Raw genomic sequence first — 63,989 nt, 5'->3', positions numbered from 1 at the left:
GTCATAGTTGATGTGTACCTATGATGAAAATTACAGGACTCTCTCATCTTTTTAAGTGGGAGAACTTGCACAATTGGTGGCTGACTAAATACTTTTTTCCCCCACTGTATATATATATTTTTTTACAAAAAATAGTGTAAAGTGGTTGTCCCACTGGCTATCATAAGATGAATGCACCAATTTGTAAGTCGCTCTGGATAAGAGCGTCTGCTAAATGACAAATGTAAACACAAAAAAACATGATAAAATGCAAACCTTAGAATCAACTATTAAAGACACACTGGATTCTTCAATTACATTGAATGAAGTACAGGACAAAATACAAACCCTCCAACCCAAAAAGGGCTGTAGTGTTGATGGTATCCTCAATGAAATTATAAAATATACAGACCACAAATTCCAATTGGCTATACTTAAACTTTAACATCATCCTTAGCTCTGGCATCTTCCCCAATATTTGGAACCAAGGACTGATCACCCCAATCCACAAAAGTGGAGACAAATTTGACCCCAATATCTACCGTGGAATAGCAACCTTGGGAAAATCCTCTGCATTATCATTAACAGCAGACTAGTTCATTTCCTCAGTGAAAACAATGTATTGAGCAAATGTCAAATTGGCTTTTTACCAAATTACTGTACAACAGACCACGTATTTACCCTGCACACCCTAATTGGCAAATAAACAAACCAAAACAAAGGCAAAGTCTTCTCAAGCTTTGCTGATTTCAAAAAAGATTTTGACTCAATTTGGCATGAGGATCTGCTATACAAATTGATGGAAAGTGGTGTTGGTGAAAAAACATACAACGTTATAAAATCCATGTACACAAACAACATGTGTGTGTTTGAAATTGGCAAAAACACAAATTTCTTTCCATAGGGCCGTGGGGTGAAACAGGGATGCAGTTTAAGCCCCACCCTCTTCAACAAATATATAAACGAATTGGCTTGGAACACTCTGCAGAACCCGGCATCACCCTACTAGAATCTGAAGTAAAATGTCTACTGTTTGCTGATGATCTTGTGCTTCTGTCACCAACCAAGGAGGGCCTACAGCAGAACCTAGATATTCTGCACATATTCTGTCAGACCTGTGCCCTGACAGTAAATCTCAGTAAGACAAAAATAATGGTGTTCCAAAAGGTCCAGTTGCCAGGACCACAAATACAAATTCCATCTAGACACCGTTGCCCTAGAGCACACAAAAACTATACATACCTCGGCCTAAACATCACCGTCACAGGTAACTTCCACAAAGCTGTGAACGATCTGAGAGACAAGGCAAGGTCCTTCTATGCCATCAAAAGGAATATAAAATTCGACATACCAATTAGGATCTGGCTTAAAAATACTTGAATCAGTTATAGAACCCATTGCCCTTTATGGTTGTGAGGTCTGTGGTCCGCTCTCCAACCAATAATTCACAAAATGGGACAAACACCAAATTGAGACTGCATGCAGAATTCTGCAAAAATATCCTCTGTGCACAACTAAAAACACCAAATAATGCATGCAGAGCAGAATTAGGCCGATACCCACTAATTATCAAAATCCAGAAAAGAGCCGTTAAATTCTATAACCACATATCAAAGCCATCACCTACAGAGAGATTAACTAAGCAATCTGGTCCTGGGGCTCTGTTCACAAACACAAACAGACCCTACACAGCCCCAGGACAACAACACAATTAGACCCAACAAAATCATGAGAAAACAAAAAGAGAATTACTTGACACATTGGAAAGAATTAACAAAAAAAACTGAGCAAACTAGAATGTTATTTGGCCCTAAACAGAGAGTACACAGTGGCAAAATACCTGACCACTGTGACTGATCCAAACTTAAGGAAAACTTTGACTATGTACAGACTCAGTGAGCATAGCCTTGCTATTGAGAAAGGCCGCCGTAGGCAGACCTGGCTCTCAAGAGAAGACAGGCCATGTGTACACTGCCCACAAAATGAGGTGGAAACTGAGCTGCACTTCCTAACCTCCTGCCAAATGTATGACCATATTAGAGACACATGTTTCCCAAAGATTACACAGATCCACAAAGAATTCGAAAAACAAACCCAATTTTGATAAACTCCCATATCTACTGTGTGAAAAAACACAGTGTGCCATCACAGCAGCAAGATTTGTGACCTGTTGCCACAAGAAAATGGCAACCAGAGAAGAACAAACACCACTGTAAATACAACCCATATTCATGTTTATTTATTTTCCCATTTGTACTATAACTATTTGCACATTGTTACAACACTGTATATATACATAATATGACATTTGAAATGTCTTTATTCTTTTGGAACTTCTGAGTGTATTGTTTACTGTTAATTCTTATTGTTATTTCACTTTTGTTTACTATCTACTTCACTTGCTTTGGCAATGTTAACATATGTTTCCCATGCCAATAAAGCACTTAAATTGAAATTGAAATTTGAATTGAGAGAGAGAGAGAGAGAGAGAGAGAGAGAGGATAGACAGAGAGAGAGAGCGAGAGAGAGGGGATAGATGATAGACAGAGAGAGAGAGAGAGAGAGAGCGAGAGAAAGAGGTGATAGACAGAGAGAGAGAGAGAGAGAGAGAGAGAGAGAGAGAGAGAGAGAGAGAGAGAGAGAGAGAGAGATGATAGACAGAGAGATAGAAAGAGAGAGCGAGAGAGAGAGAGAGAGAGAGAGAGAGAGTGAGTGAGACAGTGAGAGAGAAAGCAAGCAACACAATTAGACCCAACCAAATCATGAGAAAACAAAAAGAGAATTACTTGACACATTGGAAAGAATAAAAAAACAACAAAGCAAACTAGAATGCTATTTGACCCTAAACAGAGAGCACACAGTGGCAGAATACCTGACCACTGTGACTGACCCAAACTTAAGGAAAGCTTTGACTGTGTACAGACTCAGTGAGCATAGCTTTGCTATTGAGAAAGGTCGCCGTAGTCAGACCTGGCTCTCAAGAGAAGACATGCTATGTGCACACTTCCCCCAAAATGAGGTGGAAACTGAGCTGCACTTCCTAATCTTCTGCTAAATATATGAACATATTAGAGACACATATTTCCCTCAGACCCACAAAGAATTCGAAAACAAATCCAATTTTGATAAACTCCCGTATCTACTGGGTGAATAAACACAGTGTGCCATCACAACAGCAAGATTTGTGACCTGTTGCCACAAGAAAAGGGCAACCAGTGAAGAACAAACACCATTGCAAATACAACAGAATGGTGCCGGAGGGGATGGCTGCCGTTCTATGGGCTCCTAACCAACTGTGCTTTTTTTTTTCTATTTTTTTTTTCCGCATTGTTTGTAACTTATTTTTTAACTTATTGTGTACATAATGTTGCTGCTACCATCTCTTATGACCGAAAATAACTTCTGGACATCAGAACAGCGATTACTCACCTCGAACTGGACAAAGATCTTTTCTTTAACGAGTCCGACGCGAAGGATATACTGCTTTCTCGAGACCAGGCTCAAATCCCTGTCATTTGGGTGATAAAAATACGTAGAAAATGGATGATCTACGATCAAGAATATCCTACCAACGGGACATTAAAAACTGTCATATCTTATATTTCACTGAGTCATGGCTGAACGATGAGACGGAAAGTATAGAGCTGGTGGGATTTTCCATCGGCAGGACAGAACAGCTATGTCTGGTAAGACGAGGGCCGGGGGTGTGTGTCTATCTGTCAATAACAGCTGGTGCGCAATGTCTAATATTAAAGAAGTCTTGAGGTATTGCTCGCCTGAGGTAGAGTACCTCATGATAAGCTGTAGACCCACTATCTAACAAGAGAGTTCTCGTCTATATTTTTCGTAGCCATCTATTTACCACCACAAACTGATGCTGGCATTAAGACCGCACTCAACGAGCTGTATAAGGCCATAAACAAACAAGAAAATGCTCATCCAGAAGCGGCGCGCCTAGTGGCTGGGGACTTTAATGCAGGCAAACTTAAATCCGTTTTACCTCATTTCTACCATGTGCAACCAGAGGGAAAAAAACTTTAGACCACCTTTACTCCACACACAGAGATGCATACAAAGCTCTCCCTCGCCCTCCATTTGGCAAATCTGACCATAATTCTATCCTCATGATTACAAGCAAAAACAAAAGCAGGAAGTACCAGTGACTCGCTCAATACGGAAGTGGTCAGATGAAGCGGATGCTACGCTACAGGACTGTTTCACTAGCACAGACTGGAATGTCTTCCGGGATTCATCCAATGGCATTGAGGAGTATATCACCTCAGTCATCGGCTTCATCAATAAGTGCATCGACGACGTCGTCCCCACAGTGACCGTACGTACATATCCCAACCAGAAGCCATGGATTACAGGCAACATCCGCATCTTTGTGGATCTGTGTAATCTGAGGGAAATATGTGTCTCTAATATGGTCATACATTTGGCAGGAGGTTAGGAAGTGCAGCTCAGTTTCCACCTCATTTAAAGGCTAGAGCTGCCGCTTTCAAGGAGTGGGACACTAATCCGGACGCTTATAAGAAATCCCGCTATGCCCTCAGATGAACCATCAAACAGGCAAAGCGTCAATACAGGATTAAGATTGAATCCCACTACACCAGCTCTGAAGCTCGTCGGATGTGGCAGGGCTTGAAAACTATTACAGACTACAAAGGGAAACCCAGCCGCGAGCTGCCCAGTGACGCGAGCCTACCAGATGAGCTAAATGCCTTTTATGCTCGCTTCGAGGCAAGCAACACTGAAGCATGCATGAGAGCATCAGCTGTTCCTAACAACTGTGTGATAACGCTCTCGGTAGCCAATGTGAGCAAGACCTTTAAACAGGTCAACATTCACAAAGCCGCGGGGCCAGACGGATTACCAGGACATGTACTCAAAGCATGCGCGGACCAACTGGCAAGTGTCTTCACTGACATTTTCAACCTCTCCCTGACCGAGTCTGTAATACCTACATGTTTCAAGCAGACCACCATAGTCCCTGTGCCCAAGGAAGCGAACGTAACCTGCCTAAATGACTACCGACCCGTAGCACTCATGGCGGTAGCCATGAAGTGCTTTGAAAGGCTGGTCACGGCTCACATCAACAGCATCATCCTGGATAACGTAGACCCACTCCAATTCGCATATCTCCCCAACAGATCCACAGATGACGCAATCTCAATCGTACTCCACACTGCCCTTTCCCACCTGGACAAAAGGAACACCTATGTGAGAATGCTGTTCATTGACTACAGCTCAGTGTTCATAGTGCCCACAAAGCTCATCACTAAGCTAAGGACCCTGGGACTAAACACCTCCCTATGCAACTGGATCCTGGACTTTCTGACGGGCCGACCCCAGGTGGTAAGGGTAGGCTTTAACACGTCTGCCACACTGATCCTCAACACTGGGGCCCCTCAGGGGTGCGTGCTTAGTCCCCTCCTGTACTCCCTGTTCACCTATGACTGCGTGGCCAAATACGACTCCAACACCATCATTAAGTTTGCTGACGACACAACAGTGGTAGGCCTGATCACCGACAACGATGAGACAGCCTATAGGGAGGAGGTCAGAGACCTGGCAGTGTGGTGCCAGGACAACAACCTCTCCCTCAATGTGAGCAAGACAAAGGAGCTGATAGTGAACTACAGGAATAGGTGGGCCGAACACGCCCCCATTAACATCAACGGGGCTGTAGTAGAGTGGGTCGAGAGTTTCAAGTTGCTTGGTGTACACATCACCAACAAACTATCATGGTCCAAACACACCAAGACAGTCGTGAAGAGGACACGACAACACCTTTTCCCCCTCAGGAGACTGAAAAGATTTGGCATGGGTCCCCAGATCCTCAAAAAGTTATACAGCTGCACAATCGAGAGCATCCTGACCGGTTGCATCACCGCCTGGTATGGCAACTGCTCGGCATCAAACCGTAAGGCGCTACAGAGGGTAGTGCGTACGGCCCAGTACATCACTGGGACCAAGCTTCCTGCCATCCAGGACCTATATACTAGGCGGTGTCAGAGGAAAGCCCAAAAAATTGTCAAAGACTCCAGTCACCCAAGTCATAGACTATTCTCCCTGCTACCACACTGCAAGCGGTACCGGAGCGCTAAGTCTAGGACCAAAAGGCTCCTTAATAGCTTCTAACCCCAAGCCATAAGACTGCTGAACAATTAATCAAATGACTATTTACATTGACCTCCCCCTCCATTTGTTTTTACACTGCTGCTACCCGCTGTCTATTATCTATGTATAGTCACTTTACCCCTACCTACATGTACAAATTACCTCGACTAACCTGTACCCCCACACATTGACTCGGTACCGGTACCCCCTGTATATAGCCTCGTTATTGTTATTTTATTGTGTTACTTTTTATTATTTTTTACTTTAGTTGATTTGGTAAATATTTTCTTAACTCTTTCTTGAACTGCATTGTTGGTTAAGGGCTTGTAAGTAAGCATTTGACGGTAAGGTCTACACCTGTTGTTTTCAGCGCATGTGACAAACAAAGTTTGATTTGATTTGAACCCATATTTATGTTTATTTACTTTCCCTTTTGTACTTTAACTATTCACACATCGTTACAACACTGTATATAGAAATAATATGACATATGAAATGTCTCTATTCCTTTGAAACTTTTGTGAGTGTATTGTTTATTTCACTTTTGTTTATTGTCTATTTCACTTGCTTTGGCAATGTTAACACGTTTCCCATGCCAATAAAGCCCCTTTAATTTAATTGAGAGAGAGAGAGAGAGAAACAGGTCTATTCCGTCTCCTCTGAACCCCCTCACCAAAAGGAGACCATTATCTGAGTGACTCCAGTAAGACAGCCCAGCAGTGTGAAACACGAACACACTTGCTCGCTTCCTCACAAACAAGACATCCAAAATCCATTTAGGCAAACCCCACTCTCTCTGTCTCTTTTTCTCTCTCTCACACACACACACACACACACACACAGAGGGGAACAGGCAATCGGCAGGTAGCCTAGCGGTTAAGAGCGTTGGGCCAGTAACTGAAAGGCTACTGGTTCGAATTGCCAAAGCATACTATAATCTGTCAATGTGCCTGCGAGCAAGGCACTTAACCCTAATTGATCCTGTGAGCAAAATTACTAAAATGTAAATGTAAAATGCTGTTTCTTCGGATAAGTCAGCTTGGAGGATAAGTCTGCTTGTAGGATAAGTCTGCTTGGAAGATAAGTCTGCTTGGAAGATAAGTCTGCTTGGAGGATAAGTCTGCTTGGAGGATAAGCAGAGCCCACTACACCCACACAGACTCCATACCCCAGTCTGTCCCCATACCCATCTGTCTGTACTCCATACCCCTGTCTGTACCCCATACCCCCATCTGTCTGTACTCCATACCCCTGTCTGTACTCCATACCCCTGTCTGTACTCCATACCCCAGTCTGGCTTTACCCCATACCCCTGTCAGTCTATACCCCATACCATGTAAGTCTGTACCCCATACCCATCTGACTGTACCCCATACCCCTGCCTGTAACCCATACCCCTGCATGTACCCCATACCCCCGTCTGTCCCCGTCTGTCCGTACACCATACCCCCGTCTGTCCGTACCCCATACCCCCGTCTGTCCGTACCCCATACCCCCGCCTGTCCGTACCCCATACCCCCGTCTGTACTCAAAACCCCCCATCTGTCTGTATTTCATACATTTTTTGTCTGTACTGCATACCCCTTTCTGTCTGTACCCATACCCCAATCTGTCTGTTCCCCATACCCCCATCTGTCTGTACCCCATACCCCCATCTGACTGTACCCCATACCCCTGTCTGTCAGTATCCCATACCCCAGTCTGTATCCCATACCCCCGTCTGTCTGTACCGCATACCCCTTTCTGTCCGTACACCATAGCCCCGTCTGTCCGTACCCCCCACCCCCATCTGTCCGTACCCCATACCGCCGCCTGTCCGTACCCCATACCCCCGTCTGTACTCAAAAGCCCCCATCTGTCTGTATTTCATACCCTTGTTTGTCTGTACTGCATACCCCTTTCTGTCTGTACCCATACCCCTGTCTGTCTGTACCCCATACCCCCGTCTGTCTGTACCCCATACCCCTGTCTGTCTGTATCCCATACCCCCGTCTGTCTGTACCCCACACCCCTGTCTGTCTGTACCACATACCCCCGTCTGTCCTCCATACCCCTGTCTGTACTCCATACCCCTGTCTGTACTCCATACCCCCTGTCTGTACTCCATACCCCTGTCTGTACTCCATACCCCTGTCTGTACTCCATACCCCTGTCTGTCCTCCATACCCCCGTCTGTCCTCCATACCCCCGTCTGTCCTCCATACCCCCGTCTGTCCTCCATACCCCCGTCTGTCCTCCATACCCCCGTCTGTCCTCCATACCCCCGTCTGTACCCCATACCCCTGTCTGTACTCCATACCCCTGTCTGTACTCCATACCCCTGTCTGTCCTCCATACCCCTGTCTGTCCTCCATACCCCCGTCTGTCCTCCATACCCCTGTCTGTACTCCATACCCCTGTCTGTCCTCCATACCCCCGTCTGTCCTCCATACCCCCGTCTGTCCTCCATACCCCTGTCTGTCCTCCATACCCCTGTCTGTCCTCCATACCCCCGTCTGTCCTCCATACCCCTGTCTGTACTCCATACCCCCGTCTGTCCTCCATACCCCTGTCTGTCCTCCATACCCCTGTCTGTACTCCATACCCCTGTCTGTACTCCATACCCATCTGTACTCCCCCACATACACTACCAATGCTTCTAATCCTTCAATTTAAACACATTACCGCCCACACACACCGCCTCCAACACAAACACACACCGCCTCCAACACACACACACACCGCCTCCAACACACACACACACACACACACACACCCCCTCCAACACATACACATACACTGCTTCCCACACACACAAATACACTGCTTCCCACACACACACAACATTGATGGGATTAGTTGTACTGCTCCATCCGCCCCCAACATCAGAGTTGAACAGAAACACAGAATAGACAGTGTTATGTGAGCCGGAGCCAAGACCGTAAGCTCAGCTTGTCTCTGTGTGGTGCAGAACATTTCTCCACTGAGACTCCACAGCTGTCTGCAGCCTCAGTGATCCCTCACTCACCCAGCTTGTACAACCTCCACAGCTGTCTGCAGCCTCAGAGATCCCTCACTCACCCAGCTTGTACGACCTCCACAGCTGTCTGCAGCCTCAGTGATCCCTCACTCACCCAGCTTGTACGACCTCCACAGCTGTCTGCAGCCTCAGTGATCCCTCACTCACCCAGCTTGTACGACCTCCACAGCTGTCTGCAGCCTCAGTGATCCCTCACTCACCCAGCTTGTTCGACCTCCACAGCTGTCTGCAGCCTCAGTGATCCCTCACTCACCCAGCTTGTACGACCTCCACAGCTGTCTGCAGCCTCAGTGATCCCTCACTCACCCAGCTTGTTCGACCTCCACAGCTGTCTGCAGCCTCAGTGATCCCTCACTCACCCAGCTTGTTCGACCTCCACAGCTGTCTGCAGCCTCAGTGATCCCTCACTCACCCAGCTTGTACGACCTCCACAGCTGTCTGCAGCCTCAGAGATCCCTCACTCACCCAGCTTGTACGACCTCCACAGCTGTCTGCAGCCTCAGTGATCCCTCACTCACCCAGCTTGTTCGACCTACACACACTTTCTCTCACTAGTTAGTCAGAATTGGGGAGTAGGATTATCAGAGTTTAAGCCCTGTATTCTACGTGCAGCTGTGCTTTCTCTATGCCCTTAACCCTTATTGCCTGTACATCTATGCCCTTAACCATTCACCCTCTATGCCCTTAACCCTTAACCCTCTATGCCCTTAACCCTTAACCCTTAACCCTCTATGCCCTTAACCCTTAACCCTTAACCCTCTATGCCCTTAACCCTTAACCCTATATGCCCTTAACCCTTAACCCTTAACCCTCTTTGCCCTTAACCCTCTATGCCCTTAACCCTTAACCCTATATGCCCTTAACCCTTAACCCTTAACCCTATATGTCCTTAACTCTTAATGCCCGTACATCTATGCCCTTAACCCTTAACCCTATATGCCCTTAACCCTTAACCCTTAACCCTCTATGCCCTTAACCCTTAACCCTTAACCCTCTATGCCCTTAACCCTTAACCCTTAACCCTCTATGCCCTTAACCCTTAATGCCCGTACATCTATGCCCTTAACCCTTAACCCTTAACCCTCTATGCCCTTAACCCTTAACCCTTAACCCTCTATGCCCTTAACCCTTAACCCTCTATGCCCTTAACCCTTATCCCTCTTTGCCCTTAACCCTCTTTGCCCTTAACCCTTAACCCTCTATGCCCTTAACCCTATATGCCCTTAACCCTCTATGCCCTTAACCCTTAATGCCCATACCTCTATGCCCGTACCCGTATACGGGTTGAAAATGGCAGATTTGGGCCCTGACTAGCGCCTAAATCGGAACATAGTGGCTGTACAGTAACATGCTATACATGACGTCAGAGGTCAGAGGTCAGTGGCTGTACAGTAACATGCTATACATGACGTCAGAGGTCAGTGGCTGTACAGTAACATGCTATACATGACGTCAGAGGTCAGGCTCTGCTCTTCACAGCGCTGTATGGATTTTGACTGACAGCTGTTCTGAACTGGAGCACCACACACGACAGAAGGTTGTCCCCATCACTCCTGCTAATTGGGCAACTTTTGCAAATGTTTTGTTGTTTTGAGTGAGAGAAATGCTGTAAATTAAGAGGACTATGTATTTTGAAAGATGAGACGTTGAGGATTAGAATAAATACTGCTTTGGTGTCATACAAGCAAGCCAAACACCCATGAGTCCAAATGTGCACTTCACATTTCCATATCATAAAACTCATGTCATATACAGTGTCAACATTTACGATCACTATGTTAGATGTACAGTTACAAGATGAGATGGGGTCATACCAGTGGAGGCTCCTCAGAGGAGGAAGGGGAGGAGCATCTTCCTCAGTGAATTTCATAAAAATGTCAACACATTTAAAAAGTTATCCTTTTTAGATAAAACTATACTAAATATAATCACGTCACCAAATAATTTATTAAAACACACCGTTTTGCAATGAAGGTCTACAGTAGCCTCAACCGCACTCTGCAGGGGTAACACCATGGGGTACATTGACTTCAATACAAAACCTAGGAGGCTCATGGTTCTCACCCCCTTCCATAGTAATTATGACAACTTCCGGAGGACATCCTCCAACCTATCAGAGCTCTTGCAGCATGAACTGACATGTTGTCCACCCAATCAAATGATCAGAGAATGAATCTAGTACTGAAAGCATGAGCTACAGCTAGCTAGCACTTCAGTGCATAAAATGTAGTGAGTAGTTGACTTAAAGAGACAGAAAGACAATAGTTGAACAGTTTTGAACAAATACATTTCTTCAAAAATTAAGGAGAAGCAAGAGAGAGATTGTTATTTTTTTTCACTTTCAGTTTCACTTACTTAACTAGCAAATGCAGCTAGCTAGTTTAGCCTACTCAAACACCCTGCTCAAACAGAGGGATGCTATGTTAGCTAGCTGGATATGACTATCCAACACAACACTGGAACTCTTCCAAGTCATGGTAAGATTTGGGTTTTACTGATTTATTGCCACCGGGGCCCACCAGTGTAACTGCTAAACTGCTAACTGACTATACACTGTAAAGTTACTGCATGATTGTAGCGGGTTTACTAACGTGTTACTGTAGTTCTATTAGCTATGTTGACTATGATGTTACTTTAGCTAATATGGTGACAATGATATAGGCTGTGTGTAGCGGTTATGATATGAAGGTTTGGCTTAGAAAGGTTTTTTCGCCTGGTCACATACAGCTGATGTGTTGTTCATTGAAGTCCACAAGCGAAGGGAAAAGGTGAGAGGAGAGCGCATAGATGCAAGAAGGAATAGAACGTGGCTGCGATGAATGTGAACTGTGTTTAAGCTTGACCAGGGGTGTATTCATTCTGCTGATTCTGTTGAAAAAAAATCTTAAAAGGAAGCAAACGGGGATAAACACACCTGAATTTGTCCAATAGAAACATTTTTTCTCAACCTGTGTGCACCTACGTTTTAATCTTTCATTCATAGGCTAGGTTGTAGCAACCTCATGATGGGTATAGGGAAAATTTGAGTATCATGTAGTAGCCTAAACTTACCGATGTTAAATTGAGCTGGGTGAATGGAATATGGATGACAGTCATCCAATATTCTATAACAGAAATAAGGCCATGCTCATGAAGAAAATAAAAATCGTCCTACCTCATCTTAAACGGCACTGACCGCCACTGCGTCATATCCCTGGGTTGTTCTGAACAGAATGAGCCTATGTTTGTCTATTGTGAAGAAAATCTGCCGCGGAACACGCACCTGAATGCACTCATGACTCATTTCTATGGCCACCAAAATTACCATCAGTTTTCTCTGAATTGCCTTGTGAATGCCTAACACACTGTAAGATCATATTGTATAGCTTAGCTAGTCACGTTGGCAATAGAACAAGCTTTCAAATGATGCCCACCTGACCCAGATTGTGATTTATAATAGAGGCGTTTTTGGATTGCGTAAACAACAACAGTAATTGTGTGATGGAGGGGATGCAGGGTTGTGTTTTAAACGAAACAACTACAAGTGTGCTTGCTAAACCTCACAGCTAGGAGAGCTAAAAAAAACACCTTATAGTTGAAGACTTTGAGTCATAAAAGTGCACTGAAATTGGAGAGGTGTGTGGTCACCATGAGACAACAGTTAGTCCTCTCACTCAAACCCTTGTAATTTGTCTTATGTTGCACCTCTACCCCACATTTTCCAGGAACATTCTCATCATGTTACTCTGAATGTATCCAGAGTATTTTCGGATTTCAACAAATGCTGCGAAAAGTACAGTAAATGTAAAATGCACATCAAATCAACAGTGTAAAATTTTGGATTCAGTGTTGGTTGGTCTTTGGTCTAATAATTTTCCCATCATCTCCAAACTGTTTCAATTACTACCATGCTTTTCATTTTTCTTCTGTAAGAAACATTTCAATTTAGTCCTATCCATATGGGCCAATTCCCACAAGTGTAAAGGGTTAAAGATATGTTCCAAATACAAAACTCACCTCTGCAGGCGGATCTGATAACCACAGGAGTTCCCGTCCCCCTCGGCCCTCTCAGCAGCCACACCTGGGACCAGCACACATTAGTAAGGATAATATACAAACTCAAAAAGGTAGAACACACACAGACATACACACCTGGAACAGGGGCAATACACACACACACACAGACTCGTCACTCACGGATATGGCACTGATGCGTCGTGGTTGGGTGCAGACCACCCTGCAGACTGAACCCATGCCCCTCTCTATGTAGTCATCCAGGATAAACTGAGTCACCTGGGTGGTCTTACCACATTGACCACCAGCACCTGGCTGGACCTGATCAACTCCACCAACCAGAGAGAGAACATGATAGAGGTGAGGCAAGACACTTTTTGTCGCTGTCGGATGAAAACCTATTATCATCCTTAAAACCTTAACCTCGTCTTTTCAGGAAATGAAAAAATATATATATTTTACCATTGACAAACATTTTGAAACTAAATACATGTATTGGTCCTGGAGTCATGAAATGTTCAGAGTACATTGAGATTGCAATACACACACACATTAAAAGGCACATGACAGCCCGCTTGGAGTTTGCTAAAAGGCACCTAATGACTCTCAGACCATGAGAAACAAGATTCTCTGGTCTGATGAAACCAATATTGAACTCTTTGGCCTGAATGCCAAGCATCACGTCTGAAGGAAACCTGGCACCATCCCTACGGTGAAGCATGGTGGTGGCAGCATCATGCTGTGGGGATGTTTTTCAGCGGCAGGGACTGGGAGACTAGTCAGGATCGAGGGAAAGATGAACGGAGCAAAGTACAGAGAGATCCTTGATGAAAACCTGCTCCAGAGCTCTCAGCACCTCAGACTGGGGTGAAGGTTCACCTTCCAACAGGACAACGACCCTAAGCACACAGCCAAGACAACGTTGGAGTGGCTTCGGGACAAGTCTCTGAATATTTTTGAGTGGCCCAGCCAGAGCCCGGACTTGAATCCGATTGAACATCTCTGGAGAGACCTGAAAATAGCTGTAAAGCAACACTCCCCATCCAATCTGACAGAGCTTGAGAGGATCTGCAGAGAAGAATGGGAGAAACTCCCCAAATACAGGTGTGCTAAGCTTGTAGTGTCATACCCAAGAAGACTCAAGGCTGTAATCACTGCCAAAGGTGCCTATTTTTGCTTTGTCATTATGGGGTATTGTGTGTAAATTGATGAGGGGAAAAAACGATTTAATCAATTTTAGAATTAGGCTGTAACCTAACAAAATGTGGAAAAAGTCAAGGGGTCTGAATACTTTCCGAAGGCACTGTATGTATATATATATATATATATATACAGCTGTGGAAATGATCCGTTTCTCTGGTTTTACTATTTGTAGGTATGTGTTTGGGTAAAAATAACATTTTTGTTTTATTCTATAAACTACTGACAACATTTCTCCTAAATTCCAAATAAAAATATTGTCATTTAGAGCATTTATTTGCAGAAAATGACAACTGGTCAAAATAACAAAAAAGATGCAGTGTTGTCAGACCTCGAATAATGCAAAGAAAACAAGTTCATGTTCATTTTTTAAAAACACAATACTAATGTTTTAACTCACTAAATCAATATTTGGTGGAATAACCCTGATTTTCAATCACAGCTTTCATGCGTCTTGGCATGCTCTCCACCAGTCTTTCACATTGATGTTGGGTGACTTTATGCCACTCCTGGCGCACAAATTCAAGCAGCTCGGCTTTGTTTGATGGCTTGTGACCATCCATCTTCCTCTTGATCACATTCCAGAAGTTTTCAATGGGGTTCAGGTCTGGAGATTGGGCTGGCCATGACAGGGTCTTGATCTGGTGGTCCTACATCCACACCTTGATTGACCTGGCTGTGTGGCATGGCACATGTTCCTGCTGGAAATACCAATCCTGGGGCACAATGTCAGAGCAAAAGGAAGCACATTTTCTTCCGGGACAACCTTGCACGTGGCTTGATTTATGCGTCCTTAACAAAGACAAATCTGCCCGATTCCAGCCTTGCTGAACACCCCCAGATCATCACTGATCCTACACAAAATTTCACAGTGGTTGCGAGACACTGTGGCTTGTAGGCCTCTCCAGGTCTCCGTCTAACCATTAGACGACCAGGTGTTGGACAAAGCTGAAAATTGGACTCATCAGAGAAGATTACCTTACTCCAGTCCTCTACGGTCGAATCCTTATGGTCTTTTGCAAACCTCAGCCTGGCTCTTCTTTGCTTCTCATTGATGACAGGCTTTTTTCTAGCTTTGCACGACTTCAGCCCTGCCCCAAGGAGCCTGTTTCGAACCGTCCTCGCCGTGCACTTCACCCCAGCTGCCGTTTGCCATTTTTTTTGTAGGTCACTTGATGTCATCCTACGGATGTTGAGTGACATTCGAATGAGTTGGCGGTCATCCTGGTCAGTAGAGAGTTGTTTTCACCCTCTGCCGGTCTGTAGCTTTGTTGTCCCCAATGTCTGCTGCTTGACCTTGTTCTTATGAACCGCCGTCTTTGAACTTTTAAGGATGGAAGCAACCTGATGCTCACTGTATCCCTCTCCCAGTAAAGCCAGAATTGAACCCTTGTTTTCCTCAATCAAAACTTTCCTTTTCAACTCTTTTGGCATGGTCAATAGTTATTTTTTGATTAATATTACTTTTGAGGTACTATTAGCACTGTTTTTGCCATCCAGCTGGTCCTATTGCAAGAGGATAGTGATGACCACAGCAGTGGTTTTATACTTTTCCTCGTTAAATAAGATTTGGTTCAGGTGATCACCTAATCAGTACCTAATTCAGTAGAATGAGGTGTGCCTGTGTTGGAATTCAACAGACACTGGAATGGAATGGCTGTCATACATGTAGAGATGCTAATTTAAGAAACATTGTACAGTGGTCTCTTAATTTTTTCCACAGCTGTATATATGTATGTGTGTGTATGTATTGAAAGCAACTCCCCTCAATGTCCTCTGAACATTTCATGACTCAAGGACCAATACATGTATTCAAAAAAAGCTTCTTAAGTTTCATAAATATATGAAAATTGCCAAAAATGGAGTTACGAGGTTTTCATCAGACAGCAACGTTTTACAAGATGAGATCATATTCCTGTCTTAGGTAAAAACACACCCATGTGCTCATGCAAAAGGAGAGGCCTAGCATCCAAGTTCATCAGGAGGAACAATATCTCAGAGCTTACCCCTTTCTTTCCAAAGGATGGAAGCTTTTCCCTGAATTTCTGCAAAAAAAGAAACAAGAAACATTATATTTCACCTTTATTTAACCAGGTAAGACAGTTGAGAGGTACTCCCTTTAAGAGTGTGCTCCTAATCTCAGCTCGTTACCTGTATAAAAGACACCTGGGAGCCAGAAATCTTTCTGATTGAGAGGGGGTGAAATACTTATTTCCCTCATTAAAATGCAAATCAATTTATAAAATTTTTGACATGCTTCTTTCTGGATTTTCTGTTTTGTTATTATGTCTCTCACTGTTCAAATAAACCTACCATTAAAATTATAGACTGATCATTTCTTTGTCAGTGGGCAAATGTACAAAATCAGCATGGGATCAAATACTTATTTCCTTCACTGTACCTATAAATAGTAAAACCAGAGAAACTTATATTTTTGCAGTGGTCTCTTAATTCTTTCCAGAGCTGTAGGTCCATTATCTACGTACCTTATATTTTTAGATGTTTAAGTTTATGCAAGGGTTTTTTCTCCATGATTTTGGGAGTAGCAACCCACCGCTGCTAAATTAATATAGGGGAAACACTGCACACGCACACACACACACACACACACACACACACACACACACACACACACACACACACACACACACACACACACACACACACACACACACACACACACACACAAAGTGGAGTCTCTAACAGACTTTGTGCCAAGTGTACTGGAAGTTAATCCTATAATTTACTGCCTAACACAGAAGAAGAACACAAAACAACCTTTCTCTTTTAAAGGCCACTTGCTGCACTAAATTACAGAAGAAGACAATTACCAGGGGACAAACTGAACACTCCACAGTGTGTGACCCGGTGACTGAACCCTTTACGAAGATGACGATCTACTCTGACAACTGCAATACTACTACACTTAACAAAAATATAAACGCAACATGTAAAGTGTTGGTCCCATGTTTCATGAGCTGAAATAAAAGATCCCAGAAATGTTCCATATGCACAAAAAGTTTATTTCTCTCAGATTTTGTGTACAGACGTGTTTACATCCCTGTTAATGAGCATTTCTCCATTTCCATTTCCAATCCTAAAGCTGATTCAACAGATCATTACATAGGTGCACCTTGTGCTGGGGACCATAGTTGGCCACTTTAAAATGTGCAGTTTGTCTCAACGCCACAGATGTCTCAAGTTTGAGGGAGTGTGCAATTGGCATGCTGACTGCAGGAATGTCCACCAGAGCTGTTGCCAGAGAATTGAATATTAATTTCTCTACCTTAAACTGCCTCCAACGTCGTCATAGAGAATTTGGCAGTACGTCCAACCTGCCTCACAACCACAGGCCACGTTTAACCATACCAGCCCAGGACCTCCACATCCAGCACAGAGATCCTGAGGCCCATTGTTGTGTCATTCATCCATTGCCATCATCTCATGTTTCAGCACGATAATGCATGGCCCCATGTCGCAAGGACCTGTACACAATTCCTGGAAGCTGAAAATGTCCCAACTCTTCCATGGCCTGCATACTCACCAGACATGTCACCCATTGAGCATGTTTGGGATGCTCTGGATTGACGTCTAAGACAGCGCGTTCCAGTTCCTGCCAATATCCAGTAACTTCGCACAGCCATTAAAGAGGAGTGGGACAACATTCCACAAACCAAAATCAACAGCTTGATAAACTCTATGCGAAGGAGATGAGTTGCGCTGCATGAGGCAAATGGTGGTCACACCGGATACTGACTGGTTTTCTGATCCACGGCCCTACCTTTTTTAAAAAGGTATCTGTGACCAACAGATGCATATCTGTACTCCCAGTTGTGAAATCCATAGATTAGGGCCTAATGTATTTATTGCAATTGACTGATTTCCTTATATGAACTGCAACTCAGTAAAATCTTTGAAATTGTTGCATGTTGGTTTATTTTTGTTCAGTGTAGTTATATTGCATATTCAATAAAAGTACCTTTCTGTTTGAAATGTTCATGGTGTGTTTGAGCATCTTCATTGACCGCTCCAGGGGCCACCTGTGATTGTAACATCAAATCCTATAGAGGACATTTAAAGGAAAATTCCACCCAAAAACGTTAGTCCATTGTTGACATAGTTCCAAAATGTTTTGTTTGTCAGCAATCAAGTTTTCAAGATATGTAACTTTCAAAATACAGAAATCATCCCCATATGATGCATTTCTGTATTTTGAAAGTTACATATCTTAAAAACTTGATTGCTGTCATATGATGCAAAATGTGTCATACAGGATGATTTATGTATTTTGAAAGTTAGATATCTGGAAAACCTGAATGCTAGCAAGCAAAACATTTTGGAACTATGTCAACAATGAACTAATGAAACAAATACCAAAATATAGTTTTTGGGTGGAGTGTTCCTTTAAGTCCAAAATAGGGTATATTAAATTCAAATAATTTATATTATGTCACTGGAATAATACAACCAAATCAAAACAATAAACAGAAATAATAAAAAATGTATGATTTAAACAGGTGCCTTGTTTTTATGCCTGTGGTGTGCAGAACACAGTACATGATCTTATGGCTTTTTCAAAGATCAATTAGCTGCAGTTGCCTTAATGCCACATATTTTTATGCATTGACCCAGAGCTGTTCGCAATTACTGGGGCTTCATGTCTGAAGAGACTGATGTTCTTCACTACGTGTTCAGTCTTCCGGTGCCCCCGCTAACACAGAGTTTTTAATTGGACTGAGTTCAGATTGCCATTAGCCTTTTTGTTGAAAATCTGTTGAATAATAGGGAAGTGAAATGCTGTATTTTTTTTTACAGAGCAGAGAACAAGATAATTGCCCTAAAGAGAGAGAGAATGAGAGAAAGAAGAAGAGAGTGTACAGTTGAAGTCGGAAGTTTACATACACCTTTAAGAATGTGAAATGTCAGAATAATATTAGAGAGAATGATTTATTTCAGCTTTTATTTATTTCATCACATTCCCAGTGGGTCAGAAGTTTACATACACTCAATTAGTATTTGGTAGCATTGCCTTTAAATTGTTTAACTTGGGTCAAACGTTTCGGGTAGCCTTCCACAAGCTTCCCACAATAAGTTGGGTGAATTTTGTCCCATTCCTCTTGACAGAGCTGGTGTAACTGAGTCAGGTTTGTAGGCCTCCTTGCTCGCACACGCTTTTTCAGTTCTGCCCACAAATGTTCTATAGGATTGAGGTCAGGGCTTTGTGATGGCCACTCCAATACCTTGACTTTGTTGTCCTTAAGCCATTTTGCCACAACTTTGGAAGTATGCTTGGGGTCATTGTCCATTTGGAAGACCCATTTGCGACCAAGCTTTAACTTCCTGACTGATGTCTTGAGATGTTGCTTCAATATATCCACATAATTTTCCTTCCTCATGATGCCATCTATTTTGTGAAGTGCACCAGTCCCTCCTGCAGCAAAGCACCCCCACAGCATGATGCGGCCACACCCGTGCTTCACGGTTGGGATGATGTTCTTCGGCTTGCAAGCACCCCCTTTTTCCTCCAAACATAACGATGGTCATTATGGCCAAACAGTTCTATTTTTGTTTCATCAGACCAGAGGACATTTCTCCAAAAAGTACGATCTTTGTCCCCATGTGCAGTTGCAAACCGTAGTCTGGCTTTTTTATGGCGGTTTTGGAGCAGTGGCTTCTTCCTTGCTGAGCGGCCTTTCAGGTTATGTCGATATAGGACTCGTTTTACTGTGAATATAGATACTTTTGTACCTGTTTCCTCCAGCATCTTCACAAAGTCCTTTGCTGTTGTTCTGGGATTTATTTGCAATTTTCGCACCAAAGTACGTTAATCTCTAGGAGACAGAATGCGTAACCTTCCTGAGTGGTATGATGGCTGCGCGGTCCAATGGTGTTTATACTTGCGTACTATTGTTTGTACAGATGAACGTGGTACCTTCAGGCATTTGGAAATTGCTCCCAAGCATGAACCAGACTTGTGGAGGTCTACAAAATAAATTCTGAGGTCTTGGCTGATTTCTTTTGATTTTCCCATGATGTCAAGCAAAGAGGCACTGAGTTTGAAGGTAGGCCTTGAAATACATCCACAGGCACACCTCCAATTGACTCAAATTATGTCAATTAACCTATCAGAAGCTTCGAAAGCCATTACATCATTTTCTGGAATTTCCCAAGCTGTTTAAAGGCACAGTCAACTTAGTGTATGTCAACTTCTGACCCACTGGAATTGTGACACAGTGAATTATAAGTGAAATAATCTGTCTGTAAACAATTGTTGGAAAAATTACTTGTGTCATGCATCCTAACCGACTTGCCAAAACTATAGTTTGTTAACAAGACATTTGTGGAGTGGTTGAAAAATGAGTTTTAATGATTCCAACATAAGTGTATGTAAACTTCCGACTTCAACTGTATATATCTTACATTTAAGTCATTTTAGCAGACGCTCTTATCCAGAGCGACTTATAGGAGCAATTAGGGTTAAGTGCCTGGCTTAAGGGCACATCGACAGCTTTTTCACCTAGTCGGCTCGGGGATTAGAACCAGCAACCTTTCGGTTACTGGCACAACGCTTTACCCACTAAGCTACCTGCTGCCCTCTTGAGCGGGATACAGAAAGAGAGGGAGAGCTTTTAAGAGGCGGCAAGATTGAGGGAGTAAGTCATGCGTGTGAGACGTGTGAGGTAACAAGGCAGATCCCACATAAGCCTGGAGTCTCTGTCACGAAATATGGATTTTCACCAAGAGCCCATTGAAATGTGCTTCCTCAACTCCTGCTTCTTTCACCTCTGAAGCTGTAATTCTCACAGTTATAATGAAGGAGTCTGTGACTCTCCTCCTGTTGTAATGTTTACCGTCCGTCTGTCTGTCTGTACCTCGTCCATCATTATGGAGGTGTCCTCAGCTCCTACTCTGTATGGTGCCGCGTTAGACCTAGTCATCCTGCCACTGAATCAACCCCAACCCCATTACTCAACATTCATAGGAATGACTTCAGACTGCATTACGTCGAGGATGATGCTGCTATTCAAACAAATACATGAAAAATGACATCAGTGTCAGTTGAAATGAAGGACAGGTGATTATTGTTGGGATTATTGTTATCTTTTGACCAAGATTCAGCCTTCTGTGTGTACTTAAAGTGAGTCCCCAATCGCGTGAGGATGTTTCACTTCCTAGAATATTCTACATTTAAGATCTACCAGTAATCAGTTCTGACTGAAATGTATTCCGTCTGGGAGAATTATTCTGGGAGACGATATGAAAGATTCACTATGTGTCTGGGTTTGAATCAGAGGTTTCCTCTGGCGTTGAGGTGATGGGGAAAATCCAGACGTCTCTTCATCTGCTAGTGCCTTTGGTCTCAACTTTGCCATTATTTGAAACGTGCAAGTCAGGGAATGAGTCGGGGAGGGGGGGGGGGTTGTTTTAGTATGAATTTAATTCCCCACCCCCTATCCTCCCCATCTGTGTTGCCTTAAACCTTTATTATCCTTAGGCCTCCCGGTGTTACCTGGCAACCAACAACCTTTGACCCCCATACTGAATTCCTTAACCCAGAGGTGAGGAAAAGCATGATGTTTTGACACTCATGCTGTAATGGTAATAGGGGTAACACTTTATATCGTGTTGCACTATTTCAGCTTTTATTCTTCAAGTAACAAGAGTGTAACTACATTTTGTTAGTAGGAGGATCTGGCCCTCATACCGTCATGGCCACCTAATCATCCCCAGCTTCCAATTGGCTCATTCATCCCCCTTCCTCTCCCCTGCAACTACGTATTCCCCAGGCTGTTGCAGTAAATTCGAACGTGTTCTCAGTCAACTAAACCTCGTAAAATGAAAATGAAAATAAATGAAGGGGCTTCAGGACAGATTATGAATGTGTCACTTACTGTGTAAAGAGCTGATATTCAGACTCCTCTGACGTAAAACATGGACAACAATGCTCCTCTTTCCCTAACAAAGCATTCGTTACCCCAGGACACTTCCTTACCCCAGGACACTTCCTTACCCCAGGACACTCCCTTACCCCAGGACACTTCCTTACTCCTTACCCCAGGACACTTCCTTACCCCAGGATACTTCCTTACCCCAGGACACTTCCTTACCCCAGGACACTTCCTTACCCCAGGACACTTCCTTACCCCAGGACACTTCCTTACCCCAGGACACTTCCTTACCCCATGATACTTACTTACCCCAGGACACTTCCTTACCCCAGGACACTTCCTTACCCCAGGACACTTCCTTACCCCAGGACACTTCCTTACCCCAGGACACTTCCTTACCCCAGGACACTTCCTTACCCCAGGACACTTCCTTACCCCAGGACACTTCCTTACCCCAGGACACTTCCTTACCCCAGGATACTCCCTTACCCCAGGACACTTCCTTACCCCATGATACTTCCTTACCCCAGGACACTTCCTTACCCCAGGACACTTCCTTACCCCATGATACTTCCTTACCCCAGGACACTTCCTTACCCCAGGATACTCCCTTACCCCAGGACACTTCCTTACCCCAGGACACTTCCTTACCCCAGGACACTTCCTTACCCCAGGACACTTCCTTACCCCAGGACACTTCCTTACCCCAGGACACTTCCTTACCCCAGGACACTTCCTTACCCCAGGACACTTCCTTACCCCAGGACACTTCCTATGCTCCTCAGTCCCTACCCTGGCCACAGAGGTCACATTCAAAAAGCTAATAGCGGGGAGGTTAAAACTGTAATAAGAACACAGAGGACGTGTCAGCGTCATGACAGCAACGTGACTGGTACGTGGGAGAGAGGCCGGGGTGGGGGGGTCACTCAAAAACAGAGCAGTTGAAATCCCATTAAATAGAGGGAAGAGGAGGAGGACAATAACATTTGATAAGAGGACTGTTTATCACACACATCCCAGAGACACTGTATTATTTAGTCAGTTAGTTACCGTAGTTAATAACGCCTATTGCTGTGTGTTGATACTGTGAAAACTAGTCCGTTGGTTATGTTATAGATTATTATTTTAGATTTTAAATTTGTTCAGATAAGTTAAAATCAATCAGTGAATTTGTTTTGACTGATTGTCAGTCATTCAATAAGCATCGATACGTAATTCATATATGTAAACAAACATCACTGCCAGCCTTCTCAGTGGTGAGACATGCATCCTCAATGGTTTCCAATTAAGAAGAAGAAAAACACTAATCTAACAATGTGTACAGTATGGAAAGTAGATGAACTTCAATACCTTGTATCCACACGAATGAATAAATAAGACAATTATGAGTTTATTCCATTCTGCTTGGCTGAAGAGACGTGGTACTGCTGTATTGAAAGGGTTGTAAATGCTAAAACTCTGTCAAAACACTGAAATGCTCTCTACTCATTACAAGGTCAGAGGTTAACTCATCTACTGGGACCCATTGGTTATGATTCATAAGCCATATTATTCTGTAAGCCACTTTTCTCTAACTTGCTTTTTTTGTTGTTGCCTTAAAGCAGTCTGAATGTTCATGCATTTTACAGTGTTGTTTGAGGCAATTTTCTAGTATAAATATTGAATGAGCACATTCATATGAAGGAGGAAAACATTATGTCACACGTGACAAAGCTTTTCTCTGCTGAAAGACACACAGCACAGATAACACACAACGAAACACATCCTTTATGAAACATCAAATAAAATACATACATTACTGTGTGACCTGATGGAAGTGTAGGCTCACATTTCAGTATTATACAGGATAATGTACCTTGTTGATGTTGTGTTTGCGTGTGTGTGCGCGTGCGCGTGCGGGCTTGATGTGGGTGTGTGTCTATGTGTGTGTGTGTGTGTGCAAAAAACAACAACATTGAAACAGAATATAACTCCATCTTTTAGTTCATATTCATCCTGGCGAATATTTAGAACAGTATTGAATCACCAATGCATATTCTATTACTAAGCTGGTTTTAAGCATGTATGAAACGTAGCAGAAGGGCCTGGGTCACTCTGTGTGATTGGAGAGGCAGTGAGCTGAGAGGCTGGAGGAGACCATCTCTAAGTGGCTCGAAAATGCACATTCACTTGGTGCCTCCGTCAGTGGTAAAATATTCACACTGTCGTTCAGGGAAATTGTTAGTGGAATGTTCATGAGGAAGAAAAAACGCTCTGCATACCTTTCCCTTTCCCTCTCTCTCTCTCACTTTCCTTCTCTCTGTCTCTCTTTCCCTCTCTCTCTCTCTTCTTTTCTCTCACTCTTTCCCCCTCTCTCTCTCCCTCTCTCTCTACTTTCTCTCTCCCTCTCTTTCTCTCTCCCTCTCTTTCTCTCTCCCTCTCTCCATCTCTTTCTCTCTCTCTCTCTCTCTCTCTCTCTCTCTCTCTCTCTCTCTCTCTCTCTCTCTCTCTCTCTCTCTCTCTCTCTCTCTCTCTCTCTCTCTCTCTTCCTCTCCCCCCTCTTTCACTCTCTCTTTCCCTCTCCCTCTCTCCCTCTCTCTCTCTCTCTCTTCAGGCTGATTTACATAAAAGGATAGTTGTGTCTCACAGCAGTAGAATGAACAGTATGGTAACTGTCTATTCTGAGTCCAGGCTCTCAGCAGATTATTTAAGAGTATCCATATGTAACACACACACACACATATGAATACACGTGCACGCAGACAGAGCATGTGCACACATACACACAGTGAGATGACTCAGACACAGGGGCTGGCGGTCTCCCTGTTGACTCATTGGTGACGATGACTGTAAGAACAGATCCATGTGGAGACTGACGAGTGAAACCCTCCACATTCTTTCTCTCTCTCTCTCTCTCTCTCTCTCTCTCTCTCTCTCTCTCTCTCTCTCTCTCTCTCTCGCTCTCTCTCTCTCGCTCTCTCTCTCGCTCTCTCTCTCGCTCTCTCTCTCTCTCTCTCTCTCTCGCTCTCGCTCTCTCGCTCTCTCTCGCTCTCTCTATTTCATTATGGTGGGCAGCCATATGGTGGTGGCCCCAGCATGAATACTAAGATGGGTAATCTTCTCTCTATCCGTTCTCTCTGCTCTCCCTTTCTGTCTTCTCTTTCATTGTGCTGCTATGACTTAGTCCTGCACCACCTTCTCTCCGCCCCACCTCATCACATGTACACATAACGGACCTTTAAAGCACAGAATGGACAAGTGTCCCAGCAGTCTTAGGCAGTGGCAGCTAATGTTTTGTCAAAAGATACACTTAAAATATATAGTTAAAAGGTCAATCCTCCTGGATATGTTTTCCCAGTCTGCATCCTTTGTCTGTATTCTCTGTCCTCTTCCTGCTTCCTGTGTGTGTGTATCAGTCTTCTCTGTCCTCTTCCTGCTTCCTGTGTGTATCAGTCTTCTCTGTCCTCTTCCTGCTTCCTGTGTGTGTGTATCAGTCTTCTCTGTCCTCTTCCTGCTTCCTGTGTGTATCAGTCTTCTCTGTCCTCTTCCTGCTTCCTGTGTGTGTGTATCAGTCTTCTCTGTCCTCCTCATGCTTCCTGTGTGTGTGTATCAGTCTTCTCTGTCCTCCTCCTGCTTCCTGTGTGTGTGTATCAGTCTTCTCTGTCCTCTTCCTGCTTCCTGTGTGTGTGTATCAGTCTTCTCTGTCCTCTTCCTGCTTCCTGTGTGTGTGTATCAGTCTTCTCTGTCCTCTTCCTGCTTCCTGTGTGTGTATCAGTCTTCTCTGTCCTCCTCCTGCTTCCTGTGTGTGTGTATCAGTCTTCTCTGTCCTCTTCCTGCTTCCTGTGTGTGTGTATCAGTCTTCTCTGTCCTCTTCCTGCTTCCTGTGTGTGTATCAGTCTTCTCTGTCCTCCTCCTGCTTCCTGTGTGTGTATCAGTCTTCTCTGTCCTCCTCCTGCTTCCTGTGTGTGTGTATCAGTCTTCTCTGCCCTCCTCCTGCTTCCTGTGTGTGTGTATCAGTCTTCTCTGTCCTCCTCCTGCTTCCTGTGTGTGTGTATCAGTCTTCTCTGTCCTCTTCCTGCTTCCTGTGTGTGTGTATCAGTCTTCTCTGTCCTCTTCCTGCTTCCTGTGTGTGTATCAGTCTTCTCTGTCCTCCTCCTGCTTCCTGTGTGTGTGTATCAGTCTTCTCTGTCCTCCTCCTGCTTCCTGTGTGTGTGTATCAGTCTTCTCTGTCCTCTTCCTGCTTCCTGTGTGTGTGTATCAGTCTTCTCTGTCCTCTTCCTGCTTCCTGTGTGTGTGTATCAGTCTTCTCTGTCCTCCTCCTGCTTCCTGTGTGTGTGTATCAGTCTTCTCTGTCCTCTTCCTGCTTCCTGTGTGTGTATCAGTCTTCTCTGTCCTCCTCCTGCTTCCTGTAGGCTTCGTTGAGCAGCTGTATCTCCTCGCGGTAGCCTCCCGTCTCCTGTGTCTGCCTGCGGCTGTTCTGCCGGTGGGCCTCCACCGTGTCAGGGATGTTGATGTTGATGTTGTCCGCCTCTGGGTTGCCACTGTTGGGGATGAGCAGTGAGTAGGAGGCTGTCTCCCCCAGGTCACAGGAGACAAATCGGTTCTCCTTCCGAGAGTAGCGCAGCGACGGGGAGCGGGCGTGGGTGGACGACTGGCTGATGTTGGAGATGATGGACACGCTGTCCATGGCCTCCTCGCTGTCACAGATCTCCAACACCTCCAGGTGGATCTTCACGTTGGTGTCCCGCATCCCCACTACTCCCATCCCCACCTCCACCTCTCCTCCGGCCGGGCCTCCGGTGGTGGGGTCGTCTGCACTGGGCTCGTGGCCTACGGACTTGGAGCGGTAGACCTCCACCTTCTTGGCGACGTGGGGGGAGATGGTGAGGCCGTCGCTGCTGACCTCGTAGGTGGAGAGGGAGAGGGTCTTCCCTGTGGGGGCATGAAGGGAGATGGTGCCCTGGAAAGCACACAGAGGGATGGCCAGACCTCCCCCAGATCTCTGTAAGGACACAAGACAAACACAGACTACAGTCAAAGTCTAGGAGAGTAATAACTATTCATTGTATCTACGGCATATACAGCAGCACACTTTCAAAGACAGAGAACTCTCAGGGTACATTCCTAATTAGATAAAGGACAGATCAAAAAGACTGACTGAAAATAGATAATTTGTGATGCTGGAAAATCACTTTTTATTTTAGTTACATGCACTCATGTTATGAGCTAGACATTTTAGTATTTATAAAAGGGCCTTTATCTTTGTTAAGAACAGGTCGATGAGATGAGCTCCAGTTACACAGCATGTCCATGACATTTAAGAAGGCAGCTTGATGAATGTGTGTGCCCACCAAGCATTGAGTCCCTTCCCTGAGTTAAGGAGTCTAACATGGAGAACGAGGGCCTTGGAAGAGAGTGTGTGTGTGTGTATGTGTGTGCAGGTGGGATTAGAGCACAGGGTATAATACCTAATCTCATTTCAAGCTTCCCTGCATCACTCAGCTATGTACTAGCATAGCGCTTGGTGATAGAATAGATACCACCATAAAGTGTAAAGGGATGTGAGGCCTAGAGAAAATGATCTTCGAAATACCATCCATCATTACTTTCATAAACGAAGGGTCCCTCTTTTAAATTACAATACTATTTTCAATAATTTAATATTTTCATTTTGTCATGTTGCTTTCATGTATGTGTATGTAAACACAGATTTCATTCTAAGAGAAAGAGAGAGAAACTGACCCAAATTTAAGGAAAGCGTTGAGCATAGACTCAGTGAGCATAGCCTTGCTATTGAGAGAGGCCTCCGTAGGCAGACATGGCTCTCAAGAGAAGACAGGCTATGTGCACACTGCCCACAAAATGAGGTTGGAACTGAGCTGCACTTCCTAACCTCCTGCCAAATGTATGACCACATTAGAGACACATATTTCCCTCAGACTACACAGACCAACAAAGAATTTGAAAACAAATCCAATTTTGAATATCTCCCATATCTATTGTGTGAAATACAACAGTGTGCCATCACAGCAGCAATATTTGTGACCTGTTGCCACAAGAAAAGGGCAACCAGTGAAGAACAAACACCATTGTAAATACAACCTATATTTATGTTTATTTATTTTCCCTTTTGTACTTTAACTATTTGAATATCGTTACAATGCTGTATATATATATATATATATATATATATATATATATATATATATAGAGAAAGAGAGAGAGAGAGAGAGAGAGAGAGAGAGAGAGAGAGAGAGTAATGGTTAAGGGAGTGGCAGGTAGTCTGTCTGGTTGTATTGAGCTTAACTAAGATGAGTGAATTATTTAGACGTTGTGATCTGGTGATGTGACTGCCTCTGACCGAGGCGTAAGGCATAAGCATGGATAATGATCTTGCTCTGACCTACCCTGTCATTGCCTCTATCTTCAACCCCTTCTCTTTCATTTCATATACTCTCTCTCTCTCTCTCTCATCTGTCTTACCCTCTGTCTTCCTTTTTCTAACTGTCTCTCTATCCCACATTCGAGAAAACTAAAGCATAGAGACGTCAATATGCCAGCCGTGCCTCACAGTCACGCTGAGAGGAAAACACACTGTGCCAGTCTAATCAAATAATGCAGCAAGCCAATCAGCAGCGCAACGGTGATGGAAGAGCAGAAGGGGGGAGGGAGAGAGGGGAGACAGAGGGGGAGGCAGAGAGAGAGAGAGAGAGAGAGAGAGAGAGAGAGAGAGAGAGAGAGAGAGAGAGAGAGAGAGAGAGAGAGAGAGAGAGAGAGAGAGAGAGAGAGAGAGAGAGCGAGAGAGAGAGAGAGAGAGAGAGAGAGAGAGAGAGAGAGAGAGAGAGAGAGAGAGAGAGAGAGAGAGAGAGAGAGAGAGAGAGAGAGAAAGAAAATAATATGGAATATGGTACAATGCGTATATACACTGAGTATACCAAATATTAGGAACACCTTGGAGTCCACCTGAGGTAAATTCAATTGATTGGACATGATTTGGAAAGGCACACACCTGTCTATATAAGGTCCCACAGTTGACAGTGCATGTCAGAGCAAAAACCAAGCCATGAGGTCAAAGGAATTGTCCGTAGAGCTCCGAGACAGGATTGTGTCGATGCACAGATTTGGGGAAGGGTACCAACAAAGTTCTGCAGCATTGAAGGTCCCCAAGAACACAGTGGCGTCCAGTATTCTTAAATGGAAGCAGTTTAGAGCCACCAAGAATCTTCCTAGAGCTGGCCGCCCGGCCAAACTGAGCAATCTGGGGAGAAGGGCATTGGTCAGGGAGGTGACCAAGAACCCAATGGTCACTCTGACAGAGCTCCAGAGTTCCTCTGTGGAGATGGGAGAACCTTCCAGAAGGACAACCATCTCTGCAGCACTCCACCAATCAGGCCTTTATGGTAGAGTGGCCAGACGGAGCCACTCCTCAGTAAAAGGCACATTTGCCAAAAGGCACTTAAAGACTCTCAGACTATGAGAAACAAGATTCTCTGGTCTGATGAAACCAAGATTGTACTCTTTGGCCTGATTGCCATGCATCACGTCTTGAGGAAACCTGGCACCATCCGTACAGTGAAGCATGGTGGTGGCAGCATCATGCTGTGGGGATGTTTTTCAGCGGCAGGGACTGGGAGACTAGTCAGGATCGAGGGAAAGATTAACGTTGCAAAGTACAGAGAGAACTGTGCACCTACGTTGTAAACTTTCATTCACAGCCTAGGTTGTAGCAAACTCATGATGGGTACAGGAAAAATCTGAGTATCATGTAGTAGCCTGAACCTATCGATGCAACATTGAGCTGGGTGAATGGAATATGACAATCATCCAATATGCTGTAATAGAAATAAGGCCCCCAAAAAAATAATCCTCCCTCATCTTAAACGGAACCGACCACCACTGAATTGAGGTAATATGTTCTTGTAGGTAGGGGTAAAAGTGACAGGGCAATCAGGACAGATAATAAACAGAGTAGCAGCAGCGTATGTGAAGAGTGTGAAAGAGTGTGAAAGTGTGTCTATCTGTGTGTGTGTGTTTGTGTGCGTGTGCGTGTGCATGTGTGTGTGTGTGTGAGTGTGTGTGTGTGTGTGTGTGGCATCAATATGCATGTGTGTGATCACATGGCGTTCTTGGGTACAGGAACTATGGTGGTCTGCTTGAAACATGTAGGTATTACAAACTGGGTCAGGGAGATGTTGAAAATGTCAGTGAAGACACAGACCAGCTGGTCAGCACATGCTCTTGAGTACGCGTCCTGAATGTTTACCTGTTTAAAGGTCTTACTCACATCGGCTACGGAGAGAGTGATCACAGAGTCGTCCGGAACAGCTGGTGCTCTAATGCATGGTTCGGTGCTTCTAGTCTCAAAGCGAGCATAGAAGGCATTTAGGCTCGCGTCACTATGCAGCTCGCGGCTGGGTTTCCCTTTGTAGTCCTTGATAGTTTGCAAGCCCTGCCACATCCAACGAGCGTAAGAGCTGGTGTAGTACTATTCAATCTTAGTCCTTTATTGACGCTTTGCCTGTTTGATGGTTCGTCGGAGGGTGTGTGCATGTGGTTTCGTGTGTGTGGAAAGCCCTGTCCCGACCTACTGAGAGTTCACTGCTAGCCCACAGTGGTATCGCTCAGAACAGGTGACGTCTGTGGCTGGAATCTGGTGCAAAATGAGACTGTTTCTTCCTCTCTGTTCTGTTGTCTCCTCTCCCAGGTTCCATCTGGTGAGCAAAGCCTTTTTTTTTTATCTTCATATCAATTCATTTGGGAATCAGTGCCCCACAAAACCAAAGAGGAAAACATCACGTTCTGGCAGCGATGGAGGAGAAAAGCAGACTTTTGTAACAGAGAGAAAGTGTAGGGTACAGTATGCTGTAAAATAGAAAGTAGAAAGTGAAGGGTACAGTATGATTTAAAATAGGCTACTGTGGGGCAGATAGTAGTTGGACTGTGATCTTTGTTCCGTCGTCACTGAAGCTGCATCTACAGTGCCTTCAGAAAGTATTCAGACCCCTTCACTTTTTCCACATTTTGTTACCTTACAGCCTTATTCTAAAATTGATTAAATTTGATTTTTTTCCTCATCAATCTACACACAATATCCCATAATGACGAAGCAAAAATAGGTTTTTAGACATTTTGGCAAATGTATTACAAATAAAAAACAAAAATATCACATTTACAATAGTATTCAGACCCTTTATTCAGTATTTTGTGGAAGCACCTTTGGCAGCGATTACAGCGTCGAGTCTTCATGGCTATGACGCTACGATCTTAGCATACCTGTATTTGGGGAGTTTCTCCCATTCTTCTCAGCAGATCCTCTCAAGCTCTGTCAGGTTGGATGGGGAGCGTTGCTGTATAGCTATTTTCAGGTCTCTCCAGAGATGTCCGATCAGGTTAAAGGGCCGGCTCTGGCTGGGCCACTCAAGGACATTCAGAGACTTGTCCCGAAGCCACTCCTGCATTGCCTTGGCTGTGTGCTTAGGGTTGTTGTCCTGTTGGAAGGTGAACCTTCGCTCTGGAGCAGGTTTTCATCAAGGATCTCTCTGTACTTTGCTCCGTTCATCTTTGCCTCGATCCTGACTAGTCTCCCAGTCCCTGCCACTGGAAAACATCCCCACAGCATGATGCTGCCACCTCCATGCTTCACTGTAGGGATGATGCCAGGTTTCCTCCAGATGTGACACATGGCAATCAGGCCAAAGAGTACAATCTTGGTTTCATCAGACCAGAGAATCTGGTTTCTCATGGTCTGAGAGTCTTTAGCTGCCTTTTGGCAAACTGTCATGTGCCTTTTACTGAGGAGTGTCTTCCGTCTGGCCACTCTACCATAAAGGCCTGATTGGTGGAGTGCTGCAGAGATGGTTGTCCTTCTGGAAGTTTCTCCCATCTCCACAGAGGAACTCTAGAGCTCTGTCAGAGCGACCATCGGGTTCTTGGTCACCTCCCTGACCAAGGCCCTTCTCCCCCGATTGCTCAGTTTGGCCGATCGACCAGCTCTAGGAAGAGCCTTGGTGGTTCCAAACTTCTTCCATTTAAGAATGATGGAGGCCACTGTGTTCTTGGGGACCTTCAATGCTGCAGACATTTTTTGGTACCCTTCCTCATATCTGTGCCTCGGCACAATCCTATCTAGGAGCTCTAAGCACAATTCCTTCGACCTCATGGCTTGGTTTTTGCTCTGACATGCACTGTCAACTATGGGACCTTATATAGACATGTGTGTGCCTTTCCAAATCATGTCCAATCAATTGAATTTACCACAGGTGGTCTCCAATCAAGTTGTAGAAACATCTCAAGGATGATCAATGGAAACAGGATGCACCTGAGCTCAATTTCGAGTCTCATAGGAAAGAGTCTGAATACTTAAGTGAATAAGGTATTTCTGTTTGTATTTTTAATACGTTCGCAAAAATGTATAAAAAAAACTGTTTTCGCTTTGTCATTATGGGGTATTGTATGTAGATTGCTAAGGATTTTTAATTATTTAACACATTTTCTAATAAGGCTGTAACGTAATAAAATGTGGAAAAAGCCAAGTGGTCTGAATACTTTCTGAATGCACTGTATATGTAGTGGAGGTTAACTAGTCACCTGACCTTGCCATCCATGACACCGGTACTTTAATGCAGCTGAACGTCAGGGTTGTACATGGGGAGAATCTCAATTGCATTTCCTTGATTCCTCACATCCACTCTCCTCACCTCCTTCTCAAAACCCATTGGATGAGAAGATCAGAGGTGCTGGTCCCTAGTCATGCGACCTCTTCTCTGACTTCTCCTGGCTGTCATCTCAATATCATTTAGTCTGACTTCTCCTGGCTGTCAGCTCAATATCATTCAGTCTGACTTCTCCTGGCTCTCAGCTCAATATCATTTAGTCTGACTTCTCCTGGCTGTCAGCTCAATATCATTTAGTCTGACTTCTACTGGCTCTCAGCTCAATATCATTCAGTCTGACTTCTCCTGGCTCTCAGCTCAATATCATTTAGTCTGACTTCTCCTGGCTGTCAGCTCAATATCATTTAGTCTGACTTCTACTGGCTGTCATCTCAATATCATTCAGTCTGACTTCTCCAGGCTGTCAGCTCAATATCATTCAGTCTGACTTCTCCTGGCTCTCAGCTCAATATCATTCAGTCTGACTTCTCCTGGCTCTCAGCTCAATATCATTTAGTCTGACTTCTCCTGGCTGTCAGCTCAATATCATTTAGTCTGACTTCTACTGGCTCTCAGCTCAATATCATTCAGTCTGACTTCTCCTGGCTCTCAGCTCAATATCATTTAGTCTGACTTCTCCTGGCTGTCAGCTCAATATCATTTAGTCTGACTTCTACTGGCTGTCATCTCAATATCATTCAGTCTGACTTCTCCTGGCTCTCAGCTCAATATCATTCAGTCTGACTTCTCCTGGCTCTCAGCTCAATATCATTTAGTCTGACTTCTCCTGGCTGTCAGCTCAATATCATTTAGTCTGACTTCTCCTGGCTGTCAGCTCAATATCATTCAGTCTGACTTCTCCTGGCTCTCAGCTCAATATCATTTAGTCTGACATCTCCTGGCTGTCAGCTCAATATCATTTAGTCTGACTTCTCCTGGCTGTCAGCTCAATATCATTCAGTCTGACTTCTCCAGGCTGGCAGCTCAATATAATTCAGTCTGACTTCTCCTGGCTGGCAGCTCAATATCATTCAGTCTGACTTCTCCTGGCTGTCAGCTCAATATCATTTAGTCTGACTTCTCCTGGCTGTCAGCTCAATATCATTCAGTCTGACTTCTCCTGGCTGTCAGCTCAATGTCATTCAGTCGGACTTCTCCTGGCTGTCAGCTCAATATCATTTAGTCTGACTTCTCCAGGCTGGCAGCTCAATATCATTTAGTCTGACTTCTCCTGGCTGTCAGCTCAATATCATTCAGTCTGACTTCTCCTGGCTGTCAGCTCAATGTCATTCAGTCAGACTTCTCCTGGCTGTCAGCTCAATATCATTCAGTCTGACTTCTCCAGGCTGGCAGCTCAATATCATTTAGTCTGACTTCTCCTGGCTGTCAGCTCAATATCATTCAGTCTGACTTCTCCTGGCTGGCAGCTCAATATCATTCAGTCTGACTTCTCCTGTGTCACGAGTTGCAAAGCCAGAACCCAGAAGCAGACCAGGACAAGGTAAGTTGAAACGAAGGTGAGTGTTTATTTACAATTCAAGAGTGATGCTGAATAATCCAGGGAACAGAGCGGGAGGCGTTGATTAGTTGTTGGGGGTGCAGTGGTTGATCCCATCATGGGTCGGCAGCCGCCGACCACCAGGCAGAGGTTGGATGAAGGTTCCGGACGGGTGACTGCAGATGGAACAAAACGGAGGTAAGTAAACAACAAGGTGCAAAAACAACAAAACTAACGCTAGGCTCTAAGACTGATACTCTGGTAAACCTACTGTTCATGGCTAACGATCCGGCAGGGAATGGATGTTAGGCCAGAGCCTAAGAAGGGTGATGATCAGGACCAGGTGTGCAGATTGCTGATGGGATGCAGGTGCGGAAATCAAGAGAGATCCCCGGAGCGTTCCAGAACCCTCGGGAAACTGGAGATCACGAGCAGAAAAACTAGTCCACAGACAGGACCCGACTCAGACTGCCGGGATCGTTACAGTACCCCCCCTCCGACGAACGCCACCGGGCGGACTCCCGGAGCGCCAGGATGGAGGCGGTAGAAGTCACGGATGAGGTCAGCATCTAGGATCTGTCGCCGCGGAATCCAACTCCTCTCTTCAGGACCATACCCCTCCCAGTCCACGAGATACTGGAAACCCCGGCCCCGCCGTCTGGAATCCATGATTCGTCGCACCGTGTAGGCAGGACCACCTCCGATCATCCGAGGAGGAGGAGGAGGAGGCGGAGGAGGCAACAGAGGACTGAGGAAAACCGGCTTGAGGCAGGAGACATGAAAGGTGGGATGGACTCTGAGCGTCCTCGGTAGTTTGAGTCGAACTGCCACTGGATTGATCACCTTCTCCACCACAAACGGACCAATGAACTTCGGTAACAACTTCCTAGACTCAGTCCGTAACGGAAGATCCCGTGTGGCCAACCAGACCCTATCTCCGATGGTATAGGTGGGAGCGGGGATCCGGCGACGATTCGCCTGGAGCTGATACCGGTCCGAAACTCTAAGGAGTGCCTTTCTGGCCCGATGCCAGGTCCGGTGGCAACGACGAATATGGGCCTGAACAGAGGGCACTGAGAGCTCCTTCTCCTGAGAAGGGAACAAGGGAGGTTGGTAGCCATACAGGCACTGGAAGGGAGACATCCCAGTGGCAGATGTAGGGGAGAGTATTGTGGGCATACTCAACCCAAGGCAACTGAGAGACCCAGGAGGTGGGGTTGGAAGAGACCAGGCAGCGTAGCGTGGTTTCCATCTTCTGGTTGGCTCTCTCCGCCTGACCATTGGATTGGGGGTTGAAAACCAGATGTGAGACTGACTGTAGCTCCAATGGCCAAACAGAAGGACTTCCAGACAGCAGAGGTAAACTGAGGGCCACGGTCGGAAACGATATCACTGGGCAACCCGTGGACCCTGAAAACCTCCCTAACCAGGATCTCGGACGTCTCCGAGGCAGAGGGAAGCTTGGCAATTGGCACAAAGTGGGCGAACTTGCTGAATCTGTCCACGATAGTCAGAACGACCGTGTTCCCCTCAGAAGCGGGCAACCCAGTGACGAAGTCCAGGGCCAGATGCGACCATGGTCGCGGGGAATAGGAAGGGGGTGAAGTAGTCCAGAGCTGGGCCGATTGGTACTCTTATTCTGCGCACACACTGGACAGGCAGCAACAAAACCCCGAGTATCCTCGGCCATGGCAGGCCACCAAAAAGCGTCTGCGAAGAAACGCCATTGTCCGAGCCACGCCAGGGTGACAAGCCATCTTGCTGGCGTGGGACCATTTGAGGACAGCAGGACGAACCGACTCAGGCACAAACAACCGACCGGGTGGACCGTTACCGGGACCGGGCTGAGTCCGAAGGGCCGCCAGCACCTCCTCCTCAATCTTCCACATAACTGCTCCCACGACGCAGTTCCGGGGGATAATTGTCTCGGTCTTGGACCCACTCTCCTCCGTCTTGGAGAACATCCGGGACAAGGCGTCCGCCTTGCCGTTCTTAGATCCAGGTCGGAACGTCAGGGAAAACTTGAATCGTCCGAAAAACAACGCCCACCTGGCCTGACGGGAGTTGAGACGTTTAGCCGATTGCACGTAAGCAAGATTCTTGTGGTCAGTCCAGACAATAAACGGTTGCTCCGCCCCCTCCAACCAGTGGCGCCACTCCTCCAAGGCAAGTTTCACCGCGAGAAGCTCCCGGTTACCCACATCGTAATTCCTCTCCGCAGGCGAAAGGCGACGAGAGTAGTAGGCGCAGGGATGGAGTTTACTGTCCGTGGAGCATCGCTGCGACAGGATGGCGCCAACTCCCACATCAGACGCGTCCACTTCAACGACTGAACTGACGGGCCGTGTCCGGTTGAGAGAGAATCGGTGCGTTGGTGAATCGCCTCTTCAAATCCAGAAACGCTCGATCCGCCTCCGGATTCCACTTGAAGGTCCTGATACTGGAAGTCAAGGCAGTTAACGGAGCGGCCACACGGCTGTAATCCCGGATGAATCTGCGGTAGAAATTCGCAAACCCCAAAAATCTCTGGAGCTGCAATCTCGTACCGGGCTGGGCCCATTCCAGAACCGCTCTAACCTTCTCCTGGTCCATCCTAATCTCTCCCCTGGAGATGATGTACCCGAGAAAGGATGTCGTGTGGGCGTGAAACTCGCACTTCTCGGCCTTCACGAACAGGCGATTCTCCAACAATCGCTGCAGAACCTGCCGGACATGCTGGACGTGGTCGGAAGGTTCCTTCGAGAAGATCAGAATGTCATCCAGGTAAACAAACACAAAGAGACCGATCATATCTCTCAGGACGTCGTTCACCATACTCTGGAATACCGCTGGAGCATTGGTCAGTCCAAACGGCATCACCTGATACTCGAGTGACCCATCGGTGTATTGAAACCCGTCAACCACTCGTCCCCCTCTCTGATCCGGACCATGTGATACGCATTGCGTAGGTCTAGCTTGGTGAACACCGTAGCACCCTGTAAGGAGTCGAAGGCAGAACTCATCAAGGGCAGGGGATACTTGTTCTTGACCGTGATGTCATTCAACCCCCCGATAATCAATGCACGGTCGAAGAGAGCCATCCTTCTTACCCACAAAGAAGAATCCTGCCCCCAGGGGGTGATGACGAGGGACGAACGAGACCAGCAGCTAGGGACTCCTTGATGTAGGTCTCCAAAGCCTCACGTTCAGGTCGGGAGATACTGTATAACCTTCCCTTGGGGTAGACAGCTCCAGGGAACAGGTTGATGGCACAATCATATGGTCGGTGGGGAGGGAGTGACAGAGCCTTCTGCTTACTGAAAACTTCCCCCAAATCGTGATATGTCTCGGGAACCAGGGACAAATCTGGGGGTTTAGCCTCAATCACCTGACTGGGAACCGAATGGGGACAGGCAGTCTTGAGACAGTTAGCATGACAATCAAGGCTCCAACTCGTTACCTTGCCCGTCACCCAATCGAACGTGGGATTGTGTTCCTTCAGCCAGGGGTATCCAAGGACCAGAGGAACATGGGAAGACGGCAGAATGAAGAATGAAATCATCTCAGAATGATTCCCCGACAACAGCATCTTAACCGGTTCAGTCCTCATCGTGATACGTGCCAGACTACTGCCGTCCAGAGTGGTAGCTTCAATGGCTTCCGGCAATTGCTCCTTGGAAAGCCCCAGCTGTTCCACCAACTCGGCATCTAGAAAGCTTCCATCGGCACCTGAATCGATAAAAGCGTTAATCGCTAAGCTCTGATTCCTGTTCATAAGGGTAGCCGGGAAACGGGGTCTGACAGAGGTATTGAGAGGTCGAAACTGGCTCGCTAAAAGTCCTCCCAACTTTAGCGAGCCGCGCAGTTTGACGACCCGACTGGAACCTGAGAAGCTGATCGGTTGGACGGAACCCATTGCTTCTCCCTCCTTCGCTCTCGGACTCGATTATCCACCCGAATAGACAAGGCTACCAAGCTGTCCAGGTCACTAGGCTCCGGATAGGAGATCAACTCATCCTTGAGCTGCTCCGACAGACCCTGGTAAAAGGCCGCTTGCAGAGACTCCTCATTCCACCCACTCTCCACAGCCAACGTCTTGAACTCGATCACGAAGTCGGCCACGCTGCGAGTTCCTTGGCGAAGCGAAAACAGGCGCCTAGCTGCGTCCCTCCCTCGGACGGAATGGTCGAAGAGCTTCCTCATCTCGGCCGTGAACCCCTGGTATGAAGCCATGCAGGGATCCTGTCGTTCCCAAACGGCTGAAGCCCACTCCAGCGCTCGACCACGCAGCAACTCAATCACAAAGGCTATCCTAGCCTTGTCTGTGGCATAAGAGTAGGGCTGTAGATCGAACACTAATCCACACTGCATAAGGAAGGAACGGCATCTTCCCAGCTCCCCCTCATATTTATCCGGCGTCGGAACCTTGGGCTCACGGAAGGACACAGCTCCAGAAGCGGCAGGCGAGATGGGTGAAACCGGTAGTGGATCCTCCACCGGAAACTGGCGTTGGTTCTGGACCTCCGTCAGACCGGTAGAAAGGTTCCGAACTGACAACGCGATCTCCTGTAGTACCGTGCTATGATGGCCCAACATCTTCTCCTGCTGGGTAATGGCATGGCGAACAGAGTCCAGGTCCGCTGGGTTCATTACTGGCCGGATCGTTCTGTCACGAGTTGCAAAGCCAGAACCCAGAAGCAGACCAGGACAAGGTAAGTTGAAACGAAGGTGAGTGTTTATTTACAATTCAAGAGTGATGCTGAATAATCCAGGGAACAGAGCGGGAGGCGTTGATTAGTTGTTGGGGGTGCAGTGGTTGATCCCATCATGGGTCGGCAGCCGCCGACCACCAGGCAGAGGTTGGATGAAGGTTCCGGACGGGTGACTGCAGATGGAACAAAACGGAGGTAAGTAAACAACAAGGTGCAAAAACAACAAAACTAACGCTAGGCTCTAAGACTGATACTCTGGTAAACCTACTGTTCATGGCTAACGATCCGGCAGGGAATGGATGTTAGGCCAGAGCCTAAGAAGGGTGATGATCAGGACCAGGTGTGCAGATTGCTGATGGGATGCAGGTGCGGAAATCAAGAGAGCTCCCCGGAGCGTTCCAGAACCCTCGGGAAACTGGAGATCACGAGCAGAAAAAACTAGTCCACAGACAGGACCCGACTCAGACTGCCGGGATCGTTACATCCTGGCTCTCAGCTCAATATCATTTAGTCTGACTTCTCCTGGCTCTCAGCTCAATATCATTCAGTCTGACTTCTCCAGGCTGGCAGCTCAATATCATTCAGTCTGACTTCTTCTGGCTCTCAGCTCAATATCATTTAGTCTGACTTCTCCTGGCTGTCAGCTCAATATCATTTAGTCTGACTTCTACTGGCTGTCATCTCAATATCATTCAGTCTGACTTCTCCTGGCTCTCAGCTCAATATCATTCAGTCTGACTTCTCCTGGCTCTCAGCTCAATATCATTTAGTCTGACTTCTCCTGGCTGTCAGCTCAATATCATTTAGTCTGACTTCTCCTGGCTGTCAGCTCAATATCATTCAGTCTGACTTCTCCTGGCTCTCAGCTCAATATCATTTAGTCTGACTTCTCCTGGCTCTCAGCTCAATATCATTCAGTCTGACTTCTCCAGGCTGGCAGCTCAATATCATTCAGTCTGACTTCTTCTGGCTCTCAGCTCAATATCATTTAGTCTGACTTCTCCTGGCTGTCAGCTCAATATCATTTAGTCTGACTTCTACTGGCTGTCATCTCAATATCATTCAGTCTGACTTCTCCTGGCTCTCAGCTCAATATCATTCAGTCTGACTTCTCCTGGCTCTCAGCTCAATATCATTTAGTCTGACTTCTCCTGGCTGTCAGCTCAATATCATTTAGTCTGACTTCTCCTGGCTGTCAGCTCAATATCATTCAGTCTGACTTCTCCAGGCTGGCAGCTCAATATAATTCAGTCTGACTTCTCCTGGCTGGCAGCTCAATATCATTCAGTCTGACTTCTCCTGGCTGTCAGCTCAATATCATTTAGTCTGACTTCTCCTGGCTGTCAGCTCAATATCATTCAGTCTGACTTCTCCTGGCTGTCAGCTCAATGTCATTCAGTCGGACTTCTCCTGGCTGTCAGCTCAATATCATTTAGTCTGACTTCTCCAGGCTGGCAGCTCAATATCATTTAGTCTGACTTCTCCTGGCTGTCAGCTCAATATCATTCAGTCTGACATCTCCTGGCTGTCAGCTCAATGTCATTCAGTCGGACTTCTCCTGGCTGTCAGCTCAATATCATTCAGTCTGACTTCTCCAGGCTGGCAGCTCAATATCATTTAGTCTGACTTCTCCTGGCTGTCAGCTCAATATCATTCAGTCTGACTTCTCCTGGCTGGCAGCTCAATATCATTCAGTCTGACTTCTCCTGGCTCTCAGCTCAATATCATTTAGTCTGACTTCTCCTGGCTCTCAGCTCAATATCATTCAGTCTGACTTCTCCAGGCTGGCAGCTCAATATCATTCAGTCGGACTTCTCCTGGCTCTCAGCTCATTATCATTCAGTCTGACTTCTCCTGGCTGTCAGCTCAATATCATTCAGTCTGACATTATCAGCTAGCGTCAGGAACCCATTACCAGAACAATACTCAGGGTACAACACATACACACACATACACACGTACGAACGTACACAGGTGTGTGTGAGTGTGAATGTGTGTCTTTGAGAAAGGGGACTGAGTGGGTGGTCTCAAACGGGTTCTTTCTCTTCTCATCGTTCGCTCCTGTGATTTCTAAACACTTGGCCTGCAGCAGTGGAGCGACTGTTTAGCCTGCCTCCCTACAGCTGTTTACTGTATACACACCTCCCTCACACCTTTCACTGGCGCTATTCACATCAGGGCTTAAAACCCTGTCTACAGAACTGAATCTAAATAGACAGACCTGATTTTTTTTCACAGTTCACAAAGAGTTAATGGATTTTCATGGTGTTAAATTAAACACATTGGTTTGAAGGTAAGGCCTATCCTGAGAAATTAGACTAGAATCATAGGGTTATATCTGAATAAAATGAGGATTCCTAGAAACCACAACTGTCAAATTCAGCGTACAACCCTACTATTCTGAGGTAAGTTCGAGAAAATGGTAAACTAAGACAGGAAGGACAGCAAAACAACATAGTGCCGTTTACATGTAGGCCTACCTACTGTTGTCATTTTAACAGGGTGGTGGGGTGTAAGGTCAGGGATAATTCACTGACATGATTCTGGCCATCGATCTGTGCTTTGATTACTGACATGGATCTGGGTTGATGTGTTAAAAGGACAACAACAACATGACTGGGACTCTAATGGGACTCTTTACAATTACTGTCCCTTCAATGCAAGCACAAGTCCATCTCACACACACACACACACACACACACACACACACACACACACACACACACACACACACACACACACACACACACACACACACACACACACACACACACACACACACACACACAGTGGATTAGATTATTGTTTTCAAGTGAAGTTACTAGATGTTCTAACAGTGAACCGTTAAAACGGGACATTTGCGTGACTTTGTACCATCTGTGCGCTTTAAAAAAAATCACAATTAGAAGCCATCCGGCGTTGCCAGCGACGACAGGCGCTCTCGGTACAAAGGCTACCGGTCATTTCCGCCTACCGTAATGTGTGTCAACTCACAAGTGGTCTAGGGAGATGGAAAGTCCATCTGTTTTATGGGGCACTTTTTAGGCTAGTTCATCACTATAGCTGCTGTTAATTAATTATCATGATTGGTCTTGATTGCTGACTTGTTTGCAGTGAGAATAAACCCAGAAAAAAGGGAAAGTTTTGGAGGATAAGCAATATAATATGATGGCTAGATAGCAGGGGGCATATTGGTCACTTAAGGCTTGTTCACACTGCAGGCCTTAATGCTCAAATCAGTTGTACATTTTTACATTTTAGTCATTTAGCAGACGCTCTTATCCAGAGCAACTTACAGTTAGTGAGTGCATACATTTTCATACTGGCCCCCCGTGGGAAACGAACCAACAACCCTGGCGTTGCAAGCGCCATGCTCTAACTTTTTGGAATACTAACTGTCCAAACAGCAAGTTACAAGTGACCAAATTGGATGTGTGTGTGTTCAGACAGCAGTCATTTGCTGACGTGGCTATGCTGGTTGTCATAGTAATGACAGGTGTGTGCACAGTGGTGTAGGCTGATTGGTGCTCGTGCTTCCTGTCACTCAGAAATTATGTAGCAAGCTAAGGTGACAACAATGCCTGCCATGGAACGTTTCCCAATTGCTTTGAATGTTCAAAATCATAGTGTAAGAATACTTTTAAAGCCTCAAAAGATAAAATTATCCAACTTTCAAAACAATAATTTTGGGCTAGTCACAGCAGTCAACTAGCTAGCTAGCTAGCTGTTCAGCTTTCTAGCACATTCACTAATTTATTTGTAAACAATTAACAAGCTAGTTAGCTACCACATTTTCTTGTCAAACTGTCAACAGAGTAGCTGGCAAGCAACAAGATATGCCAAATAACAGTCTAGAAACCACTTGAGGGAAAATAAATCAGATTTGTAACTGACTTCAAACCATCTACGAAGGTGGTTTGAAATGTGGTTTGAAATATCAGATTCCATGTGCTTTTTGGCTGTTCAGACTGCAGGAAATAGAACAGAATCTAATCGGATATGCAATAATATAGGATATGAGTCACTTCAAAACTGCCAATGTGAACAAGGCTTTAGTCTATATGTTACCCAGTGTTTCTTAATTCTGGTCCTGGGAACACAGAGGGATGCACATTTGTATTTATTGCCTCAGCACTACACACACCTGATTCAAATCTAAAGCTGGATGATGAGCTGTGTAGTGTTAGGGCAAAAACAACAATATGCACCCCTTTGGGTTCCCAGGACCAGGATGAAGAAACACTGGGTTAGGCTATACAGGTCAATGTCATGCAGCCTTAGTGTAAAAATGTATTTGCCTAGCTAACCTATAGTCTAGCCCAGAGACATATTATTTTCTAAATATATGTCACTTGGTTGGTATAGCCTAAAGGTTAGTTTATGTTAGCCTATCAGGGAAACGTTGCGAGGTAAGCTACCTGTCTGGGGTTCCTCTCGGATTTACTCCTACACCACTCCCAGTCCGTCAGCTCGATTTTTCTGCACTCCACATGCGACAGTCTCCGTTCCATTCCCTCGAACACCGACGACGTGTCGGTGAGGTTGAGGTCCTCGTGGTCCCGGGAGCTGGGCCCGCAGAAGAAGCCGTCCTGGTCTCCATGGTTATCGTGAGGAAACTGGAGGCAGTCTGCCAGCGCGAGGGCCTCTCCTCCACCTGCCACTGCCTCGAGAAGCAGCTCGTCATGCTCACGCAGTGGGGAGCTGTCCACCGCACGTGGGGTCCTGAACTCGAGCTCGGCCTGCAGGCTCGCGACCCCGGAGCTGTCCAGCACTGCAAGTTGGTTTTCTGTGAAGTCACAGTTGAAGAGGTTGTGATAGGAAGGCTTCTCGACGGACGGGCTGCGGTGGGGTTTGGTCGCGTGGGATATCTTGTATATTCCGTACCCTTGATGGAAGGAGAGGTTAAACTCAAACCTCTTCTTTGCTGTGGGAAGAAAATGAAAATGTGTAGTGACTTTTGCAACAAAAAAACAAACAAAAACAAATTGCATTTAGATTTATTTTATGACATTGATGTAGGCTTATGTGTTTCAGACCCACATTTTTTTTTTGTAACGGTGTCCGTGTAAATGTGTTAGGTTTAATGCGTAGGTCTATACTGTATGTTATGATTCTCGGAGGCATATAAGGCTATGTTACCTATGTTAAAATGTTACGTTGCTTTAGATAAGCGTCTGGTTTGCACCCATATGTTTTTCCACTCTGCACCTCAGCTCACTGGCCCTTTACAATCACAGAGGGAATAGCCTACCGGTGGGCTCCTGCTCTGTGTCCCGCTGGCAGTCGATGAAGCACCCGCACGGAAGGTGGATCCAGCGCTCGGAGAGCATGAACACCGGCGTGACCGCAGGCGCCAGCAGGGTCAGGAAGAAGCTCACCGTTTCCACCGTTTCAAGGTACGAGCTGGGGGCATTCACAGCATGACGCACGAGCACCAGAGTCTGTGAATGAAATGGCTTAGTTAGGCCCCTATGGCCTACTTCATGAATCTAATTCATCATTAGATTATGACATAGGGTAATGTGGGGTAACTGCCCACCTTCCCCTGTAATTCGAACAGAAACCACTTTATGTCACCACATCTTTTCCAACACTTTCCCTGGCTGTCAACAATAAATGGTATCATCTACATTTTTTAAGACACTCATAATTTAGAAAAAGTTATATACACTAGGCGTACAAAACATTAGAGCACCTTCCTAATATGGAGTTGCACCCCTTTTGCCCTCAGAATAGCCTCAATTCGTCGGGGCATGGACTCTACAAGGTATCAAAAGCGTTCCACAGGGCCCAATGCTTCCCACAGTTGTGTCAAGTTGGCTGGATGTCCTTCGGGTGGTGGAACATTCTTGATACACACAGGTAACTGTTGAGCATGAAAAACCCAGCAGCGTTGCAGTTCTTGACACAATAAAACCGGTTTGCCTGGCACCTACTACCATACCCCGTTCAAAGGCACTTAAATATTTTGTCTTGCCCATTCACCTTCAGAATTGCACACATACACAATCCATGTCTCAATTGTCTCAAGGCTTAAAAATAATTATTTAACCTGTCTCCTCCACTTCATCTACACTGATTGAAGTGGATTTAACTAGTGACATCAATAAGGGATCATAGCTTTCACCTGGATTCACCCGGTCAGTCTATGTCTGGGAAATAGCAGGTGTTCCTAATGTTTTGTACACTCAGTGTATAATCTAATTAAGGCCAGGCACCACAGGCTGAAATTACATTTTTGCATCTACCAAAAAAAACATTTTGAGATTTGTTGGTATTTTGGTCCATTAATATTAGTATTTTCAAAAAGTAAACATAAAAATGTCAAAAACTTGACGAAAATGTCTATTTTTTTTTGTTTATCATACTACCGTCATCAACATTTGAATGAATTTTAACCACTTTATAATGGACATACATCAATAATTTCAAAGCTCACTACATTGAATTACACAGAATTTCAAACGCCTATTTCATAGAAAATGTTACAAACTGAACTACATCTAGTAACTTACTTTAAAGAGATGGTGATTGAGTCTAAATAGGCTTTTGGAGTTTTGGTAGTCTTAATTCAGTGTACTTGTCTGTAACTGCCATTTCCCGAAAGTCAGACTCTTCCCATACGCCAACACATTTCTTTCAGCTTCAGAAGCCTCTGCATTCACCAAATGGTGTGTGATTATCCTTAGATACAGTATACAGTTGAAGTCGGAAGTTTACATACACTTAGGTTGGAGTCATTAAAACTTGTTTTTCAACCACTCCACAAATTTCTTGTTAACAAACTATAGTTTTGGCAAGTCGGTTAGGACATCTACTTTGTGCATGACACAAGTCATTTTTTTCAACAATTGTTTACAGACAGATTATTTCACTTATAATTCACTGTATCACAATTCCAGTGGGTCAGAAGTTTACATACACTAAGTTGACTGTGCCTTTAAACAGCTTGGTAAATTCCAGAAAATGATGTCATGGCTTTAGAAGCTTCTGATAGGCTAATTGGCATCATTTGAGTCAATTGGCGGTGTACCTGTGGATGTATTTCAAGGCCTACCTTTAAACTCAGTGACTCTTTGCTTGACATCATGGGAAAATCAAAAGAAATCAGCCAAGACCTCAGAAAAATATTTGTAGACCTCCACAAGTCTGGTTCATCCTTGGGAGCAATTTCCAAACGCCTGAAGGTCCCACGTTCATCTGTACAAACAATAGTACGCAAGTATAAACACCATTGGACCACGCAGCCGTCATACCGCTCAGGAAGGAGACGCGTTCTGTCTCCTAGAGATTAACATACTTTGGTGCGAAAAGTGCAAATCAATCCCAGAACAACAGCAAAGGACCTTGTGAAGATGCTGGAGGAAACAGGTACAAAAGTATCTATATCCACAGTAAAATGAATCCTATATCGACATAACCTGAAAGGCCGCTCAGCAAGGAAGAAGCCACTGCTCCAAAACCGCCATAAAAAAGCCAGACTACGGTTTGCAACTGCACATGGGGACAAAGATCGTACTTTTTGGAGAAATGTCCTCTGGTCTGAAGAAACAAAAATAGAACTGTTTGGCCATAATGACCATCGTTATGTTTGGAGGAAAAAGGGGGTTGCTTGCAAGCCGAAGAACACCATCCCAACCGTGAAGCACGGGGGTGGCAGAATCATGCTGTGGGGGTGCTTTGCTGCAGGAGGGACTGGTGCACTTCACAAAATAGATGGCATTATGAGGAAGGAAAATTATGTGGATATATTGAAGCAACATCTCAAGACATCAGTCAGGAAGTTAAAGCTTGGTCGCAAATGGGTCTTCCAAATGGACAATGACCCAAGCATACTTCCAAAGTTGTGGCAAAATGGCTTAAGGACAACAAAGTCAAGGTATTGGAGTGGCCATCACAAAGCCCTGACCTCAATCCTATAGAACATTTGTGGGCAGAACTGAAAAAGCATGTGCGAGCAAGGAGGCCTACAAACCTGACTCAGTTACACCAGCTCTGTCAGGAGGAATGGGACAAAATTCACCCAACTTATTGTGGGAAGCTTGTGGAAGGCTACCCGAAGCATTTGACCCAAGTTAAACAATTTAAAGGCAATGCTACCAAATACTAATTGAGTGTATGTAAACTTCTGACCCACTGGAAATGTGATGAAAGAAATAAAAGCTGAAATAAATCATTCTCTCTACTATTATTCTGACATTTCACATTCTTAAAATAAAGTGGTGATCTTAACTGACCTAAAACAGGGAATTTTTACTGTGATTAAATGTCAGGAATTGGGGAAAACTGAGTTTAAATGTATTTGGCTAAGGTGTATGTAAACTTCCGACTTCAACTGTATTCTCCAGACTTGCCCAGAGGGCAAGAATTGAAATACTTTGATTTTATGGTTAAAATATATTTTTTAATCATTTTACCACAGGAAATAGTAATTCAGTCGCCATGACTCCGACGTCGACGTCTTCTTCTAACTCTGAAGACTGCTTGAAGAACAGCTCTCCGAACACGCAGGTGCCAGGGTTAATAAGATTGATCAATATTTTGATTTAGCATATTTGATTTGAAAACGAATATTCAGGTGTTATACAAACTGACTCAAGGTCGTTTGCAAGTGATATTCTACTGTTGTCCCCTGCTTGGATATGTCTTGTGTAACTAATTATGCACAGCTAAATTATTCCCACAAATGTCAGTCAGCGTTTGTATGCTGTAAAATTTTTATTCTACATAACATTTTATTTGGAAATATTCATCAAAAATGCATTTTACGTACGTCTTTAGTGTTTTACAGATAAAAAGTATTTATCCACAATCTGCTCTGGTCAAGTCCGGTCCTGGCGTGTCTTAACACAATGAAACAAAAAAAAATAGGCTGACTTCATCCAATGTCCAGAAAAATACATTTGCGTGATATGCAAATATGGGCATATGTAATGAGGTATTACCTAATTTGCATATTCTAAAAAAAAATTTTTTTATTTGGGTCTAAATTCACCTGGTAAAAGTTGATTGTGATATGATTAAGAGAAAAAACAATTCCGTATTAGGGTGTGGTGCGTAAGGTTAATGTTTTATACACTACCAGTCAAAGGTTTGGACATACAGTGGGGAAAAAAAGTATTTAGTCAGCCACCAATTGTGCAAGTTCTCCCACTTAAAAAGATGAGAGAGGCCTGTAATTTTCATCATAGGTACACGTCAACTATGACAGACAAAATGAGAAAAAAAATCCAGAAAAATCACATTGTAGGATTTTTTATGAATTTATTTGCAATTTATGGTGGAAAATAAGTATTTGGTCAATAACAAAAGTTTCTCAATACTTTGTTATATACCCTTTGTTGGCAATGACACAGGTCAAACGTTTTCTGTAGGTCTTCACAAGGTTTTCACACACTGTTGCTGGTATTTTGGCCCATTCCTCCATGCAGATCTCCTCTAGAGCAGTGATGTTTTGGGGCTGTCGCTGGGCAACACAGACTTTCAACTCCCTCCAAAGATTTTCTATGGGGTTGAGATCTGGAGACTGGCTAGGCCACTCCAGGACCTTGAAATGCTTCTTACGAAGCCACTCCTTCGTTGCCCGGGCGGTGTGTTTGGGATCATTGTCATGCTGAAAGACCCAGCCACGTTTCATCTTCAATGCCCTTGCTGATGGAAGGAGGTTTTCACTCAAAATCTCACGATACATGGCCCCATTCATTCTTTCCTTTACACGGATCAGTCATCCTGGTCCCTTTGCAGAAAAACAGCTCCAAAGCATGATGTTTCCACCCCCATGCTTCACAGTAGGTATGGTGTTCTTTGGATGCAACTCAGCATTCTTTGTCCTCCAAACACGACGAGTTGAGTTTTTACCAAAAAGTTATATTTTGGTTTCATCTGACATTCTCCCAATCCTCTTCTGGATCATCCAAATGCATTTTAGCAAACTTCAGATGGGCCTGGACATGTACTGGCTTAAGCAGGGGGACACGTCTGTCACTGCAGGATTTGAGTCCCTGGCGGCGTAGTGTGTTACTGATGGTAGGCTTTGTTACTTTGGTCCCAGCTCTCTGCAGGTCATTCACTAGGTCCCCCGTGTGGTTCTGGGATTTTTGCTCACCATTCTTGTGATCATTTTGACCCCACGGGGTGAGATCTTGCGTGGAGCCCCAGATCGAGGGAGATTATCAGTGGTCTTGTATGTCTTCCATTTCCTAATAATTGCTCCCACAGTTGATTTCTTCAAACCAAGCTGCTTACCTATTGCAGATTCAGTCTTCCCAGCCTGGTGCAGGTCTACAATTTTGTTTCTGGTGTCCTTTGACAGCTCTTTGGTCTTGGCCATAGTGGAGTTTGGAGTGTGACTGTTTGAGGTTGTGGACAGGTGTCTTTTATACTGATAACAAGTTCAAACAGGTGCCATTAATACAGGTAACGAGTGGAGGACAGAGGAGCCTCTTAAAGAAAAAGTTACAGGTCTGTGAGAGCCAGAAATCTTGCTTGTTTGTAGGTGACCAAATACTTATTTTCCACCATAATTTGCAAATAAATTAATAAAAAATCCTACAATGTGATTTTCTGGAAAAAAAATTCTCAATTTGTCTGTCATAGTTGACGTGTACCTATTATGAAAATTACAGGCCTCTCTCATCTTTTTAAGTGGGAGAACTTGCACAATTGGTGGCTGGCTAAATACTTTTTTTCCCCACTGTACATACTCATTAAAATATTAAAATATTTTTTACATTGTATAATAATAGTGAAGACATCAGAACTATGAAATAACACATATGGAATCATGTAGTAACCCAAAAAGTGTTAAACAAATTCAAATAAATGATATTTGATATTCTTCAAATAGCCACCCTTTGCGTTGATGACAGCTTTGCACACTCTTGGCAAAGCAGTCATCAATCCCCGGACCTCAACTTTAGGTACATTCTGGAGCTCTGTCAGAGTGACCATCGGGTTCTTGGTCACCTCCCTGACCAAGGTCCTTCTCCCCCGATTGCTCAGTTTGGCTGGGCGGCCAGCTCTAGGAAGAGTCTTGGTGGTTCCAAATTTCTTCCATTTGAGAATGATGGAGGCCACTATGTTCTTGGGGACCTTCAATGCTGCAGAACTTCTTTGCTACCCTTCCCCAGATCTGTGCCTCGACACAATCCTGTCTCGGAGCTCTACGGACAATTCCTTCGACCTCATGGCTTGGTTTTTGCTCTGACATGCACTGTCAACTGTGGGACCTTGTATAGACAGGTGTGTGCCTTTCCAAATCATGTCCAATCAATTGAATTTACCACAGGTGGACTCCAATCAAGTTGTAGAAACATCTCAAGGATGATCAATGGAAACAGGATGCACCTGAGCTCAATTTGAGGTCTCATAGCAAAGGGTCTGAATAGTTATGTAAATAAGGGATTTCTGTTTTTTATTTTGAATACATTTGCTAAAATGTCTAAAAACCTGTTTTCACTTTGTCATTATGGGGTATTGTGTGTAGAATGATGAGAAAAATATGTAATCCATTTAATCCACTTCCCAAAAGGGAAGGGGTCTGAATACTTTCCGAATGCACAGTATATACAATTTGTAAGTCGCTCTGCTAAATGACGTAAATGTAAATGTAAATATACCATTAGGGGAGCCTAAAGATAAATAATCCACTTGTTTAGAGATACAAATTGATAAAAACCAGCGGGGCAGCTGAAAGTACACGGTTATGAGCTTGACGCTCCTTTCCAAGAAAAATCGAAAATTCTTATTCTGGTGACATGATTATCGATGCTTGCCTGCTGTTTGAAATAATCTCTCTCTTTTGTCCATGATAATCTCATCATGTAGGCTACACCTGCACTGTATCTGTGAGCGGTTGGCTAGAAAAGCATGTGCCAATACCAAAGTGGGCACATTTATAACGCAACATCTTCTGTGAAAAAAACATCAGTAGTTGAAAATGTGATGGAAACCCAACTTTTGATGAACTTTGAACTTGAACTTTTGATGTGCACTTCATCGTCACCCACAGCCTTTTATCCACAACAAGTCAGTTTGATGGAAACATCTCTGGTGGGAAAATGTGCATAATGTTTTTATGTAGATTTTAGAATATTTGCATGAAAATCTGTTGCCAATTGAATGGAAACCTAACTATAGTGAGGATATTAACAGTGAGATGTGCAATGCCATTTTGTTTATTAGATTGAATTTAGATAGATTTTAACACACTAATCTTCAGTGGCCGGCCCAGTTACCCTGGTACTTGGGAAACACGCCCCTTTTCTAAAAACATCATTTCATTAAATAACACAAAAAAAAGTAGCTACTTATTTCCCCTTCATAGTTTGTTTGCCTAAGCATGACCATCATCCACATACAAAAACAGTTACCAAACTTTGCTACCAAAGGGGGGGTAGTTACCCCACGTTCCCCTACGTTTTACAGAGTAGGCAGAAGGCCTATTCAACGTGGCATTGTAGGACTAAGAAAACACACTGAATACAATGCAATAGCCCTATCGTAAACCCCACATGAACACCTATTTGTTATAGGAGCATACATAGCCTAGCTATGATTATCTATTTCTTAATCTACACATTTTAGCATCTCTAGCCCACTCACCATCATAGGCATCCACAAGACAACTCTCACCACCGCCAGGATCATGGAGAAGCGCTTTTGTGCAAAGAACACCGGGGATTCCCAGTTACTGATGGTTCCGTCATCCCTCAGTACACCGTCAGAGGCAGGGGTTGGGCAGGTATATGTTTCCACTTTGCCCCGCACCCCTAGCTCTTTCCCCAAACCACCCGGACTCAGCTCGTTGTAGGCACTGAAACTTCTGTCCAAGCTATCCCGAGAGAAGGACGGGAGGTCGCAGAGAGGCGCAGACCTGTCCCCTCTCAGATCCCTGGCTATATCCAAGTAGCTCGGGTAGAACGTCCTCTGTGGCTCCCTGGAACACAGGAGCTGGTAGGTGAGAGGAACGAAGAAGAGCACCAATCCGCAGAGACACAGGGAGTACAAAGAAAATAGGAGCAGAACGTAAAAACTTCGTCTCTCCGGGAAGCAGCCGAGAGAGTGCGGGGTGAAACTCCCCCAGCCGCACAGGGGTAGTACACTGACGGCCAGGCTGACTACCCACACCCCGGCTATCGCCAACATCACCCTCAACGGCCGAGGGCTTCCTTCTCGCTTGGTAACGTAAAAGGTGTAGGCTGCGATAAGGCAAGCTTTCATATTGCTGGAGAGTCCTTGGAAAACATAGAGAAGTCCGGATAAAGTGCATATGGTCACCGACCCTCCATCTCCATCTCTCTCCCACTGGAGGAGCATGAAGAGGGAGAGAGGTATCACGCTGAGCAGGTCGTCCACGGACATCGAAGCCACGATGAGCCACAGGATGGTTTTCCACCTCATCCGAATGAAAAAGAAGAGAGAATACACACCTCCCATGAAGGTAGCAGCGGCGATGGCTACGCACAAGCCGAAGAGAAGCAGGCTCATCTGTCTTTGCGCCTCGGTGAGGTCCGTCCTCTCGTAGCTCGCAGTGAAAAGGCTGCTCTTGTTCGGCGAAAGGGAGCTGAGCGTCGAGGACATTTTCATTTAGGTAACTTTGTCGACCTGGCTTGTGTTGCCCAATGTTCAGCCTCCCATATATATATATATATATAAAAACTTTGAACCAATGCCAAAACGTTAATCAAGTTATAACGGCACACGCAGGCTAGACTACATCCCTGGTGACTCGCTCCGATAGGCTATATATTTCAGCAGTCCAGTTGGATATATCTTGGATACATAACGGAAAGTAGCTTCCTGAACAGGACACGTTTTACCCCTACCAGTGCACTTTAGACGCGTCCCGGAGGAGATAGACAGCGAGTCTCCTCGAGGATGACGATCCGCGACTTATGTACAAACCGAGCAGTGCGTGCTGCACTTCGTCTCCAGCAGCCGGTTTACAAACCTCACGCTGTCGTCACTGTCTTTTCTCTCAATGGCAGAAGGGTGGGCTGGTGTGTAATAATAATAATAATAATAATAATAATAATGGGGGTGCGTGTATTTGTCCTGGTACACACTTATACAAGTGTTCATCGTTCCAAGTGTGTAATGGAAATGTATTTATTGCATATCGCCAAAGGGTGTGGGGTCACGGCCAGGGTCACCATTGTCCATCACCCCTGGAACCTTTGGGGTTAAGTGCCTTCCTCAAGGACACAGTGACAGATCTCAGGGATTCAGACTGGCAACCTTCCAGTTATTGGCCAAACGAGCTAACCTCGAGGCTACCTGCTGTGTGTGTGTGTGTGTGTGTGTGTGCGTGCGTGTGTGCGCGCGTGCGCGCGTGCGTGTGTGTGTGTGTGTTTGTGTGTGTGTGTGTGTGTGTGTGTGTGTGTGTGTGTGTGTGTGTGTGTGTGTGTGTTGCGTGCGTGCGTGTGTGTGTTTTCAATCCCGGTGCTAGGCGCTGTTTTTTTAATTGTTCTGATTGATCTGTTTCAGACAAAATACAGTATAGAGTGTTTTTCTGCTGGGTAGTTCTTTGATGTTTGCTTTCTCATCAGTATTCAGCTATGGTGACACACACACACACACACACACACACACACACACACACACACACACACACACACTCCATAATGCTGCTGGGTCCCAGCGGTTCCCTCTGTCATCTCTCAGACTACATTTACATCAAGTTATTAACTACAACAGAACACCCAGTCTGTGTGTGTGTGTGTGTGTGTGTGTGTGTGGTGTGGTGTGTGTGGACCACGGGGCCCTTGTGTCTGTGAATAATTTGATTGGGAGCACCAAAGAAAGCACATGGACAGGCAGGCTTCCTTCACTTAAGCCAATTTCACCCTGTAAGCATTTCCAGAGCCCCATATGGACCTGATCGCAGCTAGGGGTTAAAGAGTGTGATGGACCTGAACGCAGCTAGGGGTTAAAGAGTGTGATGGACCTTAACGCAGCTAGGGGATAAAGAGTGTGATGGACCTGAACGCAGCTAGGGGTTAAAGAGTGTGATGGACCTTAACGCAGCTAGGGGTTAAAGAGTGTGATGGACCTTAACGCAGCTAGGGGATAAAGAGTGTGATGGACCTGAACGCAGCTAGGGGATAAAGAGTGTGATGGACCTTAACGCAGCTAGGGGATAGACAGTGTATTAACATGAACATCTTGTTTCCATTGGACAACACACCACCGATGGGTCACCTCCTCACCAGACTCAATTACTAGAGATTGGGCTGCGTGGACCAGATTAACCGGGCTGAGTGGACCAGATTCAATGGAATGGGTGGACCAGATTAACTGGGCTGTGTAGACCAGATTAACCGGGCTGGATGGACCAGATTAACCGGGCTGGGTGGACCAGATTAACCGGGCTGGGTGGACCAGATTAACCGGGCTGGGTGGACCAGATTAACCGGGCTGGATGGACCAGATTAACTGGGCTGGATGGACCAGATTAACCGGGCTGGGTGGACCAGATTAACCGGGCTGGGTGGACCAGATTAACCGGGCTGGGTGGACCAGATTAACCGGGCTGGGTGGACCAGATTAACCGGGCTGGGTGGACCAGATTAACTGGGCTGGATGGACCAGATTAACCGGGCTGTGTAGACCAGATTAACCGGGCTGGATGGACCAGATTAACCAGTCTGGTCGGACCAGATTAACCAGGCTGGGCAGACCAGATTAACCAGGCTGGACAGACCAGATTAACCGGACTGATTGGACCAGATTAACTGGGCTGGGTGGCCCAGATTAACCGGGCTAGGTGGACCAGATTAACCGGGCTGATTGGACCAGATTAACCGGGCTGGGCGGACTAGATTAACCGGGCTGGACAGACCAGATTAACCGGGCTGGACAGACCAGATTAACCGGGCTGGTTGGACCAGATTAACCGGGCTGGGTGGACCAGATTAACCGGGCTGATTGGACCAGATTAACCGGGCTTGGCGGACTAGATTAACCGGGCTGGACAGACCAGATTAACCGGGCTGGTTGGACCAGATTAACCGGGCTGGGTGGACCAGATTAACCGGGCTAGGTGGACCAGATTAACCGGGCTGGACAGACCAGATTAACCGGGCTGGACAGACCAGATTAACCGGGCTGGTTGGACCAGATTAACCGGGCTGGGTGGACAAGATTAACCGGGCTGGGTGGACCAGATTAACTGGGCTGGGTGGACCAGATTAACTGGGCTGGTTGGACCAGATTAACTGGGCTGGGTGGACCAGATTAACCGGGCTGGGTGGACCAGATTAACCGGGCTGGGTGGACCAGATTAACCGGGCTGGGTGGACCAGATTAACCGGGCTGGTTGGACCAGATTAACCGGGCTGATTGGACCAGATTAACCGGGCTGGGTAGACCAGATTAACCGGGCTGGGTGGACCAGATTAACCGGGCTGGGTGGACCAGATTAACCGGGCTGGGTGGACCAGATTAACCGGGCTGGTTGGACCAGATTAACCGATGGGATATATTGATCTGTGCATGCAGAGAGTTGCAGGAGGGAAGGGTACTGTATACAGGCTTGTCCTTGCAGGGTGTAGTTGACTGGTTGTCCACCGTGCCACCATGTTCATCAGGGTGTAGTTGACTGGTTGTCCACCGTGCCACCATGTTCATCAGGGTGTAGTTGACTGGTTGTCCACCGTGCCACCATGTTTATCAGGGTGTAGTTGACTGGTTGTCCACCGTGCCACCATGTTTATCAGGGTGTAGTTGACTGGTTGTCCACCGTGCCACCATGTTTATCAGGGTGTAGTTGACTGGTTGTCCACCGTGCCACCATGTTTATCAGGGTGTAGTTGACTGGTTGTCCACCGTGCCACCATGTTCGTCAGGGTGTAGTTGACTGGTTGTCCACCGTGCCACCATGTTCATCAGGGTGTAGTTGACTGGTTGTCCACCGTGCCACCATGTTCATCAGGGTGTAGTTGACTTGTTGTCCACCGTGCCACCATGTTCATCAGGGTGTAGTTGACTGGTTGTCCACCGTGCCACCATGTTCATCAGGGTGTAGTTGACTGATTGTCCACCGTGCCACCATGTTCATCAGGGTGTAGTTGACTGGTTGTCCACCGTGCCACCATGTTTATCAGGGTGTAGTTGACTGGTTGTCCACCGTGCCACCATGTTTATCAGGGTGTAGTTGACTGGTTGTCCACCGTGCCACCATGTTCATCAGGGTGTAGTTGACTGGTTGTCCACCGTGCCACCATGTTCATCAGGGTACAGAGGGCAACAAGCAAAAAATTAACAAACAAATACATGATAAATAAAGGCAAATACATGGAATCTCATTTATTCTAATCTAATTTAATTGAACCGTTTGGTTCAGTTAGATAACTAACCTATTGAAAACAGATTACATAAAGCAGCCTTGAGAGAAACATGTCCAGAGGAGAAGGACAGTAACCAATTGTTTTTTGAGGAAGGAGGATAAGAGTGAATGGGTGTATAAAGAGTGTGTCAAATCAAATCACATGTTATTGGTCACATACACGTGTTTATCAGATGTTATTGGTCACATACACGTGTTTAGCAGATGTTATTCGTCACATACACGTGTTTATCAGATGTTATTGGTCACATACACGTGTTTATCAGATGTTACTGGTCACATACACGTGTTTAGCAGATGTTATTGGTCACATACACGTGTTTATCAGATGTTACTGGTCACATACACGTGTTTAGCAGATGTTATTGGTCACATAAACGTGTTTAGCAGATGTTATTGGTCACATAAACGTGTTTAGCAGATGTTATTGCTGGTGTAGCGAAATGCTTGTGCTTCTAGCTCCGACAGTGCAGTAATATCTAACAAGTAATATCTAACAATTTCACAACACATATCCAATACACACAAATCTAAGTAGAGAATGGAATTTAAGAATATATACATATATGGACGAGCAATGACAGAGCGGCATGGACTAAGATACAGTAGAATATTATAGAATGCAGTATATACATATGAGATGAATAATGCAATATATGTAAACATTATTAAAGTGACTAGTGTTCCATTTCTTAAAGTGGCCAGTGTACCTCTGTTTCCAAGGCAAGCAGTTAGAACGCACAACACAGCACATCATAACACAACACAACACATCATACTACAACACAACATAACACAACACAACATAACACAACATATCATACCACAACACAGCCTCTGGAATGTTTGTCTTGGTCCTGCATCCAAGGACGACCAGCGAAATGAATATGGGTCAGTGTGTGTGTGTGTGAGAGAGAGAGAGAGAGAGAGAGAGACAGAGAGAGAGAGAGAGAGAGAGAGAGAGAGAGAGAGAGAGAGAGAGAGAGAGAGAGAGAGAGAGAGAGAGAGAGAAAGGGGGGGTAAGAGAGGGGAGACAGAGGGGGGGAGAGAGGGGAGACAGAGGGGGAGGCAGAGAGAGAGCGAGAGGGGAGGGAGAGAGGGGAGACAGAGGGGAAGGCAGAGAGAGAGAGAGAGAGAGAGAGAGAGAGAGAGAGAGAGAGAGAGAGAGAGAGAGAGAGAGAGAGAGAGAGAGAGAGAGAAGAGAGAGAGAGAGAGAGAGAGAGAGAGAGAGAGAGGGAGAGAGGGAGCAGAGAGAGAAAGAGAGAGAGAGAGAGAGAGAGAGAGAGAGAGAGAGAGAGAGAGAGAGAGAGAGAGAGAGAGAGAGAGAGAGAGAGAGAGAGAGAGGGAGAGAGGGAGAGAGAGAGGCCTCATCCTGTCATGTCTTGTGTTGTTCATGATTGTGATGGCCACACCGCAGGCTGCACAGTAAACCCTTGCCTAACAAATATCCTTTTAGTTTTCTGCCTGTTAACACTCATTTTGTACACATGGAGATACACATTCAATAGAAATGACGACGCGACACATATCTTTTATTTCTTATATACCATACATCACTTTATTGCAGAAATACAGAAATAGAGTTTGACATTTGCTATCATTGTTTTCTGTGTTGAGTGCACGCTTCATAGTTTACGTGATAACAGTCATTGGTATAATTTAACTCAATCTTCTAATTTTATAATTTAACCATTGTTTAAAAAAGGTATAATCTTCGTAAATGATATCATCGGTAGGACTGGTGGAGTTATGTCGCACATGCAGCTAACAAAAACATATGGAAATGTCTGCTCTACCCAAAATTACAACCAAATAATTGCAGCCTTACCGCAAAAGTGGAAGAGGAAAGTGGAAGGGGGAGAAAGTAAGGAACTTGTCTGTCAGCCTTGCATTAAAGAACATAATTGGTTAAGGAAAACTGTGATAAATAAAAAAGTATATCAGTTTCTGTTAGATTAATTTGGATTTTAAGAATAATGACTAAAGAATTTCACCCCAAACACAGTATAAATGTTAGAATTATCATGTAGTGTCAACCCACTAACAGAGGGGGCGTTACTAACCATTCAAGGGGGAAGGCGGGAACTGTTTAAGAAAGCCACCTAAAGGTGGGAGGAGCATAGTGTCTTTGTTTGTCAAGGGGTATAAAAAACAGGATATTTGTGTTTTTGAGCAGAGCTCTCCTTGAATAAAATTGACCGATAATTACTTGTGGATTGTGGACCTTGAATCATTGATGATTAAAACCAGAGCTTTACAACCTCTGGTAATGATTCAAGCTTGGGTTGAATTAGAGATAGAAATTCACATGACAGTTTCACTTAAGGACCAAAGGATTGACAGCCGTCCCATATAGATTGCAAAATAGTTGGGAAGAGATTTTTGACGTACCGATCCCATGGCATAGTGTTTATGAACTGACATGCAAAACGACACCGGATTCAAAAATTAGAATCTTTCAATATAAATTATTATATAAAATTCTTGCTACCAATAGAATGTTTTTTATATGGGGGATACAATCTTCCCAGCTCTGCAGATTTTGCTGTGAAGAGACAGAATCATTAGATCATTTGATTTGGTTCTGTCCATTTGTAGCTTGTTTTTGAAAACAGGTCCAGGAATGGCTAAAGGATTGCAATATTTACCTGGAGCTAACCTTGCAGATAGCATTACTGGGTGATCTGAAAAGTCATAGTCAATCGATCAACAATATAATAATACTTTTAGCAAAAATGTTTATTTTTAATTCACAATCTGTAGAAGAAATGAGAATAGAAAGGTTCAGAACTTTTGTAAAACATCACAGTACGGTTGAAATATATATGGCAAATAGAAATCCTATATGGATGGTGTTAAGAGATAGATGGGAGGTATTGAATGGAGTTGAAAGATGGGACTAATAACAGATAACAACAAATAATAACAAGATAACTAATAATGTAAGCATACTGTGTCCATAATAAGTATATAGGTTGTATGTTGGGAGCTTTTGGGAAAGAGCACAGTTAGAAAGATATGGCATATAGAAGCAAACCGGATGGACATCATGAAAATGATCGGAGAGGTTGAGAGTAGAGGAAGTTCAGGAGCAAAAACAAATAAAATAGAATTATTGTAAAATGGACTGTGTCCATAAGGTGTAGGTAGTGGGTATGGGCTGGAAGTGGAGGCCTGGGCATTGTTGTTCACTAATTTACTCCAAGTAGGGAAAGGATGGCGGGGTTGAAAAGTAATAAAGGGGAGTATATATATAAAAAACATGGGGGATTGGAAGTGATGCAGACAATTACTGTCAAAGTGCGACGGTGAAATGCGGTAGGCGAAGTCAAACGCAGGACACAGAGCTTACTGGAAACGTACTTTACTCGAAGTAGAAAAACAATCTCCACATATGGAGGATTAAACAACCCGCACACGAAACACTGCCGATGACGAATACAATAACACACAACACACAATGAACGACAGAGGGTTAAATAGGGAATACAATACAACATAATGGGGAACAGGTGTACACAATCAGGACAAAACAAGTCAAACACCGAAACATAGATCGGTGGCAGCTAGTACTCCGGGGACGACGAATGCCGAAGCTTGCCCGAGCAAGGAGGAGGAGCAGCCTCGGCTGATTCCGTGACAGTACCCCCTTGCGGCGCGCCGACCCCGGCCTCGGGGACGGCCAGGAGGACGCGGAGCAGGGCGAGTCGGATGACTCCGGTGGAAGTCCCTCAACATGGAGGGATCTAGAATGTCCCTCCTGGGGACCCAGCACCATTCCTCCGGACCGTACCCCTCCCACTCCACGAGATCCTGCAGGCCCCCCGTCCGACGCCTCGAATCCAAGATGGAACGGACTGAGTACGCCGGAGCCCCCTCGATGTCCAACAGGGGCCGAGGAGCCTCTCGTACCTCACTCTCCTGGAGTGGACCAGCCACCACCGGCCTGAGGAGAGACACATGGAACGAGGGGTTAATGCGGTAATTAATGGGCAGTTGTAACCTATAACTTACCTCGTTCAATCTCCTCAGGACTTTAAAGGGCCCCACAAACCGCCGACCCAGCTTCCGGCAGGGCAGGCGAAGTAGCAGATTTCGGGTCGAGAGCCAGACCCGGTCTCCCGGTGCATACACCGGAGCCTCACTGTGGTGGTGATCGGCGCTCGCCTTTTGCCGCCTGATGGCCCACTGCAGATGGACATGCGCAGTGGTCCAAGTTTCTTCCGAGCGCCGAAACCACTCTTCCACCGCAGGGGCTTCGGTCTGGCTCTGATGCCAAGGTGCCAGAACCGGCTGATAACCTAACACACACTGGAAAGGCGTAAGGTTAGTGGATGAATGGCGGAGGGAGTTTTGGGCTATCTCTGCCCAGGGAATATATCCACCTCTTGCCGGTCCTGGCAATATGACCTCAGAAACCTACCCACATCCTGGTTAACTCTCTCCACCTGCCCATTACTCTCGGAGTGAAAACCTGAGGTAAGGCTAATCGAGACCCCCAGACGTTCCATAAATGCCCTCCAGAATCTAGAGGTGAACTGGGGACCCCGATCAGACACTATATCCTCAGGCACCCCATAGTGCCGGAAGACGTGTGTAAACAGGGCCTCAGCAGTTTGTAGGGCAGTAGGGAGACCTGGCAGGGGAATGAGACGGCAGGCTTTAGAAAACCGATCCACAACGACCAAGATCGTAGTGTTCCCCTGGGAGGGGGGAAGGTCCGTGACAAAATCCACCGATAGGTGAGACCACGGCTGTTGTGGAACGGGTTGGGGTTGTAACTTCCCCCTGGGCAGGTGTCTAGGTGCCTTACACTGGGCGCACACCGAGCAGGAGGAGACATAAACCCTCACGTCCTTAGCTAAGGTTGGCCACCAGTACTTCTCACTAAGGCAGTGCACTGTCCGACCAATACCCGGATGACCAGAGGAGGGTGACGTGTGAGCCCAGTATATCAAACGATCGCGAACCTCGAGCGGCACGTACCTCCGACCCTCTGGACACTGTGGAGGAGTAGGGTCGGAACGTAACGCCCGCTCGATTTCCGCATCCACCTCCCACACCACCGGTGCCACTAAACAAGACTCTGGGAGTATGGGAGTGGGCTCAATGGACCTCTCCTCTGTGTCATATAGTCGGGACAGGGCGTCTGCCTTAGCGTTCTGGGACCCTGGTCTATAGGTGAGCTTAAATACAAAGCGGGAAAGAAACATTGACCACCTTGTCTGGCGAGGATTCAGCCTCCTCGCTGCCCGGATGTACTCCAGGTTACAATGGTCAGTCAGAATGAGAAAAGGGTGTTTAGCCCCCTCAAGCCAATGTCTCCACACCTTCAGGGCTTGAACCACAGCCAGCAGCTCCCTATCCCCCACGTCATAATTGCGCTCCGCCGGACTGAGCTTCTTAGAATAGAAAGCACAGGGGCGGAGTTTAGGTGGCGTACCCGAGCGCTGAGACAGCACAGCGCCCGATCCCAGCCTCGAAGCGTCCACCTCCACCTGGAATGCCAAAGAGGGATCCGGATGCGACAGCACCGGAGCCGAGGTAAACAGGTCCTTCAGACGTTTAAACGCCCTGTCCGCCTCAGCTGACCACTGCAGGCGCACCGGACCCCCCTTTAGCAGAGAGGTAATGGGAGCCACTACCTGTCCAAAGCCCCGGATAAACCTCCGGTAGTAATTGGCAAAACCCAAGAAGCGCTGCACCTCCTTTACCGTGGTGGTAGTCTGCCAATTACGCATGGCAGAAACGCGGTCAATCTCCATCTCTACCCCTGACGCGGACAACCAATGTCCCAGGAAGGAGATGGACTCCTGGAAGAACAGACATTTCTCCGCCTTCGCATACAGGTCATGCTCCAACAGTCTACCAAGCACTCGACGTACCAGGGACACATGCTCGGCTCGTGTAGCGGAGTATATTAGAATGTCATCAATATATACCACAACACCCTGTCCATGCAAGTCCCGGAAAATCTCGTCCACAAATGATTGGAAGACTGAAGGAGCATTCATTAACCCGTATGGCATGACGAGGTACTCATAGTGACCCGAGGTGGTACTGAATGCTGTCTTCCACTCATCTCCCTCCCTAATGCGCACCAGGTTGTACGCGCTCCTGAGATCCAATTTTGTGAAGAATCGCGCCCAGTGTAATGACTCCGTCATAATAGCAATCAGAGGGAGAGGATAGCTGTATTTGATGGTGATCTGATTTAGACCACGGTAATCAATACACGGGCGTAAACCCCCATCCTTCTTCTTCACAAAAAAGAAACTTGAGGACGCAGGGGAAGTAGACGGCAGTATGTAACCCTGTCTCAAAGATTCGGTGACGTAGGTCTCCATAGCGGCCGTCTCCTCCTGAGACAGAGGATACACGTGACCACGTGGAAGCGCAGCGCCTACCTGGAGGTCTATCGCACAATCCCCCTGTCGATGAGGTGGTAATTGAGTCGCCTTCTTCTTACTGAAGGCGAGAGCCAAATCGGCATACTCAGGTGGAATGTGCAAGGTGGGAACTTGGTTCGGGCTCTCCACCGTCGTTGCCCCTACGGAAACGCCTACACACCGCCCAGTACACTGATCAGACCATCCCTGGAGAACTCTCTGCTGCCATGAAATGTTGGGGTCATAAGATGTTAACCAGGGAAGCCCCAACACCACGGGAAACGCAGGAGAATCAATCAAATACAAACGTACTATCTCCTCATGATCCTCCTGCGTTTTCATCCTGAGAGGCTCTGTGACTTCCCTAATCAATCCTGACCCCAACGGGTGGCTATCTAGGGCATGAATGGGGAAGGGCACATCAACAGGTACGATAGGAATCCCTAAGTTATATGTGAACTGGCGATCGATAAAATTCACAGCTGCGCCTGAATCTACTAGCGCCTTATGCTGGGAGTGAGGAGAAACCTCGGGAAACACCACTTTAATACACATATGATCAGCAGAGAACTCTGGGTGAGTTGGGTGCCTACTCACCTGGAATGACTCATCAGTGCTTCGCCCACTGCCTCGATTCCTAGGAGACCCTCCCCAGCACCGACCAGCAGTGTGTCCTCTGCGGCCACAGTTGGTGCAGGGGACGGCCTCCCTCCTGGTCTCCCTAGCACCAGCACCCCCAAGCTCCATAGGGGTCGGCTCGGAAGTGCTGAGGGATGGAATGGACGGCCCCGAATCCGGACGTCCGCGGGTAGCCAACAGGGTATCCAGGCGAATCGACATGTCCACCAGTTGATCAAAGCTGAGGTTGGTGTCCCTGCAGGCCAATTCCCGACACACGTCCTCCCTCAGGCTGCATCTGTAGTGGTCGATGAGGGCCCTCTCATTCCATCCCGTGTTGGCAGCTAGCGTCCGGAAGTCCAGCGCAAACTCCTGCGCGCTCCTCCTCCCCTGTCTAAGGTGGAATAGACGCTCACCTGCCGCTTTACCCTCTGGGGGATGATCGAATACTGCCCGGAAGCGGCGGGTGAACTCCGCATAGCTGACCGTAGCGGCGTCTATCCCACCCCATTCGGCGTTGGCCCACTCCAGCGCCTTGCCAGACAGACAGGAGATGAGGGCGGACACGCTCTCGTATCCCGAGGGCGCCGGGTGAATGGTTGCTAGGTAGAG

The 63,989-nt window shown here is 45.8% G+C and overlaps 1 protein-coding gene across 1 annotated transcript; it reads right to left on the bottom strand.

The window, feature by feature from the left end:
* Positions 1–26,521: 26,521 nt before the first annotated feature.
* On the bottom strand, positions 26,522–52,895 carry LOC121567609 (probable G-protein coupled receptor 149). Its single transcript, XM_041877789.1, has 4 exons — positions 51,627–52,895; positions 44,275–44,464; positions 43,442–43,947; positions 26,522–27,184 (listed from the first exon to the last, which is right to left on the bottom strand). The coding sequence occupies exons 1-4, from the start codon at positions 52,608–52,610 to the stop codon at positions 26,561–26,563; spliced, it is 2,304 nt and encodes a 767-aa protein (XP_041733723.1). The 5' UTR covers positions 52,611–52,895; the 3' UTR covers positions 26,522–26,560.
* Between the last annotated feature and the right edge of the window lie 11,094 nt (positions 52,896–63,989).

The sequence above is a fragment of the Coregonus clupeaformis genome, chromosome 6 (assembly GCF_020615455.1).
Source record: "Coregonus clupeaformis isolate EN_2021a chromosome 6, ASM2061545v1, whole genome shotgun sequence".
Taxonomy (NCBI): Eukaryota; Metazoa; Chordata; class Actinopteri; order Salmoniformes; family Salmonidae; genus Coregonus; species Coregonus clupeaformis.
The sequence above is the reverse complement of the archived record's forward strand: the minus strand, read 5'-3'. Positions and strand labels throughout refer to the sequence as shown.

Coding starts and splice junctions, on each gene's coding strand:
- LOC121567609 (XM_041877789.1), bottom strand. CDS start 52,610: ATGAAAATGTCCTCGACGCTCAGCTCCCTTTCGCCGAACAAGAGCAGC. Junction 43,948..44,274: donor CACAGAGCAGGAGCCCACCG/GTAGGCTATTCC, acceptor TTCTTCCCACAG/CAAAGAAGAGGTTTGAGTTT. Junction 27,185..43,441: donor CCGAGAGGAACCCCAGACAG/GTAGCTTACCTC, acceptor GTGTCCTTACAG/AGATCTGGGGGAGGTCTGGC.